Raw genomic sequence first — 72,089 nt, forward strand, 5'->3', positions numbered from 1 at the left:
TAATATTTAAATTTTAAAAAGAAAATAAAAAAAAAATAAGTAAAAAACTAAATTAGTTTGGAGCAACCGGCCACCAAAAGGGCCAAACCTAGCAGAAGCCACCTCCAACCAGCCTTTGAGGTGGCCGAAGCCACCCCCATGGCCCTTGGAGTTGATTAGCCACCCTCAAAGGCCGGTTAGGGCTGGATTGCCAAACCCAAAATAAAAATAAAAAATTTGGGTTTGGCCCTCAGGGGTGGCTGATCCGCCCCCAAGGGCCATGGGGTGGCTTCTGCCACCCCAATCGGCTTCTGAGGATGGCCGGCCACCCTAAACTAATTTTTTTTTTTAATCATTTTTTAATTATTTTCTTTTTAAAATTTAAATATTATTTTGTTATTAGTATAACACGTAGCGGAACACTAGCCTTTGGATGAAATTGAAGGGCCAGGATTTAAAATTCTAGAATCTGGAATTTCCATAGGAATTCTAGGAGATCTGGATCCATTATGTTGTTGCTCTAAAGCATATATTTAATACACTAAATATATTATTGTAAATTGATATGCTAATTAATTTAATTTTCACTAGGGATCAAGCTTCTCTAAAAATTTATAGGGTAGTTTGCTGCACAAATAGAGTTTTTCAAATCCCAATCATTTTTAAAAAAATTAAATGGTTCAAATTTTGCGTTATTTTCATTTATTACTTTTAACTAAACAGCTAAAATATGAAATGGAAATTATCCATTTTATGGTCTAGATTAAATTTCTCATATAATGTTGTATATGATGTCACATAAATGGTGAATATGTTGTTACGTCAATTTATTTATTTAAATAACATGCATCAATGTACGCCATTAGATGCAACAAAATATAATCTTAACCTAAAAATAAATGATTTCCATTTCAAAATAATATGTTGAATCATTTAATTTCAAAACATTGGTCTAAGCAAATGCAAAAGTTTGTCTGTTACCGAAGTAAGTAATTTTAGTTTTTAATATGTCAAACTCACTTACCTCAATAACACAAACTTTTGCATTTGTTTAAACATTCGATGAAATGGATGTCTTAAATTTTAGAATATGAGAATCTCATATTTAATGTATATATGAATAATCCAAATCCTAATAATCTACCTCTAATTGTTTTTTAACACTTATTGGACAAAAATTCCTAAAAAACACTCCGTAGAGATTCTTTTTTTTTTTAGAAAAACATAATATTTCATTCAATAATACCACGAGCATAAAGCTCTTACATCACAGAGCAAAGCTCTAAAGCAACCATAGCATAAAGCTATAAGATTACCAGGTTTAATACAAGATTCGAGATCAATCTGCTAACCCATGACTAAAATCAGATTTAATACTAGATCTGTGACAAACAGACTCAACCAAATGCATGGATAACAATTATTCTTCGACCCTGAGAGCGAAAAAACTCTCATGCCGAAACTTTTCCTCCTCGACCCGAAGGCTAGGATAATGATCACATCCCCAACCCAATGGCTTGGACCAAAACTAATTAATCTGAAGGCGACATAGATTGAGTGACAGGGGAAAGAGCCTCATTACAAACCAAACAAAACATGGAAATTAAACAATACAGGGAAAAAAACACACGCCAAAACACAAATACATCTTAAAGAAGCAACAGAATAGGGAAATAAAACAAGAAAAAAATAGCACACTCTGATCACGCACATGCCGGGAACCGAAAACCAAAGGGGCATTGGAAGCTCATCACGGCAGGGACGCATCAAAAGGCCCAACAGTGGACGGTGGGCGGCGAACAGGCACAAAGAAGACCGGCAAAGCAGGACCTGAAAAAAACCACAAACAAGAAAAAAAAATAAAAAAAACAACAAGGAGCCACCAAAACAGGGAAAATGAGCACAAAGTGAGAAGACGGTAGCCGGAAGGGAGCCGGACTCATGCAAGCCGGAAACCGCCGCGTAAGGGATGTGGGAGCTCGATACGGTGGGGACGCATGAAAGAAAACCTTAATAGCGGGCAGCGAAGCGGCGACACGGGTCGGCAGCGACCACAGACAAAATCCGAACCCACAAAGAGCCAAAACAAGGCCAAGGAGCCCGCTGCAAAAAATGAAGGCGGGGGAAGAAAAGCGACAGAGAATGGGCAAAAACGGAGAAAAACGGAGGGGGAAACGAGCGGTAAGGAAGGGGAAGAGAGGAGGCACCAGGGCTAGGACATCAGGTAAATAGCTAGCACTGGAGCGAGGAGGACAAGGGGAGGAGGGAGGCTGCCAAACGGCCAACCCTCCTCCCCCATGTGGCTGAAGGGTTTTAATTTTCTCTCTGGCGGCTAGAGAGAAAAGAAACGGCTAGGGTTTTCTCTCATAGATAAAGTAAGTTTTGATCCGTAGAGATTCTTAAAATAGTGCAAAGTGTTAATAAATATTTAAAATATACATTAAATTCTTAATATCATTAATAGCAGTTTATTAATAAGTACAATCAATTTATTAATACGCACAATTCTAGATCATAAATAGTGATTCTCCCTCCAAACTTTAGAATAAATAATGCAAAATAAATATTTAAGGATAATTATCATATGAGAGAGGGAGAGAATATCACAGAAGTTGTAGTGTCTTCTACGCTCCGCAAAAAGTCGAGGTCTCAAAACAAGAGTCCAAATGAAAAGTTAAAAGAATTAAATGTTATTCTAAGAAAAATTTCAGAAAATTACTAGTTTTTTTAATTTTTAATTTTTAATTTTTTTGTAATCACATCCCAAATGTCAAGTTCCTGCTTAACTTTCAAAATTAATATAAAAAATTAAAAACCCATAAAAAGGTTTGTAAAAAACAAAACGTGTGTGACCAGTATACCATTGCAAAATATTGATAGAGAAAAAGGATAAAAGCTACCGTTCTTTCTTTCTAGTGTTTTTCTAATATTTTTTTGGTCTTACGTGAATTTTTTTTTTTTTTTTTTCCTTTTACCGGTGGGATAAGGTTTTTTTTTTTTTAGAAAAAAAAAACTTTTTTATAAAGCAATACTTACGTAAGATTAGGAGAACCCAGAAGAACTGTAATATTTTTTAAAAAAGAAGAGAGGAGAAGAATGGAGAAGGATTGAACATCTCAATCAATTTGATGAGAAATGAGAAGTACAATTATAATCATACTTTAACTTTTTTATGCCAGAAATGAAGATTAGATTAGATTAGATTTATTATAATCATACTTAATATGTTTTTTTTTATGGTCTGATTATCGTTTAGTTAGAATTTGCTTTTTCTTTTCTTTAAAAGAACTACAAAAGAAAAAAGGTGGGGGAGAGATTCGTGAAATAGGGGTTTAGATATTGCTATCGAGCCACTAGAGATAAAAAGTTAATAAAGTGATTGCAAACTTTTGTTTAGTTGGAAGACTTGGGACAAAGGGTACAATTTTATTTTATTTTATTTTTTTATAATTTGTTCGGGTAGGTAATGGAGTTGATTGGGATACTGCACGACTATACCATTTATACAATGTTGAATCCAATTCTAAAGTGAGAGAGAAAGTTAGAAGGTATCATGTGTTGCTTGACCATCTCCATCCAAACGAAAATAAAAATATAAGAAATGACATCAAGGAAAAAGACAAACAAAAGGGGAGTCGAATGGATGAATATGAAGAAACTTCTTCCAAATCAATCTTTAAAAATGTTATATATTTATACGTAATTTAGATCTGAGAAGCGGGTGTTTTTTTAATAGCATATGCTTTTTAAATAGTGTTATATACCACACAATTACATCCCACAAATATCTTATAAAACTGACATACCTACCAAGGTGTAGTACAGTAGTAGTCATTTGAATTTTTTTTTATTTTTTTTTAAATGGCTACCAGACCTTTTCACATTAGCATATTTGTGTGGTTGTAGCATTTTTATTCTACTATCATTAATAAAAAAAACATACATGTGTTTCTCACATGGGTAAAAGAATATATGACACTTTAAATGAAATGAAGAGTATTCATTTGATGGTCAAGATTTAAAGTTTGTAGTGTACATAAAATCAATGTTGACATGTCTTTTTAAAAATCTATATAATATAAGATCATGTATACACAGCTATATACAACAACTGTCCCTAATGAGTAGCTTAATCGACTGGAGATTAAGCCTTATGAAACGAATATCACTAGTTCAAATTTTTATCTATTTTCCACTTTTTCTTTAAAGTTGTGCAAACATGTCAAAAAGTTAAAAACAACTTTAAATTTCAATAATAAAATAAAGAGAAATGATTTATGTCAATATTTTGACCATATTTCTACATATTATATTACAAATCAATCATTAGATTTGTCAACTTACGTAAACCTTACATAAGTCAATGGTATAACTCATAAATATAATGATTGATCTATTTGTTGATGCACAGTTTTCTGAGGAGTGACGTGGCACACCCGCAGAGGATCTGCTATGGTGTCCAAGGGGGAATCGGGCTGCAAAAGGAACAAACGAAAAAGGATCAAAGCTACCGGCGTTTGCTCCGGCGGAAAAGCTCCGATGCCTAAGTTAGTATTTTGAAGGAAGAGAGTATAAGCAACAAACAGGTAGAGAGCAAGAGTTGCGATCACCTCAAAGTCCAGATACCACTTGCATTTTATAAGCATGAAGTAGTTGTAGCCCCGTAACCGATGGCCTCCATATCCTTGAATATTTGCTATGCAGTTACTGAATATCATAAATCATTAGGTCAACGCGCCAAAAATTTTTTGTCCTTAAGTTTTTTTTTCCGAAAATTTACTCTCTAGGTCAATAGAAATGCCAATAAAATCTCTGTTGTCAAAATTTTTTTAACTTCCGTTAATGCCACATCAGCATAATTTAATTTAAAAATTAAATATAAAAATAATAAAATTAAAAATTAAAAATTAAAAAAATTCGAAGAGGTGGCCGGAAGCCATCCCTGGCCACTCCAGACCTTCACTTGCTTGCATTCTGATTTTGTTAGATTAATCACAAATCCTTAATTAAGCTATTGGATTCTCCTAAAAAAGAGAATTACAAAATGTAGCGGAGTTATAATCAGCTTCGATCATTTGGGGAAATAATCGTCACTTCCATCTTTCACAAAATCAAACAAAATCATTTTATTCTTTGATTTTCAATTTATAATTTTATTCTTTAACTTGGAAAGTCCAAGGTACGGTCTGAAATCCAAGGGTTTCAAGCCGTGGTCCTTGAATTGCTCTAGGAATCACAAGCTGGTTTTCCAAGCCTGGAGCTTCTGCAACTTCAGGCCTCCCAAGGGACAGCATACGGTTTGCTAATTTATCGGAACCACTAGCATTGTGAATCATAAAAAATCATCTCAGAATACGACCGTAGGAATCAAAGAAAGTCAGTCTAACCTTTCAACAACCCCAACCTCACCATCCCAGAAGACAAACCTTTGGATCAAGATCTACATAGAGGGAGATAGGGAGAAACCCAATAAAGAGAGAAAGTAAAAGAATGGAGAAAATCAACAATGGGATTGTTCATGCACACCATGGCAGGTAGTGGATTCGTTCTGATCGGCGCATGGGAAGCTCTCACCTTCTCAAATTCAATCCAGAATCTAGTCGGAAATTCGATTCCATCTTCACCTCTCACGTCTGTTCACGCACCACCGTCGGCTTCATCATCGGGATTTGACCTCCATCTCCATCCCTGTCTTCTCCTTGTTTTTCATCTTGAACTCTATGGTCTCCTTCATTGACGTGCTCAGAGCAAGCTACACCGCTCTCGCTAAGATCGTCGAATCCGCGAACACCTTATTCAAGTAGACTTTCCCTCTAAAGCAAACTAAAACGGTTGTATTTTTTTCTCGAAATTCTTATTTTGCTTTGCGTGAGAGTGTGGTTTCTGTTTGGTTACCGAGAAAATGTTGGAAATGAAAAGGACGTGTTTGGTTGCTGAGGAGACTGAGGCAATTGAAGTTTGAAGCAAAATGGAAAAAATTCGACTTCTATCATATGAAATCGTTGGACAAGAGCTTAATTAAGGATTTGTGATTAATCAAACAAAATCAGAATGCTAGCCAGTGAAGGTTTGGGGTGGCCTTCAATTTTTATTTTTTATTTTATTATTTTTATGTTTAATTTTTAAATTAAATTAATGAAAAAATTATTATGCTAACATGGCATTAATGGAAGTTAAAAAATTTGACGGCACAGATTTTATTGGCATTTTCATTGATCCAGGAAGTAAATTTTCGAAAAAAAAAAAAAACGTAAGGACAAAAAAATTTTAAAAGATTGACTCAGGGACTTATTATACAATTACCCTTAATTTGAGATGAATGTTCCTCATATGTGTTTATTTTTGTTTTTACGAATAATTTTTATATATGTGTTTGTTTGTGTTAACAATAATATAATAAAAAAAGAATGAGAAATAATATTTTAAAGTAAATAGAAAATGAAATAGAGAATCTGTTGGAGTGCGTAGTGAAAAAACAATAGTTAAAGTAAAGAGTTATACTTTTTCACTAGGTAAAATACCTAATGCTGCTAAAGATGCTCTTAGGACAATGTCAGAATTTAGTTGAGACATTTTCATAATTTAATAAAAAAAATGAATTATGATTTTTTTTTTTTTTTTACTAAACACCAAAAAAAGATATATGCTATTAAAAATAGTGATTCCGAATAGATGAACTATTTATGACCACCCCATCTTCCAAGAAAGAGAAATAACAATAATAATAATAAATTTAGATGGAAGAGATGATGGGGCGTGACAGCATCATGTTATGCTATATACCCCGGTTTCCACGAAACCAAAAACTCATTTATTTATTATTATTATTTTGTAGGGTTTGAGAAACATAGGCGTGTCTCAACTTTTAACGCATAGGTGGTGCATAAAGAGGAATATGGTCCAACTCCACTCCCCCATATTCCTCGCCTTCTTTTGTTCACATCTACCACCCATCATTCTACTACCTTTTCAACGGTGGGGATCACCACCCATGCCCAACTCTTATCTTCTGGCCCCCCACCAAACACAAATCCTACACGTATATCACACCCACTGCAAATAACACTCTACTTTTTCTTTCTTTTTTCTTTTTTACTGGATAATATGTTAAAAGAAAAACGTTACTTAATTATTTAAATTGTTAATAATTTGATTGTAAGAGAGTCTGAATAGGTGATCCGATAATTGTAGTGTGAATAAGCGATTGAATAGCTCAAAAGATGGAGATCAAGGCTATTAATAGGACAATTTGCCTCAATCTCATTCTTTTGCCAAATCAGAAGAAAAAAAAAAAAAAAAAAGAAAAACTCGAGGAAACCAATGGTGAATATTAACTCAAAAAATAAATAAAAATGAAATATCTACGAAGGTCAGAAACTTACATTAAAAAAAGAGAGTCAGAAACAATAATGAAAAATTAGTAATTTTCCTTTTTTTTTTGGGTCTTCTAAGAGATATTTTCACCTTTTCTATGTTTTTTTTTTTACCCCTAGGAGAAATTAACATGCACGCTGGCATTCATGACAGCGTGACAGACAGGGCAATCGCGGAGACCGGTCGCGCACGCAGTGCAGAGGCAGAGATGCCTGCATGGCAGCAGCAACACCCTCGACTCCCTCGCCCCACAATTCCTGCACATCCTCTGCCCGCCACCACCACCGCCCAAAACCACATCCGCCGCCGCATCGTCCGCTGCCGGCGTGCACCGACCCAAATCGTTGCTGCCGCAGCTCGATTCCGCGTCGCTGTCGTCGCCGGCGTGCGCCAGCACTTGCTCTAAGTTGCTGCGTAGAGTATTGGCTGTGGCCTCGTTGTTCTGCGCCAAATCCCTCCATATCTGGTTCTCTACGTACAGGCTTCTCACTCTCTCTTGGAGGGCCCAGTTCAGCTTTCCCATTCTCTGGATCTCTTCATCTTTTTCTTTCAATTTCTTTGTGAAGATTTCCTGGAATGCCGACACCAAAATTCTTCTTTGCTCCTCTAGTTTCGATCTTACTTTTTCCGCCTGTTAACAAATCAATGAAAATTAAAATTCGATCGTACCAATAATTGGGATAAAAATCTAAAGAATTTCATAATTTCCAAATCAAAATGACCAGGAAAAAAAATTTCCAAAAATGATTTTCTTTTCTTTTCTGTTCTTTTCTTCGCGGCAAGTTTCTTGTAAAAAGAAAAGGAAATCAAAGCAAAACAAAGAGTGAAGAATTACATGTTGGGCGAGAAAGCGATCGATCTCTGATTGTTGCTGTTGAGCCTGGAAGATAATGTCCTGGCAGAGAAAAGACGGCAACACGGATATTTTGTTTCTCTTTTGAGGGACTATGAAATCATCAAACTGATTGATCATCGAATCTCTCGGACGCTTTCTCTGATCATGGATATTGGAGACCCCGCTATCCGCCTTATTCATCACCGGTTTCTCCGACCCCAGATTGCAATCAACGGATTGGTAAAAAGGTAGGAGCATTTCCGGCATTGTTCCGGCCAAAGGCACGCCGGAGTACATCTGGGCACCGGCCATATCCGCGTTTCCTTGATTATGTCTGATAAAATCTCTGCAAAAAAAAAAAAAAAAAAAAACCCAACCCATCAGGAATCCATACAAAACAAGGAAACCCCATTAAAGAGAGATATATATATAGAGAGAGAGAGAGAGAGGCTTATGGGTACGTACCTGTTGGTGATGAACTGGGAAGGGAATAGGCACATATGCCGAGCTTCAACTGCCATGAAAAAGTTAGTTGGTATTCCTTCGTTTCTCTGTGAATTCTTCTTCTTCACTCACTTTGTACTCGTTTCTATCTTAAGAGGGAGAAAGAATGAGGCAGAGAGCATGCAATAGAGGTGGCGATGGAGCAATGAAATATAAACTTCATTTAAACTTGGGTTTTTGTGTATTAGATAAAGGGAAAGTCAGAGACTTTCACAGAGAGAGAGAGAGAGAGAAAATCTTTATTTTTTTAATTTTAATTTTAATTTTTATGCATATAATATAATCTGTGCAAAACTAGGTAATACGCGGAGTGGCAGATTTTGTTCCTGATTGGCCTTTTTTTTCGTTTTCTTTTTTTTTTTAATTTTGTGATTTATTAATTACCAAGAAAGCGCCGTGTTTTATATGGGACGGTCACGGAAATTGAGGTTACTATTTCCGTGTGTGCAAGGTTTACTTGACTGGCCGTGAAATAACGCCCGGTCAATGACAGCATATCCGCCACGTGTGAGGCGATTGGTGCCCGTTGCAATCCTGCGCCACGTAGGCGGACGCTAGAGTCCAAGAGGAGACTCGTTGTGAACGTGACCCTTCGGGTTGTGGGGTCCACTTTTGTCGCACGTGCGACGTGGTGGGGCACTGTGGGGGAGGGATTTGGATCCTCCTTCTCCTGGTGGACAATAAAGCTGATGGCTCTGTAGCCTCTGTTGGCAATTTTGTGGGGCCCGCTTTCTGTTTCGTTGCGGTTTCCCCGTTTTGCTACCTTTGGTCCTTTGTCCCCTTTCTTTCTTTAACTGGTGTCTCTGTGTACGGACAACTCGGCAGGTAATGTGGATGCTTTTTTTTTTTTTTTTTTTTTTCCTGTGTGGGGCAGGTACACCGCATGTGGGGTGTGGGTGTGCGGGGAGGGTCAACATTTGGCAAATGATCTGTCCAGCTGGTCAAACTTACATTTAGCTACTAATTTTATACCTCCTTTTTTTTTTTTTTGGGGGTGAGATCTTCTTCTATTTATTTCATTTATTTATTGGAAATAGATTTAAAATACTTAATTGACTGGTTAAGATCTTGCGGTCCATTCATTTAACCATGTGAAACAAACGAAGGAAACTATATTATTGATTCCTTCCTTTAAGAATAATACTTATTTAATAAATGGAGTGTTTATACAACTTTATAATATAGTTGTAAAATCAAATTAGGATCTCTTATAATTTTACATAAATTTTAGATTTTTAGAGTCAAATTATAAAATTTAAGTAATTTTTAATAGGGGTAGACAGATTAAATGTTTACCACCTACCGACCGCTTACCGAACCGTAACCGACCGACGGAGACAAAGCCAAAAATTATTATGGATAAAGGTCGAGAGTCAAAAAAATTTACTACTAGGGGCCAGTTGGCTTTTTTTTTTTTTTAGCCTCAATATAAAAACTTGTAACTGACCACCTATTAATCGACTAACTGATTAACCGAAAAAATCGAAACTATAGTATGAACTATGAAGTCATTTAATTAATTGACTTAACCGACTTTCACGAATTAGTAGGCGAAAATACCCCTATCGACACCGACCGAACCAATACTCACCCCTAATTTTTAGACATCAAAACGCTTAAAAAATAATACCTATAAAAAATGTGACATGGTCACATGGATTTGAATACACGTGACTCGTTATTATTGGCAATTTGGTATGATGTGGACAAAATGACAGCGGCCAAGTTTTTCGTTAAAAGCTGAATGAAGAAACTAGTTATCAAATGCCAAAATTCAGACCTTTTTTGAGCAATTTCCTGGCTTTCCAATAGATCAATTTACATTATGGTGAGAGCTTTAACCTTGTCCTCAAGAGGTAGCTCAATCGGCTGGGATCACATTTAATGAAGTTGATGTCACTAGTTCGAATCTCCCTCCCCCTCTTGTGCGGACATGTCAAAAAAAAAAAAAAAAAAAAGCCTTAACCTAAGGATTAAAGTACAAGATTTTGATAATTGGAATAATAAATTATTAATGAGATGCAAGAATTATTATAGAGGAATCTACTAAATAAATAAAGTAACATTTATTTGGAATAACATCCTGAGAGGAGCGGGATAGTTCATTCAAGGAGGACAAAATTGTAATTAATGTGCAATAAATGGCTGTCCTATTTTTATTTTTATTTTTTGAAAAGAAATGGCTGTCCTATTAATGCTAGAGAAGTTAATGCGCATCTATATGTCAATATATAAGAATGTAACTATTAAAACATTGAACTTCATAGCCCATTATAAAAAAAAAAAAAGTACACTGTACATTGGATTTAAAAATAAATAAATACATTGGGTTGCCTTTTTGGAAAAAATTGAACTCCCAGAGAGGTAAAATTAAGAAAGATAAATGAAGAAAACTATATTATAAATTAGGAAAAAAATATATATAAAAAAGCCCCCTAACTAATAGCCGTTTGTGCAATAAAGTCCTAGAATGTTCAAAAGGTACTAAAATAACTCTTCAAACTACAAAAGTGTATCAAAACGATCACATTTTTTTTTTAATATATTATTATAATACCCCTATTATTTTAAAAACTAATTAATAAAATAAAAAATAAATTAAACTATTTTTTGGAGTGCCCAAATTGCTAGTAATTCATATCATCCATAGAGAACGAGGATTGCGAGACTTAGTTTCTATGAGTAGCCCTCACCAAGTCACCTGCCCCGTAGATGTGCCCTACAATTGCCCAACTTTATGAATCTGTCTAAATTGCTAACAATTCAAGTACCTAAATACCGACATCAATAATATACAGACTTTTTTAAAAAATATATAATAATAATCTAAAAATAATAATTGAGATTTGAAGAAATGTGTTGAATAGAATATCTAAGAAATATTAAGTTACTTCCTTAAATATATTAGAGTTCATCCATGTGCTTATCTCCTTATGTTGCAATACATAAATCATGTAAGCTATGAACTTAATAATTAATCAACTTTGATATTTACATGTTTACATTGCTTTGTTGTTACTTTTGCACAAAAGCGAACTTGCTTATAGAGTCATACTTCTTAAAACACAAGTACACTTAGTTTTTTTTTTTTTTTTCAAAGCACAAGTAAACTTAATTAAGATGCAACTTTATAGCATAGATTTCGATTTTATGCAATAGGACTGCCTTATTACCTTACAATAGAGTCATCAAAGTGAGAGCCTAACTACTTAGAATAAATCTCACCTATTTCAATAGATGCCCTAACAAACTTTCACATGGTCCCTATTGCACAAGATTCCGGTCCAATTTTTAAATTTTGTACTGGTCAATTTTCAAATAAGGTTTTGCTAATTTTTTGACAGCATATGTGAAAGATGATTCACCTACCTAAATAAGTTTTGAGTTACCCAACTACCTATTCAGACAAATAAGTAATATATGGGTTCTTTAGACAAAATATTGCTAGAAATTCCTATTCCAATATGAGCTAAAAAAAAAAAAACACCTTTAACAATCAAAATCCTTTGGGTGAATGTTTAAAGATAGAATGTCATGTAGCCATTTTCACTAATTATATATGTGGATTATTTATTTACCCAACATAATTTTTTTTATTTTTTTAAAAGACACTTAAACAACCTTTGGAAAAAGTTTAATAAGAATCTCCCCCAAAAAAAAAAAAAAAAAAAAAGGAGTAGAAAGGTAGGGAAAAGAGATGAGAAAGTGAAATAATTGAAGCGGCAGAAATGGTCCCTTACCTTTACCCTACAAAAATTGGAAAAAAAAGAAGGGCCACGTGGCGGTCCCACACCCAGAAATTGCAACAGTTAATGATAGGGGGGATTGACCAGAAGGAGTCCGATGTAACAGTCACCCGTGTCCCAGAAAATCTAACATCTTCTCATTTCGCCCCCACAACCTCCGCACATTCAAAAAAGCAAAACCAAAAATGTGAAAAAGAAAAAGAAAACAGGAGTTGGCATTTGCCACCGAAAAAGCGGGCAAATTAATGTAGACAGATGACACACATGCACCGGATCATCCCCCTCTCTCTCCTCTATTATTGCATTTGCTTGCTTCCATGATCCCCATTTTCGACATCCTTCCAACCCTGTTGCTCAACTTTAACCGCCTTTAAAAGGAAACAAAAGTTTTTTTTTTTTTTTTTTTTTTAAAAAAAAGACCCAAATAATAGGTAAATAAAAAGATTTGATATGATAACCCATATCAAATATACTAATAATATATAGATCGATTGTGCATGACACGTTTATGCCCTTTCACATGATGAATAATTGTACTTTTAAAGCTTACAATTTGGATATTTTCAATATATTTATTTCTCTCATTTTATTCATCAAGATAGTTATTTTGTGAAGTTATGAGGGATTTTCAAGCATTTACAATATTTCAAGTTCAAATTTCATTGGCAAGTTGTTATTGTATAAATTTTACTAATATTATCATTCACATATTACCAACCATTCGGGGACGGAGATAGAAACCTAGGGAGGCCGCCGGGAGGAGGGAGCTCCCCCTTCCTCAAGTTCATCTTGGGTTTTTTTTTTTTTTTTGGGTCTTTCTTTTTTACATTCTTACTAGTAAAAAAAAAATTTAACTAGTCCTCTATTTTGTAACAAGGCTATATATATATATATATATATTTTGGATAATTAAACATGTATGATGTATTTACTAAGGCAAAAAATCTTGGTCTAGCACAAGGGTAATCTTGATTTAGGGCATTATTGGATAATTAAACATGTATGATGTATTTACTAAGGCAAAAAATCTTGGTCTAGCACAAGGGTAATCTTGATTTAGGGCAATCATTATTCTTTGCATAGTCATCACCACCATCATTTACAATCATAGTTGCGAATATCATGATACTCTAATTTCTACATTTTCAAATATATTATTCTAATAAGTGGGAAAAGTTCAATTGATTGCATTAAAATTCCCACCAAATTAAATTCTATAATTTTAAAGATTCTAAGAATTTTTTTATTTTTTATTTTTATATGTATGCTATTAAGTTGGTATACTTAATACCCCTATTGAAAGTATGGCAGAAATTCCCAAGGAAACAAATAGAAATGCCCTCATCTCCCTCCTAAAAGTAGGGTTGCTTGCATCAATAGCCACTGACTTTTTTTTTTTTTTTTTTTTTTTCAAAAAATAAAAAACAAAAAATTTAAATTTCTTCCTTTCTTAACTTTAAAGATTCGCTTTTTGCCAACCACTTGAAAGATACTGTGATGATTCAAAAAAGTCCTCACTTGTGATAAGGTGGCATCTTGGTGGCGGTTGTTGTTTTTGTTTTGTGTTTTGTGTTTTTTTTGTTTTTAATGTTTTTTTTTTGGTTTTTTATCCGCACTAGCATAATCTTGGTCTCTGACAACCAAAAGACCCATAATATGGGGTTCCCTATTATGTTTTTATCAAAAGAAGAAAGAAAGGATATAGGGGGATTGTAAAGAGATGCTCTTTACTCAAGTATGAGAATACTTGTCCGTACATAGGATTTTCAAGAAAAATTCCTGTCCATTTGATACCTTGCTCTCTTGGCCCTGTGATGCTAAACTTCTTTTTAGCATTAAATGTATTATGTTTGAAATAATGTTTTTTTAGGCATTCAATAGTGAGAGGGTCTTTGTTGGGCCCATGTGCCTAGACATGTATTCAAGTAGCCCAATGCCTACTCAGACAGGTTAGGTGGCCCCATAAGAGACACCCGGACAATTGTTAGCCCGATGACAGGCGTGAGAGAACGGCAAAAAGTAATTTCTACATATGAGAAGCGTAAACTATTTTACGCTTCTTAAAATGTTATTTTTCTTGATTCAACTGAAAATATTTATACCTTGACTAATATTTTATGCCTCATAAAATACTCAAAAATAAATAAAACGTTTTTTTACAAAATATTGTAGCTAAAACAAACGGACTTAATAGTAAAAAAAAAAAAAAAAAAAAAAAAAAAAAAAGAAGAAGCATGAGATGAAGATGAGAATAGTACAAGTTGGGAGAAGTTTCTGAAGTGGGCATCTAAGATGATGGGTAAATGGAAAGTGGTAGTGCTTTTCTTCGAAAGGGAACAAAACATAAGTGGGTCCGTCCACAGAAACCTTAAATGTAGGACACATGGGACATTATTATTATTATTATTATTTACTTAATTTGTGATTATTGACGTAATTTATCATTTTGATTTGACACCACCATTGTTGTCTTCAATGTTCGTGCATGCATTGCCGCCACTTTAGATTTTTTTTTTTTTTTTTTTTGGTTTTTTCCCCTAAATTCGCTCAATTTGTCATTGGTTTCACACTTGAAATTGAAGGGTTCATATGCCAAAAAAGCCATGCATTGGATAATGCAATTTTTGGTTTTTTGTCTTCCCTCTCACCTCCTTTTCATAAAGCTTTTTAGTACCATTCTAAGGAGGACCCTGATACAAAGTATGCGGCACGTCAGAGCAAAATTTTTTTATTTTTATTTTTTATAATTAAAAATAAAATAAAAAATAAAAATTTGTACTGGCGTCCACACCACGTGCTATTTTACTTCACCTCTTTTTAAATATAAACCAAACTCTTTTTTAACAAAAATTTATGTTGTCTCCAAGAGATAATTCAATCGGCTGAAAATTAAATCTTACGAAGTGCAAGTTACTAGTTAGAATTCTCCCCATGTGTAGACATATAAAAATAAATAAATAAATAAACAGAAATTCATGCCCTTATATAAATTCGTTTAATTTTAATTTTATTATTTTTAACTATGAAATGAAAATCATTTTAAATATTTAGTAAGATAAAAGATATTTCTCTTTCTAATGTGAGAAATATGGGGCTTGAATACAAATTTGATTCTTGTACTTTACCACCTTATTAAATAAACTCATTATTATTATGTTTTCAAATCTAAAAAATTTAGTCCTCATGCTTTGTACCTTTATCAAAATGGTTATTCGAGTTCAAACAATTAATGAAATTTTTGTCACGTGTAAAAAAAAAAAAAACACATCTAAACCTATAAAGCATTACAACATGTGACTACTAAGAAAGCAATTTGGGCTCACAATATATAAGAAAATCATATTATTTTACGCAGAGCCTACACCACCAGAAGAATATCACCTTCTGGTTTCACTTGTTGGTGTCCCAATTCTCGACAAAAAATAAAGGCTCTTAGAGTTGTTGTGGCTTTTACAATAACTAGGTCACTTATATAGTCTTTCGGAGGAGACATCTCGAACTATGGCCCCCATACCCATCTTCCTATTACATTTATCTACAACCGTATCTCAATTGATCTTCACAAAATTTCCTATAGGGCCTTGTCATCTCATGTTTCGTCTCAAGATCCACTGCAGCCCTTGTTTGCTGACGAGAATTAGCACAATGAAAAGCCATGAGGGAGTCTTTTGCTTTGCTTTCGAGTAGGGTGGGGTGAGTACAAATTCTCCATGGACCACCACATTCCGTCGTAGCCACAAGTTTCGTGCCACCACCCCCATGAGCTCTAAGTTGTCACGCACTAAAACAAAATTAAATGAACCAGCTAAATTTGAATGTTTATCATTTAGCTCGATAGTAACCTTACTTTTTACAGATTTTAAAGTTTCCTTCTTTATTTTGTTTGTTTGTTTTTTTTTTTTTTTCTTTATTCGAGTGAGTGAGTAATTCCATAAAAAGAAAGAAAACTATACAATGATATAAGATGAGAATAACGCTAGATATTATATTTTTATTATATAATTGTTTAATAATATTGATGTAACATTTCAAATCAATAATTAATTTTTTTTGTTACTTAACAAAGATTAATTCAAACATCAATCGAGACCGCTCACGTCAGCCTTGCCAGCTGGGGATGAAAAAATCCAACAAAGGCTGCATCGATCGCGGCTCAAAGACATCATCCAATAGACCCACCCCGTAGAACACCCATACAACCAACGACTATATATATTCTTGAGAAGGAGAAATGATGATGATGATGATGATGATGATGATGAGGAAATGCATTATATTTGGCTCTTTCCAAAACCGCAAAACCTATCTTTCCTACGAAGTTTCTACCGTTTACACCTTCATTTATCATCAAAATAATTGAAATTTCCTACTTTTCTTCTTTGGACGACAAGAACTAAATGACAACACACGTGATAGTCATTTTTGCTTTTTCTCTCTTCTTTTTCCTCATAAAAATTATATAATAATAATAACAAAAATAATATTGTCCATCAACAAGTAGCAATAATGTATAGCTAAAGCATTTTGTTCGGAGGCTTATAGTGTAAAAACAAAGAAGAAAAAAAGAAAAAAGAAAAAGCATTGTAGTTAGATCAAAGATCTTGACAACACACCATCAAGAGTTTTTATGTTGTTATGCAAATATTTAATATTAGGGTATGCGTTCGACTCCAGCAATAAAAAGTTATATTATGATTCAATCGAATTTAAAAGAGCACATGCAATTTTCATCGTTTATGTTTTTTTGTTTGTGAATTCATAACAAATAAGTCTTACAATAATTACATTCGGGTAAAATAGTCATTTCAATTTGTCCTCTTTCTGCCTCGACAACACAAGAAACAATAAATGAGAAGCCAACTGATTGTGATAATGAGTAGTCAAGCTATATTTAAGTGGGTTTAAAAGATTACCTACAATTCTTATCATCTATGTTCCTCATGTTATTAATTCACAACAAATAAGTGCTACAATAATTACATTCAGGTAAAATCGATTGTCCTCTTTCTACGTCGACAACGCAAGAAACAATAAATGGGAAGCCCACTGATTGTGATTGGACACGTCATTTCTCTTTCTCTTAATGAGGCTGCCAGACGAACACAACAGTAAAAAACTTGTGCGCCTGGTGTTGTCAGCCCCTCCTTTCCACATCGTGGGCCAATTTGTAAAGTTTGATTTCTTCTAACGATGTCGATGTGTAATGGTTTTTGTCGTCTCCTAGTTGAAAACAAAATTCAAAAAAATAGAGAGGGTGGTAGGCTTTGGGTACTCCTTTGGCCTTTTTCCCTTTCGTCCAAAAATGATGTACACCCATCTTTTCCAAATGGAAACCCAAGAAAATATTGTTTGTACCCAATTGATTTTTCAAGGGCTACCCCAATTTGACGGTCCCTTTCTTTGACTAGACATTAAAAAAAATTGTCTCCCCTATAATTAGGACCCTTAATTATAGGCCTCCTAATTCATCCTCCCAAAAATACAATCTACCTAAAACCGTACAACACATTTAATCTTTTTGAGAATTGTCGGAACATCTATTTCGGTCGATGTTTCTCGGTCATGACGGTTGAACTTGATATCTATTAGATACGATATTAGCGGATTATAATTGAGAAATTTAACCTATATAATAATATAATATTTATGGCTCAACACGACTCAAACTTGCTATTCAACATTTGAAATTGCCATTTTTTAACACGATTTATAAGCTTAGCGTGAAATTAACGAGTTAAGGTTAATTTATATAATCTTATAGATACCTGTAACTTGATGTAATACGAGAACACAAATTGCTACACCTACCGATCTAATGATATGTGGCGGGACACATGCTGCAATCATCCATTGTTTTAAGAGGGGACTTCTTGAATGAAGTTTGGTAATTGTTGGAAGATGCTTTGCCTCTAGAATTGAGTTTGAAAGCGATTTGACTGATAAACGTGAAGTTGAATAATAGTAGAGAGGCACGTCAAGGGTGATGCATGTGAGCGCGCATTGCCTGCCTAAGGGACCCTTTGAATAATAGCAATTAATTAATGGATTTTTTTGGCATGATATTGGGGAACCTTTCTTGAATTGCATTATTTTTAACCCATAATGAGTTGATTAATTTTGAGGATACATCCAAGAAGCTGTAATAATAAAATGGATTAGTATCACATCATGGATGTAATTTCTAAAACAAGAAAATAAACAAAAATAAAATAATAGAAAAAAAAAACCCTTGTGGGAGGGTGTTGGATGAGCATGATAATGACAAGGAATTGGAATAAATATACATGTTGGTAATAATCAACGTATAGATTATGTGTGGATCAATAGTGGTCCAAATCATGATATAGCTAGAGCCTATTTTATAATTAAGTTAGGATCAATATTGTATTATATTATATATTATGCTTAGTGGTTACCCTTTCTTACAAGTTGGAAGCTAATGTAGATAGAAGAATCGGGCAAGAACCAAACAAATAAGGACTAATATATATATATATATATACACACCAATTGAAATCATAATTAGGTTGATGATTTGGATGTGGAAGAAGAAAACTTCAAAGCAACCTATCACTTTCCTTGGATATCCGGTGTGCCGCCCATGTTCCTTATAAAACTGTCTCAACTGGGGTCTTTTTTTTTTTTTTTTTTTTAAAAAAAAAAAAATTTAGAATTGACTTATTATTATTATTATTATTATTAGAAACCAAGATTGTGACCTTTCATGTAGGGGCCTATAAATTATTGGCCACAATGGAGAGTCATGAACTTGTAGCCATTAACCTAATGCCCTACTTAGGAAGGGAGGCCTTGCCTAGGTAGTGGGGGTCCTCACATCTCCCTTCTCAAAAGCATAGGTTAGGGGAAATTCTTAGGATCTTCAATTGCAGGAAATTCCGGTTCAGTGAACCCGATCCACAATAATATTCAATTTCAATACATCTTGATCAATAAGTAAAATGTTACAAGTAGAATTTGAAAAATCCTTCATCCAAACCTAGTCTAAAGATTGGACAATAGCCACTTTTGCTAATCTACGTATTGCTTCATTTGCGGTTGGTTTTATTTGACGACCGGAGACCGTTATTCGGAAGAGGTTTTGCATCATCAATAAATTGTTCGTTTGCAGTGCTTGAACAATTTTCAACGCATCTCCCTTCATCACGGGGTATTAGATTTTTGTAGTTTATTTCTAGAAAAAAGTATAGCGTGGACAAGGAGTAGTTTTTTTTTTTTTTTTTTTTTTTTTTTTAAGGACAAGGAGTAGTTAAACATGAGAAATATGGATCAAAAGCAGTTTGGAAGAGAAACGACAACATTGTTTAAAAGGAAACCTCAATAATTTTGACGTGGAAGACAATGTATTTATTTTGAAAGAAGCTTTCCTCTTTCCCCGTGAATTATTTGTCAAATCAGATGGTTATATGAATGACAAATCAGTTAGTTTCAACGACAACAGAAGTTTTTTTGTCTATTTCACAATAATTCATGTTGGAAAAAACCTAATCCTACGAACCGTCAAGAAAGCCGGCTTTAAATACCTCCAAAATAGCCCTAACGCATCATATACATTTCATATCTCACATGTCACTCTCTACTCTCCAATCTCCATTATTATTTTAAGGAATTATAATTCATAAATAAATAAATAAAATTAATTCATTTGTTTTCGACAATGTTGCCCATGTGTATTATTTTGTACGCCATATATATATATATTTAATATTCTGATAACATATATATTTCCTTGTCTTTTGGGTCAAGATAAACTTATATTTGCAGACACGTATCTTAAGAGTGCCGTCGTTTGATTGGACTTGATGACAAATCTTAACAATATTCATAGCTATTTTTAATTTTCTTTTGTTATGTTTTAATGAAACAAACTAAAATATGAGTAATGCTATAAGTTATTTTAGAGTTTTTTTAGAGTTATCTCAAATGTGATGTGACTTTTAAAATCACCAATAGATCAAAAGTCAGTAAATCACATCTCAAATTCAACGGTAATTTTAAAGCCACATCATATTTAGAATAACTCTAGAAAAACTTATAGTATTACTCATAAAATATAGAATTAGAATGGTCTAAGATATTATATTTAATAAATACATGAACTTGTTTAAAGTAAACTATAAAAATTAAATTAGAGCCGGCAGAGGTGCCTTTGACCCTTTTTTAGCCAATCCAATTTATGATTTTTTTTTTCCCATAAAACATTAATTTGTAAGCTTCTTTATTCACAATTAATTTCCTTAAATTTCGGTTTTGCAATATTTTTGCTACATCCATATCAACCTCTGCAAGGGTGAGAATCAGCTGCTGAATTATACTACTAAAGTTAGAATTGACATTTTTTTTATACAATGGGTTTAGGTTAAAGGGTTTAATCTGTTTAATTACATAAGTCGGGTGAAAATTGACATATATAATCTTATACTGGGGCAACCATGATTTTTTATTTGGGGTGAGGAATTTACATAAATAAATAAGTACATAAAAATATATATAATCTCTCTATATTTGTGTGTTTGTATGGGGTCTGAACTTAGATAAATAAACAAACACACACACACACACATATATATATATATATATATATATATATATATAGTCTTTTGTATATATGTGCGCGTAGTGTGCACATTTATGTAAAATGTTAACAGACAAATCTTAAATTAAATTTCATAATTAAATCATAATAAAAAACTCAAATTTATAGATGTTTTGCTTTCAGAGCTTCCACACCAAAAAAGGTGTTCAAAACACATTCCGAGTTTAAAATTAAAAAGATTTAATATAAGAGTAAACACGTGAATGAAAATTAAACATTTGATACGACGGAGATATAAAAAAAGTAGCATTTTTAAAAGATCATTAAAAGATTTCGAGAATGGTAAGTCTGTTTTTAAACCCGACACAAAAATATAAATACAGGTAACCCTGGCAGTAGGGTCAGTTAAACCTACCCTAGTATCAATTGCATAACTTTAGTGGATAGACAGAATCTGCAAAGTGTGATCAGGCCTGTTCAGCATATGAGTAATCAACATTATTATTTATGCTTTTATAGAATAGATAGATAGATGGATATGGTAAAAGTCAGGTGCTACTTTCCCGGAAAACAAACTTATCATACGATAAGTGCGAAACTCGTTACTTTCCAACTTGATGGAACAGAATATAAAAAAGGTTTTTTCTGATAAGATTTTTAAATAAAAATTGATGATGGTGGGTGCATTAAAAAAAAGCTTGGACTTTCGAGCATATTCTGTCGTGTGATTTTGGCAAGTGGGACCCTTGAAATGGAGACATTTTTGTCCCTCTATGGCCGGCATCATGTGACTAACCTTCCACATTCATCTCCCTCCTTTTTCCTTTTTCCTTTTTTAATTTTTTTAATTAATTATTATTATTAGTATTATCAAAAAAAAAAAAAAAACTTTACTTACTTTTTGAATTGTCACATCTTTTATAATTCTTTTCTAAAATGTAAAACCTCTTAATTCAGTGTATTATTATTATTTTTTTTTTTAAATGTTCCTCATTTATTAGGATTTTTGGTTAAATTCTAACAAAATTTTTGAAATACCTTTTTTTTTTATTTAGAAAATATATTTAAGGATCTTTTTGTAAATACTGTTAAATTTGGACACCTTAATTTTTGCAATTTTTTTTTTCTTTCTAAAACACAATTGGGAGTATTTTGGGAAAAAGGTAACAGAGGGGTGAGATTGTAAATTTTTAATAAATACATTAAATTAAAAGAAATTAAACTTTAAGTGAGACATTACAAAAATATGACAATTCAAGAAATAAAGTTAAGTTTCCCTAATTATATTATTATTATATATAATCTTTTCAAATGGCACGTTTTGGATTTTTTATTTTTCACACGAAATATTATATTCAATGTGTATTATTATGTCGTGTAAAAAAATAGTGGTTTTCCTAGTAAGCGTATCAAACGCAGGTACACATGTTAGTTTAAAAAACTGTATTTTTTCATTACTTTATTAATATTTTTAGGATATTTATTTTTTTTAAAAAAAAGGCTTCTGTCAGATCATGTACGGATTTATTTATTTATTATATTTATTTTGACACAGTGGGTTTATTTTTTTGATTTTTTAAAAATATTTTAATAAAAAGATCTAGAAACCGCATAGTGAGGCACGCAAATTGGAATCTACTGAAAGGTAAAACGAATTACAGTGGGGTAAAGTTGACCTACTTAATTTTTATATAATATTCGATAAAAAGGATTAATTATTTTAATTCAAATTTATTAAGCCTGTTTGGGGAAGTAATATTGGAAATTTGTCGTGATTCCAATTAAACAATTGAGAGTCAACAATTATATTGCGTAGCGTCCGGTGGATGCGATGAGGTGTCATTGTTGGGTGGACCACATGATCCAACCGAAACAAATCTTTCTTTTTAACCTTTTTTTCGGTGCATGGGAATTTTTGGCGATGGATCCTATGAATTTATGCACATTATTATATTGACATGTGCTGTCACTCACTGCACCCCTTTTTTTCCTTATATCTTTAGTCATTTCGTGGTGGCCACTTGTTGCCACGTGGAACCGACAGAAATAAATTTCCTTAAATATACTGTTTTTTTTTTTTTTTTTTTTTTTTTTTGGGGTGATAGCTGGAAGCTTATTCTTGGGAAAGTGAAAAGGGTAACGTTAGACTCCATTAGAATTGGATGTGGTTAGAGGTGACACAAAAATTAGTGCTTGTGTCCTATTTGAGTTGTGTTGAGGTATGGATTTATACAAGTTAATTATAATGAATTAATTTTGTGTTGGATTTATGGGTTATGTCAAAAATTGACAACTCTAATGTTATGTGTCAGGTTTGTGTCATGTGGAGATATAGGTATAAAACTATGAGCATGTAATACCTCGGTTTCATATTGAGAAGATGAGAAGAAGTCTACATAGAGTGAGTGAGGTTTATAAAAATAGTTATGGGTGCTAAGTCCCACATTACCTAGTTACTAGGTGAAATTGAGCTTTATAATGAATTCTAAAGAAGTTTCAAATTGACTAGTCCTTTTGGTGTAATACCACAGATGTGGGCCATGTGGCTAGCGCTTTTTTCCTAGCTCGTTATAGAGCATGTTTGAGAAATATAATTTTTAAGTCAAAAAGCGGTTTTTGGCTAAAGCTTTATTTTAAGTTTTTGCCAAAAGTGCGTTTTGGCCATTTTTAGCCTTTTCGAATTCTTAAAAGCGCTTTTAAATTTTTTTTTTTTTTTTTTTTTTTTTTTTCACTAAAAATGGTACTTTTTTCTTCAAACGCACTTTTTGAATGTCAAATGCACTTTTAAGCCCCTCAAATGCACACCAAACATGCCCTATGCATATAGTTGAACGTACCCTAACTCAAACCACTTTAATTAAATGGGTCAAATTTCTTTACTTTAACCTGCTAATTTCATGTCAAATTAACTAATATTGAAAATTGCTAGCTCTAATTGTGATAAGGTGGTATTGGCATGTGGAAGAAGAGTGTAAAATTCTCTTTTATTAATGCAATCTATTTTATTTTATTTTATTTTTTTATTTTTAAAGGATATTCATTGTTGTGGAGATGATGGTGCCAAAAAAAGTATTCCTAGAAGAAATTGGATAAATATAAGAGAATTTAATTGAGTCGGAATGTAGTGAAGTTTTTATTAAAAGGGCATGAATTTATTGAAGTAAAAAACACAACCCCATGAATTAATTTATCAAAAAGTATGTAGAAGGGGGGCCGTTGGGGGTGTTTTTGAGTGTGGAATCGATTGAAGAATTGGGAGTGGTGTGGTGGGGTGTGATTTATGAAGAGAGAAGGAAGGTGGTGGATGATAGTTTGACAAGTAATTCGTGATAACGATTGATAAGCCCAAGGCATTGAAGGCAATAGGCATTGACAAGAAACAGAAGCCACGCCACCACTCCACACCACACCCCTATCCATCACGACAACCTATCGGATCTTCCCACCACATGCTAAATGAAAATGATACAAAAACCAACTTGATTATTTTTGACCTTTTGTGCTTTGGGTGGGGCCCCGGCTGAGTGAAATGGATGATCCGACTTCCGTGTCTGTCTGCGTCCTTAATCTTTACAAGTTTTTGTTTAGAGTTGGGCCCCACAAAGAGTACAGATGTATTCATTTGGTGGGGGGTGGATTGGACACATTGAGACATTTATTGTCTATGGACCCCAAAATTAGCTCACAATTAATACTCCCATCACATTTAAACTTTTGATTGTTTCTTCCTCTACAACACATTCTTCTAGTTTATAAAGGACAAGGATTCTCTTCCGTTCAAATGAATGGGAGGTGATCTAATTAAGGCAAAATTATCATTTTACATTTTAAAATAAAACTAATTGAATTTTTTCTGATTCATTTGAATTGGAGAGAATCCAAATTCGTTTATAAAAGGAAGAGAGATAAGAGAGAACACCTCATTATATGTTCACATTGCATAAGAGTTGCTTATATGGGATTGTGACAGAAATTCACCTTTTTGTGTCTTTTAATGAGAGATTGATACCTTAGCTTAGTAGTACTTAAGAAAATAAAAGAAAAAAAACACACCAGATCACATTTGGGATCACATCCGGTTATGTGAAGTGGCATTTTTTTATTTTTTTTATTTTTTATTTATTTATTTTAAAATTTTTAGTAGATTTAGATGTGATCGTGTGTGTTTATTTTATTTTCTTTTATTGGAGGACACAAAATGATGGGTTTGCGCCTATTCTCAACTTTTAATTTTAGTGACTGAAAATGGATTATATAGAGGGAATTAGATTTGGTGGGGATAGGAATATAGGATAATGGAGTAGATCAAAGGCTAAGAGATTGCAATCTCCAAATCGAATTGAAGCCCATTAATGATGGGCTAATGAAAAGAAAGGAAAGATAGGCCCATCCAACCCTTTTTTTTTTTTTTTTTTTTTTTTTTTTCAATTTGTTAAATAGACTGAGATATTGAATGAGGAATTACTAATCAAGTGATTTAAATTTCAAAACCTTATATAGCCTTATAAGTGGTATCCAAGATTTTTTTATTGAGTGGGACCAAGAAACATATTAAGTTTTAAATTTTAATTAATATATATAAAAATAAAATTAACATTTATTCGTTGAGAAAAAAACACATTTATTCGTTAATAATTATTTTGGGGAAAATATATTTTAACCCACCGAATTAGTATCGATTTTGTAATTATGTCTTCAAACTTTAAAAAGTAACATTAAGGCCCCATATACTACCATTGTGTGTCAAATTAGTCACTTTTACATTTTTCTTCTCAAAATGCCCTTGAAGTTATTAAAAAATAAAATTTAAAATTATATAAAAATAACCGTTTGGAAAAAAAAAAAATAAATAAAGAGCTAATATGAAAAGGGCCACACCTTTTGGTATGTTCAGTTTTTTTTGTTCAATTTTTTTAATAATATTATTTTGTTCAAATGGTTATTTTTTTAAATAACTTTAAGGGTATTTTGGGGAGAAAAAATGTATAATTTGACACGTAATGGTAGTTTGAGAGGCCTTGTTGTTCTTTTTTTAAAGTTTTAGAGCGTAAGTGCAAATATGTAATAGTTCAGAGGGCTAAAATATATATATATATATATATTTTTTCCTTCTAGATGTGCTAACTATCCTTAGAATAGGGATCTCTCCAAACCAGTTACTAATCACTAGTTCTCAAAGTCTTATCTTTCCTAATTCCTCAAAGTTTCTTGAGTGTGCGTATTAACATTAGTATTCATCTCCTTTTAATCCTAAAGTTTCTTTCACTTTGTAACATTGACGGGTTAGTATTAAATTTATATGAACACAAGGTTTTGGGTTTTGACTTCCATAAATCAATGGAAGGAATTGTCTTCTATTTATAATAAACCACATGCAACTCGATTAGTTCTTACATGTTAGAAGTACACTTATTAAGACTCTAGAACTTAGCCATTCTACATTACACGTTACAAACTCTTCAATTTCAAGTTATTTACACTTCACGTAACTCCTCATTATTACTGTAATTCTTATGACAACTTTTGTGTAGTCTTCTGACTCTTATTATCCTACAACAATAATGTTCTAATAGGTAGGAATAGCACGCAAAGTATCAATGTGGTACTTAGTCAACTTATTATCACCATAATCTACAAGTCTGCAATTATATAAATACTCTTAAAAGTATCATTCATGACTATACCTCAAAAGTGGCAATAGGCACATAATTGTTCTATTACTATGTCTTAATTGTCACCTTAGGTGGAGTCTTTCTACACCAAAACATCTAAATTTGTCAACTCTACTTTGGCTCTTATTAAAAGATAATCCGATGTTCAATCACTTATCCAACAGTTTCAAAAAGAGCAAATAAATCATTTATTCCCTACTACCCATACTCCTTATGCAATTGTTGTACTGGCACATGGGCTTCCTTGGCTCAATTGGAGCCTGTGGCTTGGGTCTTGTTGATGTGGGTGTCTTTCACCCATCAAGTTTGGTGTGGGGTCAATTGGTTTTACACGTCCTATTGGGTTATGGATTGTCCTGTGTCCTTGTTTGGCTTGTAATTGGAGTTTGAACACCTACGGTTTTATTAAGTGCACCGACTTGACCTTTTATATAAAGGCAAGATTTAAGCCTTTGTTTGTAGGGCACAAAAAAAGCGCCGCACTGAAACAGAGAAAAAGAGCCAAGGTTTCTTATTGTTTTGAGTGATCAAAACAAGAAAGAAAATTGAGGGAGCTGCTTGTGATTCGAGGCGCGAAGTGCAAGAGGTTCTGTTTTCTTTCTTCTTGGCAACAGAGAGTAGCAAGAGAGAGAGAAAAAGAATCCTAGTGCCGGTGAGAGAAAAATAGAGAGACCAACCGCCATCTTGTCCCAACAAAAGAAGAAGAGCTAGTATTCCTGTCTTTTGTTTTCTCCTTTGAGAATAATCTCTATTGTGTGATAATGAGATTTGAGTGTATTGAGATTTTGGGTCTGAGTGATTTTCTCTCTACTATATTTTTGTACTCCATCTTTCATAGTTAATTTTTTCGTGATCACTTCCGCTAGTGGACATACCTCACATTGAGGGAACCACTTAAATCATGGTGTTATCTTGTGTGTGATTGTTCTCACCTTATTTAACTATAATTGTGATCGTGTTTTTTGCACAACAAGTGGTATTAGAGCTCAGGTTCAAGAAATCAAACTGAGGGCAAATATGGCGAGTACCAAGTTTGAAGTGGAGAAGTTTAATGGGAAGAATAATTTCTCTCTTTGGCAAAGAAGGATGAAGGATTTACTGATTCAACAAAGAGTCCACAAGGCACTATTGGGAAAGACAAAAAACCCGAGAAGATGGAGAATGATGTTTGGGAAGAGATATATGGATGCAAGGGCTGCCAGTGCGATCCGTCTTAATTTATCAGATGAAGTCATTCACAATGTGATTGATGAAGGAAAGGCAGAATCAATTTGGCAGAAATTGGAGAGTTTATATATGGCGAAAAATTTGACAAATAAGCTATACGTGAAAAAGTAGCTATATGGTTTACAGATGGAGGAAAATACAGATTTGCTGGAGCCCCTCAACAAATTCAACATGTTAAATACATAATTGTTGAATTATGGAGTGAATATTAGAGAAGAAGATAAAGCGATACTTCTGTTCGCATCGCTTTCCCCTTCTTATGATCACCTGGTTACGACATTGTTATATGGGAAAGAGACTCTAGTGTTTGAAGAGGTGACAAGATCTCTCCTGTCATATGAGACACGGAGAAAACCTGTCAATGATCAGGCTGATGGGCTTGTGGCACAGTTTGAGCCAAAGCGCGGAAGAGATAAGTTTAAGGGGAAGAATGGCAGAGGTAAGCAGTCTCGGTCTCAGCACAGGGTGGAGAATCTCGATCAGATGCAAAATATGTGGAGTGCTATTATTGTCATAAGAAAGGGCACTACAGAAAATTTTGCAGGTTGATGAAACAAGACCTGGAAGATAAGAAGAATCAGAAAGGTTCTGCATATTCAGTCAGTGTGGCCGATGGTGAGTCTGATGATAGTGAGGTTAGCGCAGATGTTCTTTCAATTTCCTCAGGTAAAAATTCTCTCATAGACTCTTGGGTTTTGGATTCTGCTTATTCATATCATATGTGTCTGAATAGGTAGTGGTTCGACACATTTAAATCCTGTAATGCGGGTACAGTGCTAATGGGCAATGATGCTAGGTGTAAGGCCATTGGACTAGGTACCATAAAAGTCAGGATGTTTGATGGGATTGTCAGGATACTCACTAATGTTAGATATGTTCCCGACCTTAAGAAAAATTTGATTTCATTAGGCACATTGGATTCTTTGGGCTATGGTTATTCAACCAAAAATGGAGTTATGAAAATAACTAAAGGTGCTATGTTGACAATGAAGGGAAAGAAAATTGGCAATTTGTATAAGTTACTCGAGGACACAATTACAGGTGGAGCTGCAGTGTCCACCTCGGCAGAACCAAATAATGATAACACAGTTTTGTGGCATATGCGGCTTGGTTATTTCGGCGAGCCCAATATGTTTGAGCTTCATAAGAAGAATTTGTTAAAAGGTGTGAAGTCATGTAAATTGAGTTTCTGCAAGTACTGCCTGTATGGGAAGCAATGAAGAGTTAGCTTTAAGGAGGCGTTTCATACAAGCAAAGGTGTTCTAGACTATGTTCTCTCAGATGTTTTGGGACCAGTGGTGGTGCCATGAAATGAAGGTGCACATTATTTTGTCAGTTTTATTGATGATTTTTCAAGAAAGGTCTGGGTGTATTTTATGTTGCACAAGTCTGAGGTTTTCACCATCTTCAAGCAGTGGAAGGCACATGTGGAAAATTAGATTAGAAGAAGAGTGAAGTATCTGAGATCCAACAATGGACTAGAGTACAAAGAAACTGCATTCTTGGGATTCGGCAAAATAGAAGGCATTACTTGTCACTTCACAGTGAGAGGGACTCCCCAACAGAACAGAGTTGCCAAAAGGATGAACAGAACACTATTGGAAAATGCGATATGTATGAGGTTAAGTGCAGGATTGCCAAAGGGTTTCTGGGCTGAGGCAGTTAATTATGCATGCTTCGTCACCAACTGATCTCCAACCACTGGGATAGACTTCAAGATTCCAGAGGAAGTATGGTCAAGTAAACCGGTTGATTATTCTATGTTGAGAATATTTGGTTGTCCAACATATGTTCATGTGTAGAGTGGAGAACGATTGAAATTGGATTCAAAGTCAAGAAAATGTATTTGTCTTGGTTTGGAATATGGTGTTAAAGGCTATAGGCTCTGGGATCTAGTCTCAAAGAAGAAGATTGTTAGTAGAGACATAGTGTTTGATGAGACCTATATGTTAAGGAAGGGTGAGAATGAAGCATCGACTGAGAGCCAGAAAGGGAAACAGGTCGTGGAGGTGAAGCTTGATGAACAGCGTTCACTCATGGGCATATGTGATGACGAAGAATCATCAAGAGATTCAAAGCACCAGAAGATCCTCATTCTTTAGCAAGACGAAGAGAGAAACGTGATCGAAAAGCACCGGAGAGGTATGGATTTGAGGACATGGTTTCCTTTGCTCTAACAGCTGGTAGTGTAGACTCATCATCTGTTTAGAATGGCATGCCGACAGAGGTGGAGTTACTACATAAAGGTAAAGCTTGGGAATTGACTAAATTGTTCAAGGCAAAGAAGGCTAAAGGGTGCAGATGGGTCTACAAAAAGAAAGAGCCAATAGAGAAAGCTGTGTGGCCTAGAGGACTGGTAGAGAAGCATGGTAGTTAGTCTAAACTAGGTCCTATACTCAAGTTCAAGAGATGCTTGGACTTGAGTGTCACTTGTGGAATGTGATAGCCCTTAGGGGCTTGGGCGGAGGCATCAGAAGGAGATTCGTATTAGTGCGACTTGATGGGTTTCAAGTCAAGGTAGAGATTGTTGACGTGGGTGTCTTTCACCCATCAAGTTTGGTGTGGGGTCCATTGGTTTTACAAGTCCTATTGGGTTATGGATTGTCTTGTGTCCTTGTTTGACTTGTAATTGGAGTTTGAACACCTACGGTTTTATTAAGTGCACCGACTTGATCTTTTATATAAAGGCAAGATTTAAGCCTTTGTTTCTAGGGCACAAAAACAGCACCACACTGAAACAGAGAAAAAGAGCCAAGGTTTCTTCTTGTTTTGAGTGATCAAAACAAGAGAGAAAATTGAGGGAGCTGCTTGTGATTTGAGGCACTAAGAGCAAGAGGTTCTGTTTTCTTTCTTCTTGGCAACAAAGAGTAGCAAGAGAGAGAGAGAGAGAGAGAGAGAAAAAGAAGCCTAGTGCCGGTGAGAAAAAAATAGAGAGACCAGTCGCCATCTTGTCCCAACAAAAGAAGAAGAGTTAGTATTCCTGTCTTTTGTTTTCTCCTTTGAGAATAATCTCTATTGTGTGATAGTGAGATTTGGGTGTATTGGGGTTTTGGGTCTAAGTAATTTTCTCTCTACTATATTTTTGTACTCCATCTTTCATAGTGAATTTCTTCTTGATCGCCTCCGCCAATGGACGTACCTCACATTGAGGGAACTACTTAAATCTTGGTATTATCTTGTGTGTGATTGTTCTCGCCTCATTTAATCCTAATTGTGATCGTGTTTTTTGCACAACAGGTCCAATCAACTGGGCCTAAATCATGGGCTCTTGAGCCCACAATTTGACCTAGGATGGCCGAGTGGATATCTAATATATAAATTATCGTTAGAATTTTTATATGGGTATCAATTTAGTCATTACATTTTAATTTAAACAATTTAACCCCTGAATTCTATTAATTTTTTTGGTTAAATCTAGTAGGATCTTGTCATGTGAGATGTACATAATCCTTGACCACATTATCAATAATAATTATAAGACATTATTTATCTCTCATCTTCTTAATTTACATTAAAAATAAGATATTCATTTCTCTACGTTCTTAATCACTCACTTTATTGGGGATTATCCCCCGAATCCCAGTGATTTTAGATCTATTACACATATTTTATATGACCGGAAACAACAGACCTAGTCCATGAGCCTAGTTCACCTAGGCCTAGGAACATGAATGTCATCAAAGCCCAAGAGCCCGCGAGTGACTCGAAACTGTCAAGGATTCATTATGTCTCGGAAGATCATAGTTGGACAACCTCAACCCGCCTGAAGGGAAAGCCGAGACAAACCACCAACCAAGTATATCAAATAATCAAAAATATCAATTATAAAAATAACCACTCGCAATAGGACGAATCTTTGTAGGATATGGCTATAGAGAGGGTGGCGAACCTCAAGGACTACCGGGGTTTTGTTATCAAATTCGAAAGATCAAAATTAACTTAATTAAAAAGGGAATTGATTTGATTTTCTTTAAAACTAAAGTGCATGAAAATAAAAGAGATTTAAAATAAGAGAGAGAGTGTAGGGTAGTGACTTCACCTCATCCGCACAACAATGACTAATCATAATTAATCCCAGAAATTCATTCTATCAATGTTATAAATAAATAAGAAACTACTTTATTAAAGAATAAGCATAATCTATTTTCGGTTGGCACAGATCATCCACCTAACCACTAAGATGCGGTATGACCCGTCTTTCCTAGGTGTAAATTATCAAATTCTTTAACAGGATATATACAATCAATGTCAATGAATAAGTGGAACCCATCTTCGGCTGGCACGGACTGTCTACCTAAATTACACTAAACTAGAGTGTAGTACAATCCATCTTCCCTAGGCATGGCCTATCAAATCCTATTGATCATATGTCAATTAAACCCATTGTATAATTATCATCCTCATAATCACAAAAAACAAGAATGATTTGAGATTAACAAAAATAAAATACTTTCTAAGACAAGATAAGAATTTCACAAATATTGATTTTGGAATTTAAGAACAGAATCAAAAGGTAGCAATTCTCATAGTTATACAATCAACATGCATAAATTGAAAATCTAGAAATTAAATACAATCAAACCATTGTGCTTGGATAGGGTTACATCAACACCCCACGAAGGGGTTTAGCCGCTCATGATCTTCTAAGCTTCAAAGACAATTTTCTGATTTCTAACTCTAAGAAGCGGTGTCTTTTTTTTTATCAATGCATAGAGGCCTATTTATAGGGATTAGGAGAACCCAAGAAGCCCTAAGAATCCAAAAAAAATCGTAATTCAGTCTCCCAATAGGATTGGGAGACCTAGAAAAACTTTCCTTATCAATTTCGGACTCCTTTTTGTCTCTGTCGCCCGTGTGCGCTCGAGTGCACTGTTGCTGTGCTCGAGCATACTATAGCTATAGTAACGTGCTACAGTAACTCCGCTACAGTAACTTTTTTACAGTATTTTTGCTACAGTACTTGAAATGCATTTTGAGCCCAAAATCAATGATTTTCTTGTATCTTTATTAAACACCTGAAAACACAAAAACAAAACAAAATTAAACAAATAACAACGCTAAGGAATTAACATATGCAAATTAAGGGGCTTGAATGTGCAACATTTGACGCTTATCAAGTGTCATCCATAGGGGTGAGCACAGGTTGGTTCGGGACAGATTTCTGCAGTTTTCCTACCCAAACCCGCACCCTGCGGGTTGGAAAATTTCAACTTGGGTGGTTGGCACAAGGAGCAAAATCCGCGCGGGTCGGGGTAGATCGGGGAGGGTTGGGCGGGTTTCTTTCTTCTCCTCCATTTTCATATCTTCTGCAGATTTATCATCTATTTTCCTTCTAAACAGACAACCCAACAATCAGAAGTTGCTAAACCCCGAGATTAACCCAACATCTTTAGATTAAGAAAATGAAAGAAGAGATCTCTTGGATCCCCATTCATGAAAGAGGTCTAGAGAGAGAAAAAAACCTAGATCGGCGGAGGTTGGGCGGCGGCGCAGATGAGAGAAGAGTCAGACGAGAGAGAGGAAGAGAGATGAGAGGAAGGTAGAGAGGCGAGACAGCAGAGATAGACGTGAGACTGAGGGAAGAGAGGAGAAGGAAAAAAAAAAAAAGAGGTGAGGGGGAGGCGGCTGGAGAAAAGTAGGGTTTTTCTTTTTATTTGATTAATGCGGGGCGGGTCGGGTATCCGGGGAAAAAAATTGTTGTAACCTTTAACCCGCCCCGCACCGCCCGGGTTTGGGAAAAAACCACCCGTACCCGTGAAAAATAACTTAAAATCTAGCTTTTGCAGGGCGGATCGGGGTGGGGCGGGCGGGTTTTTGCTCACCCCTAGTCATTTGGAAGCACACATTTATTACTTGCAAGGGGCATAAGGCGACATTCATGGGATGTGCATTAATAGTTGAAGCTGTTATATGGAATTCATGGATGCACATTAAACTGTTGAGGCGCTACACTTAGCTCGTAACAGTCAGAAGATCGGATTATCAATTCTTCTGTCGGTTACTCCCAAATCCCGAATCCTTAGCCCGGTTACCAATTTTAACACCAGACAACCTACTTTATAAAAAGTTTCACAAACCGAAGAAGAGAGGTACATGACATTTTCCTATGTTCTACAATCACAATAGAGATACGCTAAACTTTACCATCGGAGGAGGATTCACTTGAAACATCCCCGGCGCATTCTTTTAACCCCTTTTTGTCTTGCAGATTAGAGAAGAAGTAGCACTGGAGGAATTACGAATTTGCCCTCGAATTCACCATACTAGAAACTGTATTAACAAAATCCATGATGACATTTAATGTTTGTAAGGTCTTGAGGATGACATTGAATATGGCTATGGGTGTGAATAACATGGTTATCGCACAAGGTTTTAGTCTATAATCCTTGTATCTTTGAAGATATAAAGTTCGTAGTCGGTAAATAGAACTGGGGCAATTCCGTTTTGAGTAAGACTGTTACACATCGAATCTTGGTGATCTACCTTGATCAAGCGAAACGGCGTCTTCGGATTAATGTGTAGGTGTTGAGAACCTAAGGCACTGAATGGACTAAGCATTTATCTTTTCATAAAGATACTGTCTATTAAGAAAAGACAATAATTCATTTAAAGACTACTTGAAACTTTGATTCTAAATTCTGTGGGAATTGTGGACTCAGATGTTTTATATAGATTACTTAGATGTATCCAATAGTGAGACCTATCATTGATTGGACTAACCTCAATACATTGGGTAATCGCATGAAATATTGTGATTATTGTCCAAGAGGGAATCCAAATCCTTTGTTAGTATGCAAATAGATAATAAATTTTCCCTTTAGATATATTTTATAGATATTATTCTCTAGACTCTGACCATAGCATTTTGGTTGGCATACCAAAATATATATGTTATTTTCACATTATGAGAATAACGTAAAGTTAGTGACTCAAGGATAAAGGGGTAGAGAATTAAGTGGCCGTATCCTTAGCCTTAATTCTGCTACAAAAGATTTCATGGAGGAATAATAAGATTCTGCTACAGAAGACTTAGAAGTCCAACTAGTTTGGATATAAGTGTTGCAGTTGAATTCCAAGATCCATGAGACTAGACAGAGATTTCCTCTAACCTACTCCAATAAGTGCCAAGTGTCATCTCACATGTTTTCTTTAATATTCTTAACAGTCATTTATTGTCATTCTACTAATCTAGGAACCCAAACATTAATTTTTGAGAAGCCCAAAGATGTTGAATAACACTTGTTACTTATTAGAATATGTTGAAATAAATTTCCTTCAAACCAGTTTGAAAGAAATTTGTGTCCCATGAGACCCGTATGAGGTATATTTGTTTTTTTTAAACCTACATCTTTCTTTCTATTTCATATATAACTCTGAGAGAGATATTGAGTTCATAATTTTAGATAATGAACATGTTAATTTAGCAAACAATACCTTCTACTAAATTATCGATATGAGGTGATGTTGTAAGAAATAAAAAAATAAAAAATAAATGAAAGAATTTTTAATTGTAAAAATGGATAGTTGAAACATGTAATATGTTGGTTAGAGTTATGTGAAGTAAATGTTTCCGCATATGAGATATTATGAATATGTTTTTACACTTTAACGTGTTTTGATTTACGTATGAGAGACCTGCTATTCTTTTATTTCCAATTATCTTTTTTTTTTTTAATTGACAATTAAATTTGTAGGACTCACATGATTCAATAGTCGATTCAAAAAAAGAGAAAACCTTTTATCAGGTCCATCCTTAAAACACTGTTTTTGTAGCATCCAATAACAATTTGACACTTCACTTCAAACACCAAAATACACTAAGATAAAAACACCAGATTACACCCTCTTCTAACCCATGAACCATTCCACCCCCTCCAGCAAATGCCACCGCTGGAATATAAAGGCATCGTCAGAATCCACAGTTGGAGTATAGAGGCACACCGCCCCCAGACCCAGCTGTGGGTCACGGCTAGACCCATGGCTGGGTCATGGCCCGGTCTGGCCCAGCCCGGCCAGACCCGTGTGGGTTTGCTGACCTACGCAGGGTCGCGGCATCTACCTCTCTTTCTCTCTCTCCGGCAGTGACTCCATGGATTCCGGCGACTGCGTTTGGCTGGAGGGGTGAAGTGGTTTAGGTATTGGTGGGTTAGAAAGAGATGTAATCATGTGTTTTAGTCTTATTGTTTTTTGGTGTGTTTAAGTGAGATGTCAAAGTTTGATTGGAGGCTACGAAAGAGATGTTTTAAGGATAGACCTGGGCTCTCTTAAAAAAAAATATGGATGGATACGTGCGATAATATGGTATTAATGATACATATAAGAGATGCGTACAAGATATATATATATATCTTCATTGCCTCATCTTCAGACCAGCCCATCAGCAGGGACCTGATCTCCAATAGCAAGATGAACAATATCACTAGGAAGTAGCTCATATATTGATAATTTTTGTCTAACCCATTTATGGTAACCGGAACTGTAATTTTCTTCTTCTCCCTGTCCAAATCCCTAAATTGCAGAGATTGTTTATAATCACTTGTGGCAGTGACAAGTACAACAAGGAAGATGCTAGCAACAATTTCGAGGCCATCATGGGCACCCTTCGGCCATTCGTCCATAGTAATGCCAACAAGAAGAGAGGCAAGAGAGAAAATAGCAAGAATCATAAGGTTATACACTACTGTGTGGCGAAGGGAAGTGAAGTAGAAAATGGAGAAGAAGACCCACTGTGTGTTTCCACTACTCTAGGGTATTAAAACTTATGAAAACGGCAATGTTTTGGTTCCTGTCATCCATTTTTTTCCAATCAATATGGCGTTGTTTGGGGGGCTTCTTACATTTGATTTTTTATCCCAAAAGTGCATTTTGGTAACTTAACCTTGCCAAAACTACGTTGTATTGAATTTTCCATCCAATATGATGGTAATGACTAATAGAGTGACCAAATTGCAACTGGTTAGTAGTTTGGGGGGTTACTTTATTACATTTTGAACATTGGGGGGGCTAAATTGAAAATGGCTGGTAGTTTGGGGGGCTAAATTAAAATTTTCCCTATAAAAATAATTCAAATCAATTTTAGTGAGTCTAGATAAAATAGAAAATGAAATAGAGAATAAAAACGGACGAGGAAAAAGATAATAAGACAAATAAAGCATATTAACAACAAGACTCTTAGAGAAGCAAAAGAACCAGAAAATTAAGTGATCAGCTGTTTGAAAACTATAAGTCTTAAATCACATAAATAGACTAATTAACGAACAAGTATATATTTGGAATATAGTACTCGAATCCGATTTCAATGAAAAAGAGCATATGCTTTTAAGTTGGAGATTTATTATCTAAGCAAATGAGGAACTTGGATATATATTCCGCCATTGTTGGCTTCTAACATGTTGACCATAACCATAATGAATTAGTGTTCAAAAGTGTTACACCATATTTTACCCTGAAGTCACTAGGCCGGATATCCAACAATCCGGCCAGGAGCCCATTTGCCCAGATAAAAGCCCAGCACCTTCATATGAGCTTGCTAAGAAGAAGTAACCCAGCTTCGGAAGCACGAAACGTCACTTTGTCAAACCCACACTCTCGGAAGATCACGCCCACTCGGTTCGCACAATGAATGGTATACTTAATGTGAGAATACGACAGTTGCGGGCAAGGTATGCGCCGGTCACGCTAACAGGTCGATTATAGCGCACTTGTTGGGTTAGTTATGACACACACTTCAATGCCATCGACGGTTATGCACCATTCTCCGGATCACGCAAACCACGATATCCGCCACGCACCATTCTTGGAATGATATCAATGGCAAGAATGATCTGTCATCAAACATAACGGTCAGGGAACCGTAACATTAATGTTGTTCACAAATATCTACCTAAATTAATAGGCAAATAATTGGATGTTTTACCCGCAAGTGCACGAGGTCAACATAGTAGTATAGGGTGCAAGTTAGGGGTCATTCCCACAAGGATTGCTAAATTTTGTCTAAAATTAAATTCCAAAAGTAAAACAAAACAAAGATTGGATTTTGATTTGATGATAATAAAAAGGTAGGGCTTAGATATCCACCACTAATTATATATAGATAATATGTCAATATGCCAATGTTTTGATAATGTTATGTATATCTAATGTTTGTCAACCTAAGGGCATGAGTGTATACTTCTTAAGTTATTGATTTTCCTAAGCAATGAGTTAGGCATGGATGTATACTTTAACTCTGTTATTTCTTAAAGTATTTAGCATGGGTGTATACTAAGTTGTTCTTTAAGAAAGCATATATTCTGTGAAAATCGACAAACACATGAGGCCTAGGGCATGGGTGTATACTCCCGGTTCCCCATGTTGATTAACCCAAGAACCTGGTGTAGATTTCTTTTGTTACTTATGTTAAACCCAGGACTCGGTCATCCAAATTGATTTAACTAACTAGTCCATACTACATGCATATGTTGATTAGGTACACACATATGAGGAATTCATGAAAACAGGAATTAATCAATTTAGATATTACAACAAGATCATCACAAGGGCGCCAATATTGAATATTAACTAAACATAACTAGGGCTTCAATCTAGCCCTACTAAATAAATTAGTTACACATAAGTTTGATGTTGAACATCTTCATAAAATAAAAGAAAAGAAAGGAAAAGAATAAACCCGAAACTTGAACTTGAAGAGCTTCAATTCTTCTCATTGGAAAGTGTGTCTATTCTAGAGGGTTAAGGGTCTATTTATAGGCCTTTAGGAATACTCTAGAAACCCTAAAAATCACAGGGTTTGAGCCCTAGTTCGCACAAAGCTACAAAACCCTAAAAGTTGCTCTTTCCATATTAAGGCTGGCGGCTGACTTGGCCTTCACGCATGGGTGCGCTCGATCGAAGCCCGTGTGTGATCGATCGTAGGTTTGCAATCGATCCTCCTTGTGCTTGCGCTCGATCGTGGGTGCCTTATGCATTGTCGTCATCGCTTGTAGTGCGCTCGATCGTAGCTCCCCTGCGATCGATCGCTCTATCAGAGCCTCCAAAATTCCCAAAATAGAAGCTCAAGACTTCCGGAATTGATTCTTTTTCTTCCAATGACCTACAAAATCAAGGAAAACTCATAAAAGAACTAAAATGGCCTAAATTAATCAAAACTAAGGGATTAACACATGTAAGTTAAGGATTAAAAATACGAATATTTTAGCACTTAACAATTAACTCCTCCATCCGTTACGCCCAGATCTTGGATCCTCTACTCGGTCATCATTACCGTTCCCATGGGACCTAGCTCTAAAAAGGCTCATAAGCTACAGGTACACACACATGATTCTTACTGAACTCTACTCTATTAGAGGCGGGATTCATCAAGGAAGTCCAATATACTACCTGGTTGGCGAACGTAGTATTAGTGAAGAAATCCAACGGGAAATGGAGAATGTGCATCGACTTCACAGACCTCAACAAAGCCTGTCCAAAAGACAACTATCTTCTACCACGGATAGATCTAATAGTAGGTTCAACTTCGGGACATGAAATTTTGAGTTTCATGGACGCATTCTTAGGATATAACTAGATATCCTTGCACGAATCCGACTATGAGAAGACATCTTTCATGACAAACAATAGCCTATATTGCTATCGAGTACTGCCCTTCGGCCTGAAGGATGTAGAGGCCACGTATCACGGTTGGTCAACAAAATGTTTCGGGAGCAGATCTGAAGAAATATGGAGGTTTACGTGGATGATATGCTGGTGAAAAGCAAACAAGCAGCCGGCCACATTACAGATCTGGCAAAAGCTTTCGATGTGTTGAGACATTACGGGATGAATCTCAATCCTTCCAAATGCGCATTCGGAGTATCCTCGGGAAAATTCCTCGGATTCATTGTCTCCCGAAGAGGAATTGAGGCCAATCCCGAAAAGATCAAAGCAATTCTGGACATGCAAGCATGAAGCACGTCAGAGTATGGAGCAACTTCAACAATTAACAGGAAGAGTAGCGGCATTAAGTCAGTTCATCTCCCACTCAACCGATAAATGCCTTCAATTCTTTAAAATATTGAAGAAGGCCTTCTCTTGGAGGTCAGAATGTGACAAAGCCTTCAACGAATTAAAGGAATATTTAGTCAGCCCACCATTGCTGAGCCAACCAGTGGAAGGAGAAGCTTTATATCTATACTTGGCAGTGTCCCATTCAGCCATAAGCTCCGCTTTAATTCGGGAAGAACAAGGGGTGCAAAGTCCTGTTTATTTCACTAGGAAAGCTCTGCATGGAGCAGAGGAGCAATATCCCTGGATCGAAAAACTAGCCTTCGCCTTGGTCATAGTTGCTCGGAGATTGAGGCCATATTTTCAAGCACATACCATCAAGGTATTAACTGAATATCCTTTGAGAAAAATCTTGCAAAAGCAAGACTTGTCGGGAAGACTGGTCAACTGGGCCATAGAGCTTGGGGAATTCAATATAGAATTTCGCCTGAGAACGTCTTCGAAGGGGCAAGCACTGGCTGACTTTTTGGATGAATTTCGCAACATCCTCGATGAAGAAGAAATGTCCCAAGAAGAGACATGGGTGGCATATGTAGATGGGTCCTCCACTTGGAGGTATAGCGGAGCTGGGGTAATGCTTAGAGGGCCTAACAGAGAAGAATGCAAAGCGGCAGTACAATTGAAGTTCACCACCACTAACAATGAAGCCGAGTATGAAGCCGTAATTGCCGGAATGAATATGGCCCAAGAGATGGGAGTGAAGAACCTGGAAGTCAAAAGTGATTCCCAGGTTGTGGTCGGACATATCAAAGGAGAGTATGAAGCCTGGGGAGACAAAATGAAAAGACAACTAGCAAAAGTGAAGGAAGTTATGGAGTTCTTCGATAAAGTCATCTTCACAAAGGTACCAAGGGAAGAAAATTCACAGGCAGACACTCTAGCCCGTATAGGCCTCGCCACCGAAGAAGAGATCACAGAGGTTGGAAAACTGGTTCAAGAGTTAGCGTAACCTTCAATTATCTGAACAGAACAAGTTGCGTGTATTGAGGAAGAAGAGAAATGCCCGAAATGGGGCCACAATATATTACAATTCCTAAAAGTGGGCAAGCTGCCTCGGAAAATCCGCATCCAAGCGGCCCGCTACACATTGGTCGATGGGGTTCTATACTGAAGAGGCTACACCTTTCCTCTACTCAAGTGCCTATCAAAAGATGAGGCCACATACATACTTAGAGAAATCCACGAAGGAGTATGTGGCAACCACTCGGGAGGAAGAATGCTAGCCCATAAGGCCGTCCGAGGAGGATATTATTGGCTAGGGATGAACCGAGATTCCCATGAAATGGTCAAACATTGCGATAAATGCCAATGATTTGACGGAATATTGACCAACCCGCCTAAAGAATTAAGCCTGATTTTAGCCCCATGGCCTTTTGTGCAATTGGGGGTCAACTTGGTAGGCCCACTTCCAACGGGAAAGGGAGGATGTCAATTCGTCGTGGTCACCGTTGACCACTTCACAAAGTGGGCAGAAGCTGAAGCATTGGCCACCATAACTACAGGAAACATAAGTAATTTCCTTTGGAAAGCGGTTGTTTGTCGATACGGTATGCCTCATGCTTTCGTGACCGACAACGGCAAGCAGTTTGATTGCGAACCATTCCGAAGTTGGTGCGACCAGCTGCACATCAGAAACTACTTCTCATCTCCCAGACATCCACAAGCCAATGGTCAGGTGGAGGCGACAAACAAAACTTTGATGAAAACTTTGAAGAAAAAGCTTGGGCATAAGAAAGGACCATGGGTGGAATTCCTTCCGGAAGTACTATGGTCATACAGAACCACAACCTGAATGCCGGCAGGAGAAACCCCTTTCTCTTTGACTTTCGGATCCGAGGCAGTCATTCTAGTAGAAGTCGGTTGAATCAGCTTCTGAGTAAAGCACTGCAACCCCGAGATGAATGAAGAAGAAAAGAGGGACAATGCTCAAACGATGATGGCAGCTTGCCAGCAAAGAACGGCTAGATATTTTAACAAGAAAGTCAAGTCGAGACAATTCAAGATAGGAGACTGTGTTCTCTGGAAGGTTAGCATAGCCACTCGGGACCCAACAGAAGGAAAGTTCGGACCAACATGGGAAGGACCATACAGAGTTGTTCGGAGTCATTGGCAAGGAGCCTATTACCTACAAGATGCAGAAGGAAGGCCGCTGTTGAGACCTTGGAATACTGATCATCTGAAGAAATACTATCAATAATTGTTAAATTTCCATTTTTATTTCTTGTAATTCTCAAACATTTTAATATAAAACGTATTCATAAATAAAGACTTACTTGACCGTCGGAGGACCCGTGGTCAAAACGACCATCGGGCCCGATGATGAGTTCCTTGTCTTGCAAGGCACAAGGGAGTAAACCTTTAACAAAAAAAAAAAAAAATCATTCTTCATCGGAAACAAGGGAGTAAATCCTTTAAAAAAAAAATCCCTCTTCATAGGAAACAAGGGAGGAAACCTTTAACAAAAAAAGTCCCTCTTCATCGGAAACAAGGGAGTAAACTGTTAACAAAAAAATCCCTCTTCATCAAAAACAAGGGAGTAAACCCTTAACAAAAAAATCCCTCTTCATTGGAAACAAGGGCGTCGACCTTTAACAACAAAAAAAAAATCCTTTTTCATCGGAAACAAGGGAGTAAACCCTTAACAAAAAAATCCTTCTTCATCCAGCACTTCTCCTCTTCCTTCAGAAACAACTGGGTAGCAGAGTAAAAATCAGAAGCTTTTTTGCATCTTTTCTCATGAATGCTGACAAGGTAAGCCTCGAGGTCCGCAATTCGCAGGTCTCGTGATTCTAGTTGCCGATCTTTCCAGGCTATTTGATAGTCCTTCACCTCAATATCAGTGATCAACTTCGCCACCTGATTGGAGCGGTCCGTTAGGCACTGTTCCCGTGCTTCCAATAACAAACGTAGTTCGGCAACCACTGCCCCAGAGGCACGAGGAACATGGGAATGAAGCCGCTCAGTTTGTGAACGGGATGAGCAAATGGCATCTCCAAGATTAGGACTGATGGCAGAAGCAGTAGACGACTCCATCTCCGCTAAACTCCCAGATGAAGAAACAGAAGCCATAAAGAAAGAAAAAATAGAACGATGTGCTCATTGAAAACAAGTGAAAAATTGAAATCAGTTGAGTGAGAAAGCTTTACACCAAAGGGGATATTTATAGCACAAATACCCTTAGAGAATGAAAAGTCACCTTTAAATGTTAGAAGACATCCTGCGCAGAGCCACCTAGGAAATCCAAACGACCCAGTCTGAAATCCAAGTGACGACGCGCCACATGTTCCCTCATAGAAGACCGTGAAAGATGATGATGATCTCCGAAACTTGAAACAACAAAAACCAAAAGTCACATTTAATGATCGAGGTTTAAAATTACTTTTTAATCCTCGGCCATGGGGGGTAGAACACCCAATCACAGAATACCACCTGATCACAAAACATAACAAAGTTAAGGAAATCAAGTAGCGGCAAACTAAAACTCAAAAGACATTCGAAAGCATTCGGAAATATCAACCAAAGTTCAAAGGCAGTTCAAAATATACACTGAGCAAAAATCCATATCCAAAAAAAAAAAGAAAAAAAAAAAGATCTAAGTCTTGGAAGTCGCTCCAGCATCATCAGCGTCATCACCATCATCTATGATAATCTCGGGACTAAGAGGCTCGGGGGGTGTTAAGTACTAAAATATTCATATTTTCAGCCCTTAACTTCCATGTTTTAATCATTTGGTTTTAGTTAATTAGGTCATTTTAATTCTTTTTTGTGTTTTTCATACTTTTGTAGGCTTTTGAAAGAAAATGAAGTAAATCTGGATGATTTGGGCTCAAAGAGAGAAGATGGGAAAAATGGGAGCTCCCTGACACTGCGATCGATCGCAGGGTACCTGCGATTGAGCGCAGTACCAGATAGGACACAGCACGAAGCAGGCCATGAGAGATCGAGCGTATAACAAAAAGGAATTAATCGTAGACCTGTGATCGAGCGCACACGGTTTTGTTAAGTGCTAAAATATTCATATTTTCAGCCCTTAACTTGCATGTTTTAATCCTTTGGTTTTAATTAATTAGGTCATTTTAATGCCTTTTTGTGTTTTTCATACTTTTGTAGGCTTTTGGAAGAAAATAAAGTAAATCTGGATGATTTGGGCTCAATGAGAGAAGATGGGAAAAATGGGAGCTCCCTGACACTGCGATCGATCGCAGGGTACCTGCGATTGAGCGTAGTACCAGAGAGGACACAGCACGAAGCAGGCCATCAGCGATCGGGCGCATAAGAAAAAGGGATCAATCGCAGACCTGCGATCAAGTGCACATAGGTTGCGATCGATTGCACCCGTGTGCAGGAGACACATCAAGTGGCGGCCAGAATGCCTTTCTTTCCATATTAGGGTTTTCGAACTCCCAGTTGTAATAGGTTTTATACCCTACGAAATCCCTAAGTTTACTACTTTGTCAAGGACTTCTAAAGCCTATAAATAGACCTTTAAGCCTCTAGAATAAAGAGGCTTTGTAAGGAGAAGAATAGGAGTTCTTCAAGTTCAAGTCTCAGGTTTATTCTTTTCCTTTCTTTCTTTTCTTTTAAGAAGATGTTGAACATCAATTTTATGTGTAGCTAATTTAATTAGTTGGGCTTGATTGAAGCCCTAGTTATATTTAGTTAATATTTCAATATTGGCGAATTTGTAATGATCTTGTTGTGCTATTTAACTTGATTAACACCTACTTGCATGAATTCCTCATATGTGTATGCGAGATCAACATATGCATGTGGTATGGACTAGTTAGTTAAATCAATTTGGGTGGCCGAGTCCTGGGTTTAATAGAAGTAACAAAAGAATCTACACCGCGATTCTTGGGTTTATCAACATGGGGAACCGGGAGTATATGCCATGCCCGAGGCCTCATGTGTTTGTCGATTTCCATACAATATATGCTTTCCTAAGGAACAACTTAGTATACACCATGCTAAATCCCTTAGAAAAGAAAGAGTTAGAGTATATGCCATACCTAACTCGTTGCTTAGGAAAATCTATAGCTTAAGCAGTATATGCCATGCCCTTAGGTTGACAAACATTAGATATGCATAACATGATCAAAGCATTGACATATTATCTAAATATAATTAGTGGTGGATATCAAAGCCCTGCCTTTACTTTATCTTTATATCTTTTTATTTTTCTTAATATCAAATCTGTGACAATTTGATATTTTAATTAATTCAAAACGAAATCACAATCGTCGTGAGATCGACCTCGTACTTGTTGCACTATACTATTGTTTTGATCTTGTGCACTTTTACCTACAAGTGCACAAGGTCAACATAGTAGTATATGGTGCATGTACAGGATCATTCCCACGAGGATTGCTGAATTTTTGTTTAAAAATAAATTCCTTATGTAAAACGAAGATTCAGTAATCCTCGTGGGAATGATCCTGTACTTGCACCATATACTACTATGTTGACCTTGTGCACTTGCAGGTAAAACTTACAATTATTTACCTATTAATTTAGGTAGATATTTGCACAACAAGTTTTTGGCGCCGTTGCCGGGGATTGCGGCGAATTTTGTTTAGAATTATTTTCTTTTAGTTGTGTGATTTTAATTTTCAATTTTGTTTCTTTCTAAAATATTTTCTTTTGATTCTTAAATTTTTCTGTTTTCTGTTTGACGTTGCGGATTAGCATTCTGTGATTGCGATCAATCGTCAACCAAGTGCAATCGAGCGCATTGCGATTGAATGCACCAATCTGCGATCGAGCGCAGTTCCAGGGAGCATCCGGACCAGCTGCACTGAAGCTGCTCGATTGAAGAAGCAATTCAGTTTATGCAAGGTCGTCGATCTCAAGCCTCAACTGTTATTCCACTCGATCTTGAAATTGAGTGGACAATTCGACAACGACCTTGAAACAAAGAAGAAGAGGAAGAAATTAAGATGGAAGATTTGCAAGAGAATCCAATTGGACTAAGACCATTAGAGGCAAATCCTCCACGGGTGAGGAGACCAATGAAGCAGGCATTCGCTCCACAAACCTCCATCAACCCTCATGCATAGCATATCAACCGGAGGTGGATGGCAGCTATTATGTCTCTCCTCAAATCCTTAATGCATTGACTCACTTCAGAGGCACAGCTATTGAGAATCCCAACTTGCATTTTAAGGAATTCTTTGATTTATGCAAGTTGCAACATGTCCAAGACCTAACTCCAGAGAGACTCAGGTTAATCCTCTTCCCTTTCTCTTTGAAAGATAATGCTAAACTGTGCTACAATTCATTGCCTGCAGATTCTATCCATACTTGGGAAGAATTAACCACCAAGTTTCTGAAGAGGTTTTTCCCAGGCCAGAAGACAAAACAACTTAAAAGGGAACTTCAAATGTTCCAACAACGAGACGGAGATTTGTTCTTTGAGGCTTGGGATCACTTCAATTCCTTGCTTCTAAAGTGCCCACATTACAACATCCCTCAAGATGAGCAGGTACAAATGTTTTATGAAGGTTTAGATGATACTAACAATGGGATGGTTGATACAGCTTGTGGAGGTATGCTAGAAGAGCAGTGAGGAAGCCATAGGGATATTTGAGAGGTTGAGTGAACACACTCAACAATTCCCATCTAGAAGGAGGCAAGGTGTAAGGAGCAAAGGCAAGAATGAAGAAAATAGTGGAATGCAAAATCAGATGGCTGCTGTAGAAAAGAAGTTGGACATGATTGTCAAGGCCATGACTGCTCAGAAAATCTCACCTCTACAACAGGACACACCAATCCAAGTATGTGATATTTGTTCCCATCTAAATCACACCATTGAGACGTGTCCTTTATCTCCATTTGCAGAGCGAGAAGAGGTGAATTTTGTGGGACAAAACAATTAGCCCCACAAGAACAATCCATACTCCAACACCTACAAGCCAGGGTGGCAAAACCACCCTGATTTCTCAGGGAATAATAGTCAAAATATTCTGAACCCTCAAGGACAGAAAAGCAACCCTCAACAAGCAGTCCAACCAGTTCAAGAGCCAGAGAAGGATGACCTGATGGATCTTGTACGACAACTGGTTACTTCACAACAGCAATCCAATGCCAAGTATGATCAATCCATTCAAAGACTGGAAGTGCAAATCGGGCAAATCGCTAAGGAACTGAGTGAAATAAAGCGGGGTGAATTTCCATTCCAAACAATATCCAATTCAGGGGATCAACAACAGCTGAAAGCAATCACAGTTCTTAGGAATGGCAATCCCCATTCCCAACTTCAAACTTCAAGAACCTTTTGGCAAGAGTTCTCAGCGTCAAAATTTTCCTCCACTTCCAAGAACAATTCTAAGGAATACCTACACTCCAAAAACTCGTTCTTTTTAATAGATTTTCTCTAACCCAGGCAGCCCAAATAGAACCAGACCTAGCAAAAATACTCCAGATATGCCTAAGCATAGAAGTTTGATTCCAAATTTCAAGCGTCTTTAATCCCAAACCTCCCTCCTTCTTAGGAAAACAAAAATCAGGCCAGGAAACCTTTGCTTTAGCGACAACTTCTTCTTTCCCATTCCATAAAAACCTATTGAACTTTTGTTCAATAGCCCTAATGATCTTTTTAGGAATAATGAAAATGCCCATCCAATACACTTGTAAACTGTAAAGAATAGAAGATAACAACTGGAGCCTACTTGCATAGGAAAGATTCTTGGAAAACCACTAATCTATACAGCCAGAAATTCTGCTAAGTAAAGCTCCACAGTAAGCTACAGAAAGTCTGGAAGAAATAAGAGGAACCCCAAGGTACCTCACAGGGAGATGACCTTCCTTCATCATCAAATCATCCAACATAATATGCCTCATTCTATCTGAAATTCCAGAACAATAGAGAGAACTCTTTGAAGGATTAGCTTTCTACCCAGACAGATTCTCAAACTCAATAAGAGTAGCCTTGATAACTTTTATAGAACTCAAACTAGCTTCTGAAAAAATCAAAAGATCATCTACAAAACACAAATGAGTAAGCTTCATTCTCTCACATTTAGGATGGAATTTAAAACTAGCATTACCACCAGTATGTGCAGCCATAATCCGAGAGAAAACCTCCATAGCAAGAACAAGAAGTAAGGAGAAATAGGGTCACCGTGCCTCAACCCCTTTTTACCTTCAAAATAGCCAACCAAAGTACCATTGATACAAACAGAAAATTTAGGAGATGCAATACACACCCTGATCCAGCTAAAAAATCTATTAGGGAAACCAAAATAGTGAAGACAATGAAGCATAAATTCCCAATTCACAAAATCATAGGCTTTCATAAGGTCTATTTTCAAAGTACACCTAGGTTTCCCTTTTTCCTTATGATAACCCCTCACAAGTTCCTGAGCTAATAGAACATTTTCAGATATATTCCTAGAGGGAATGAAAGCAGATTGGTTCATGCTCACCAAATCACCTAAAAAAGGCAACATCCTGTTAGACATAATTTTTGTAATGCATTTATATATAACATTACAACAAGCGATAGGTCAAAAATCTCTCATGGCAGAAGGATTAACCTTTTTAGGAACCAAAGAAAGAATAGTAGCATTCACTTCCTCAAGCAATAAACCAGATGCAAAGAAACCTTTAATAGCAGCCACTACCTTCTTACCCACAATAGACCAAGTAGATAAAAAAATCTGCAGAAAACCCATCAAGATCAGGGGCCTTATTGGCTTTCATATGAAACAAAGTGTCTCTGATTTCATCTTCAGAAGCCTCCTTCTCCAAAGTAGTTGCATGTTCAGAGGAGAAAACAACAGGAATAAGCTGCCTAACTCTAGCTACTTTTGCATCAGTGAATTGTTTGTGATTTGTACCTAACAGATTCTTATAAAAGTCCTCAGCCACCCTCTTAATCTGATCAACTTCATCCAGTTTAGAGCCATGCTCATCCCACAAATAGTTAATAGTTTTCTTGGCATTTTGAACCTTAAGAGATCTATAGAAAAACTTATTATTCTGATCTCCCAAATTCAACCATTGATTCCTTGCCTTCTGCTTCAAGAAAGATTCCTCAGCTCTAGAAATAGAAATATAAGCATGAAGACATTTCCTCTCCTTAAGAAGACTATCAGCACTGGCAAAAGAAGCAAGAACACCATTTTAAGCTAAGTTCAAATTCTCTCGAGCCTGAATAACTTTTTGCTTCAAATTCCCTAAGCAAACCAGATTTTTCTCTTTTAACACAGCTTTCACAGACCTAAGCTTAACATACAATTGAAACATTGGGAATCCCTCAACCTGAATGCTCCAACCCTCCTTAACCCAATCCAAGAACCCTTTATGCTCTAACCAATAGTTATAGAACTTAAAAGATTTAGGGCCAAAACTTTTTAAAGTACCTACTAAAATAATAGCGAATGATCAGAAATGCCCCCTGAAAGGAATTCCACAACAGTATTCCCAAAAAGACTCATCCAATTTACATTAGCCAAAACTCTATCTAGTTTTCTTGCTACAAACCGAAGCTCCCCACTTTTATTAGTCCAAGTGTAAAAACACCCACTAAAATTAAGATCAAAACTTCAAGATCATTCAAACACTGACCAAATTCAATTTCATAAGAAGAGAGCTTATTAGATCCCCATTTTTCAGCCTAGGAAAGAACCACATTAAAATCCCCACAAATCATCCAAGGATTAGTACCTACTTTTGCCTTCATAGAACACAAATTAGTCCAAAGATGCTTTCTATCCACCCCCTGGTTAGCCCCATAAACAAAAGAATGAAACCAACAGAAATTACTAGTTAGGGATTTAATAGAACAATTAATACTTTGCTCACTTTTATCCAAAACAGACACTTCATAATCAGAATTTTTTTCCAACAAATCCAGATTCTTCCCAAAAAGTGTTTATCATAGTTAGAAACATAGTCCCAATCTAGCACACTACAAGCCCTAACTTTTTCAGCCTTATTTTCCTTCACTCTAGTCTCAATCAAACAAATAAGTCTAATCTTATCTCTTTTAATCATACTCACAACCTCCTTTTGCTTAGAGGGGTGATTCAAACCCCTTCCATTCCAAATCAGAAAATTAATAAAGTAGGAGAAAAACGTCTCATCAAGACCTCCTCCTCTTCACCCATTTTACCTTTCCCTTTAACTTTTGCACTCTCCTCCACCAAAGCAGATTCAATAACTTTTTGAAGAGAAGAAAAAGTATCTACACCCCTCACCTCTCCTGATTTAAAATTACCATCAGCTCTAGCCAAAAGATGGAAAGAATTAGTCCAATGACTATTGCTATCCTTTATAGTAGCCTTTGAAACAGGAGTTCTTTTAGCTCTAACCACATTCCATTTAGGCTCAACCACTACTTTAGGAACAACATTCTTCACCTCAGCAACCTTCTCCATCACAGAACCAACATGCAAATTCTGAACAGGCTCAGCTTTTTTTGGAAGCCACACCTGTTTCTCAACCTTAGAACAAGTATGAGAAAGATGACCAAATGACTTACACCTCTTGCATTTGACAGGAAGCCAAGGATATTCAATGCCAACTACAACCCTTCCCCCATCAACACCAACAATTTCAATCTCCTTTGGAAAACCAGAATCCATATCCACTTCAACCAAAACCATAGCAAAACCAAGCCTCAACTGCTCCTCAGTAACAGAATCAGCACAAAAAGGTTTACCAACACCACTAGCCACATAACTCAAACATGTAGCATTCCAAAACTCAATAGGCAAATTATGTAATTTAATCCAAACAGGAACAGAAGATAAATAAATCTTGAGAAGTTGCATACCAGGAATCCATTTACGCAAGATCAAAGGTTTATTAGCCATATGCCAAACTTTTGCCTCCATCACCTCATCTCGTGTCTTCTCATCAGCAAATTTAAACAAATATAAGCCATTCTCCAACAAGTAAACTTCAACCTTCCCATATTGAGCCCAAATACTTTCTACAGTACGTTTAACAATATAATAAGGGAGGGGCTTATCAAGAAACTGGCCAACTAGAGAAGAAGACCATTTTGAAATACCTTCCTCAATAGCTTCCTTAGGTGGCTTTACTACAACTTTACCATCTTCAAGAGAAGGAGCAAAATACTGCAATGTTCCTATAGATTTCTCCTTGCGAAACAATTGCCTCCAATCCTGAGCTGCACTCTTCTGAGCAACCATAACAGACGACTCAACAACAATAGGATCACTCACTGATTCAACCTCAGGAAAACCAGAAGGAATCGCCATAGCCTTCTCTTGCAAAACAGAGTTATTTGCAACAAGCAAATTCTGGGTATCAAGCTTCGAAGCATCCACATCCTCACAAAACTCTGTCAAATTATCACAATTCTCTTCCTCATCACTCAGATCTACCTCACAATCTAGGGATCACGAAGCAACCTCCAAATTAGCTGAAGCATCCTTCAACAACAATTTTGATACCTTCTTCCTGCCACGACCCCTATTTGCTCGTTTGGCCATAACTCACCAATCGATCATTCCTCAGAATTCAACGAGCAACGATCGCCGAAGCACCGGCACTGGAATCGGAGTCATCAGAAAAGAAATGTGCCCACAAGCGCCAGAACAAGGAGGCGCGTAAGAACCAGTCGCAGAGAAGCTAACTAACTCTGAAAAATCGCTAGGAAGCTATGCCACGTTAGCAGAGCCCAAAAAAAAATCTCCCACCAATTGTGCTACTTTTTGCAAGGTCAATATATCTTCTCATTTTGTACAGTAAGCTCTTATTCCTATTCAATTTATGTTCTCACTATTTATCTTCTCTATTGTTGGTTTAGCTTGTACATTTTTTCTCTATTGATTTTTATTTTTAGTTTTATTTATTTTTAATTCATAATGTAGTTTCCATAGATAACATAACAATTACATGATGTATATGCATTATATTGGACACATGGCTACGGAAATGCAAACTTTTACATGCAAAAAATTCTAGGAAAATGTTTGACTTGGTATGCCCTTATGCATGCATAGCAAGCTATCTCGATCAGCAACATATATATATATATATATATATATATATATATATATATATATATACACACATTGACGTGGTTTAGCTAGCATACAATTAATAGTATCTCAAATGTTGTGTTGTGTTGATGATTATGGTGAGTAGGTGCAATTCTTCTGAGTGTGAATCCTGGAAGTGTGAGCGCAATAGTTTGCCCAGCTTATCCATGCGCAAATGCAGGGTATATGAGCTGCGCACCTCCGGGCAGTACTGCTAAGCAACTTAGTTCGCCATGCAATTGCTGCAATGCTCGAAAGGGCTGCACCATTTACACTGCTTCTGGAACTCCAATATGTACTGCCACTTGAAGTGATCAATGGATGGACATGTTTGCTTTGGTTTGCAACATAAAGTTGTCTGTGTGTTGTAACATAGAGACAATTAATTAATTGTATTTGTATTTTTATTGCCTATGTTTTGCACTTGTAGTACTTGTACAGTACTATTATATCATTTCCTATGTAAACCCTTTACCGGTTTGGTATGTTGTACAATAAAGATTTAGCCTTTTGTGCTTTATGTGTGCAATCAGTTAATTCAAAGTGTATTCATTATTTCCCTTTTTTTTTTCTTTTTTTTTTTTGAAATCTTTTTCTTATCTCATTTTCTCTAAATTAAATTTGGGAAAAAATGGAAATGGTTTACCTGATTCACCGTTAGCTTCTTGTAGTATTAAAATGAACTAAGGGGACAGTGAGGTATGCCAAAAAAATAATTTACTCCCTACAGTCAAATTCCAACTACAGACTTAACATATTTCATTAGTGTGATAGTGACTTAAATAGGACACATGTCATAATTTTATTAGCTCTGATATGTCATACTATCAAAATCTGTTAATTCAGTTGACTATTTTATCTATCTAATTTCATTATTTCATTTAAAAATTCATTATCTGTATCCACTTTTACTATTACCTGATTTACAAAAGTGGACAAATAGTACAATGAAATGAAACCCTTAAATTGCTTCCCTTTTATACGAGTAATGTTACAAGTCACTCTTATGTCTCTTTTGTGTCCATTCAAGAATGATGTTACTTTTCAAATCACCATTAAGCTTGTGATTGATCATTGTTTAATTTTAATCAAATGGTAATGTTAAAAGCCACCTCATTTTTGGAGGAACACATGGAAGAGTGATTCTAGAATTACTTTTTTTATACTAGGACGTGCAAGTTTTCTTTCTGTAGGGTGGGCAACAACTAAATGAAGTCCTATTAAACCTTATCTAAATCAAGTTTTAGGGAGTGAGAGGGGGGCAAACCATAGTAGTTTATGGGGCATATTTCTGACCAAAAATGATGTTTAAGTTAAAGAATATAAAACTCAAATTTTTTAAGGGATTGGTAGGATATGTTTAAGTTATGTGTGAATATCAGGCACCTTGTCTTGTTGAGTTTAACTTTCTGGAGCAGAACTCTGGTTAGGATTCCACAACAACCCACAAGTCCCATTTTCTTTCTTTTCCTTTGTTTAGAAATCAACATAGAGTTGATTGGCTTAGAGAGTAGTAAAAAAATAAAAACAGGTAAGGAAAAGGATAATAAGGCAAATAAAATCATATAAGGAAGACGCTTAGAGAGTATTAAAAAAATACAGACAAAACTTTTGGGGGGAGGGAGCCTGTCTTGAGATTAACTAATCTAATAGGCCCATGTAACCCTTTTCCTTATTCAATTAGGAAGAAAATAAAATAAAATCTAATAGGCCAAGCTCAAATATAATGGAAAAATATCAAAGCAAGCCTGTTAATTAGCTTCGTCTGCTTGAATCAAAGGGATTGAGAATGAAAACGTTGGGGCAAATCTAAAAGGAAGCTAGTTATTTTCATTTTGAGGGTAAAATTAAAAAAATAAAATAAAATAATAAAAAAATAAAAAAAAGGATTGAGAATGAAAACGTGTTGTCAAAAGAAAAAAAAAAAAAACATATAATTTATTTTACAAAAATCCATCTAGTCAAGTTATAAACTTCAATTAAATACAACAGTTTCTCAAATGCTATTTTCTTCTTCATATTGATGACCAAAAATCCAAACAAGATAGGTAGATGACACAAAAGAGTCCAACGTTTTCCAAATGTTCTGTATGGAATATTCATTGTCACATCTGGCTCCAAAATGGGATGTGGCTCACAATTCTTATGGATACACTTCCTCTGCCTCTCCATTGTATTCTTTTCTTTCTTCTTATTTGTTGCTCCTTCCCCTTCTTCCTATATCGCTTGGCAAAAAAAAAAAAAAAAAAAAAGTCCCAAGTTTCTTCTATTATTTTTCTGCAATTTAGAAGACTAAGTCATGCCTCTTATTTGTTCTGCTTCTAATCCTGTCTTATTACAAAGCATGCTTCTCCATAGCTAGTGACACCCTTTCAGCAGGTCATCAGTCTCTTTCGGAGAGGGAGACCATATTATCTCAAGGTAGCATTTTTGTGCTCGGTTTCTTCAAACATCTATCTACCTGGGCATTTGGTATAAAAACTTTGCTGAGAAAGGACATTGTTTGGGTGCCAAATAGAGACAATGATGGAATGAACACTAACAATAATTTGAAAAAAAAGAAAGATGCTAAGTTACCATTATTTAGTTACAAGAGCGTATCAACCGCAACTAATAATTTTTCTCCGCTTTAAATAAGCTTGGAAAATGACGTTTTGGACTGGTTTACAAGGTATATTACATTTTCCTAATGAATGTGCTTTGACACTATTGAGAAAATCAACATTAATAGTAAACCTTCATGTAAGTTTAAAGAGCTTATGGTTCTCTTTTATATGGGGAATTACTCAAAGGGTAGGAGATTGCAGTGAAGATGCTTTCAAAAAGATCTGGATAGGGAATTGAGGAGTTCGAAAATGAGACAATACTAATTGTAAGACTCCAGCATAGAAATCTTGTTAGACTCTTAGGTTGTTGTATCAAGTAAGATGAATAGGTATTAATATATGAGTACATGCCCAATAAAAGTTTGGACTTCTACCTTTTTGGTGAGTGCATGTTTATGTATATATGTGTTTATATTTTCCTTTCATATGTTTCTACGCTTTTAAGTACTAATTTCTTTGGTTGTATTATTTAAATATATCCAACCAATAAAAAGATGTTTGGTTGGGAGATACACACACATTATTGAAGGGATTGCTCAAGGGCTAGCTTCTTTATCTTCATCAATATTCAAGGTTACAAATCATACATAGAGATCTAAAACCTAGTAACATTCTCTTGGATAATGAAATGAATCCAAAAATACTAGATTTTGGCTTGGCTCGAATAGTTGAAGGCAATGATCGAAATACAAGCAAACACAAACCGAATTGACGTAACTTAGTAAGTCAACTTGTTTTACATCCAATATTTGCAATTCTCAACTAAATTTGCTAAGCAAGCTACTAATAGAGTCGTTTAGTGAATTTTGGAATGCAGCGGCAATATGTCTCCCAGATATGCTATGGATGGTTAGTACTCGATAAAGTCTAATGTGTTTAGCTTTGGAGTATTGGTGCTAGAGATTGTGAGTGGCAGGAAGAACACTAGCTTCGATAATAACGAGTCACTCAATCTTCTTAGATACATATCCTTCTTCCACTTCTATTATGTTGAGGTTCATTAACATTGGCCATCTTTGTGTCCAAGAAAGCTTAAATGATCGACCTACAATGCATGATGTAGTCTCAATGATTAGCAGTGAACATACACTCTAAAAAAAAAAAAAAATAGAAAAGGCTCAATTAGTAACGTTTGGAATAGTGACATTTTTGGAAAACGTCACTAGTTTGAGATATTTTACTGTTCAAACGTCCATATTAATATAATAGAGACGTTTGAATAGTGTTACTATTCACACATCACTATTCATGTGTTGAAAGGCAATGTTTGAACATTGTTACTGTTCACGCGTCACTCTTTCAACAACATTTGAACAATATTACTATTCACACGTCACTATTTCGGCGACATTAGAATAGAGTTACTATTTACACATGACTATTTCACAACCTTTGAACAATGTTTCTATTCACGCGTTGCTAAGAGTGGGAATATTGTAACGCCCCCAAAATTAGCCTCGGTTAACCTGGCAGGGTTACTAGCAATTGCCTTAGTTAAACCAATTTGTGGCTAAATGAGGAATCGCCCCTCTAAGCATTTCAAATTAATTCATCGGAAGGTGAAATACAATCTTAGAAGAACTATAAATCATTATGGGACAAGTATATTCCTCGGAATTAAAGACGTGGAGTGACTAATAATAATGTAAAACAAACCTGATAGCAGCATGAAGATTCTAAAGCAATGTCCGTAGTGGCAACCGTGCCACTCCTGGGTTCTAGTGACAAACTTCCTAAAAGGGTAATAATAGTGTAAGTCTAATGACTTAGTAAGTGAACCTCACAATTAGGTATGATTGAGCCCATTTAAGCAGAAATAAACGTGCAGTTTTAGTAATCATTTGAAAAGTGGTGTTGTCTCCGTTAATACACCATAAAAGTATTGTTTGGTTAATAAAGAGGGTGGTGTACTCCCGACGGCAATTGCCTAAGTATTTTAATGCATGAAAAACTAATGCTTTATAGGTCATAACTCTCATGTATGGTATACCTGAGATATTACCACTTCTCAGCAGGGTTCAATCTGTCCTGAAGGACCTATAGTACAATGCTAGTGCCCTAGCCATTGCACGGTCTACCGTACATAACACTAGTAGCAAGATTGAGTCCGACCTCGAGTGGCCCACACCGCTAATGATGTCCGTCCTATAGTGACCATCCATTGGGAATGGCTGCGTCTTGGTCACGAAACCATTGGATCCAAAGCCCACATAACAATACACACATTTGGCCATAGAATGAAGTTTATATAGTAAGCTTATGGCCATTATACCGCACGTACCGGTGTACCATGTCATACGATGCATCTTGTTATTGAGTTAATAAAGCAGTTACCAAGTAGATACAAATATGTAGACATGCTCGTATCATACTCGTGGTCAGTCAACTGACATATCCCACGTTTTTAAGAAAGTATTTGTAAGTGTTTACTTACCTCGCACGCTTGCTTGAATCCTCCGACATTGCTAAATCCTGCTATAACGGAATACACCGTTATACATAATACTAGAGAACCCTTACGAGTAAGATACTAAGTCTTATCCAACAAAAGGGTTGCTAGGGCCTAAGTTTCACAAATGGGACTAAGGCGGATGTCTGACCTCCTAACCGTACGTCCGGGCTCAAGGAGTATATGTTCGGCCAATGAGTAGGCATTTCGGCCAAAAGCTCCTAACAGGGTTTCAAGGCTCCTATGAAATCTAGAGGCTACTATAACTCCTTCTAAGCTATAAAATGAGCACATGCATCATAAGAAAACTCAACATCATGCACTCTAAGAAATCAAAGGAGCTTTCGAAACTCTTTTAAAAACATTTCTTGGTTTGTAAAGAAAGGAGTGAAAACCTAACATAACATCCTTTCAAAAAATCACAGCATTTAGGAAAACAATAAAACAGTAGTGAAAGTGTAAAACGGGCAGGGTTTACCTTGAAAATTGGCAAGAACACAAGCTTTCCTCATTTTCTCCAAAAATCCTCTCAACTCTCCAGGAAACTCACAAGAATACTCTCACAGGTGTTTGCAGAGGACCTAGGGGCGAGGAATGGGTTCTAGGAATGAATAGAAGATGGGTATTTATAGGGGAGAAAAGTTGGAGCCGTTCACCAACTACTCTGAAAAGTAGCGGATGTCCGGCACTATTACACATTGGGTAAAAGGGTTCAGTGTACATTCTGGGTATTATCCAAGGGTTTTCCAAAAAGCAGCATACGTCCAGTGTGGTCCCCTGGCGTACATCCTGTACTATTTGCAGAGTACGGCGTACTATTGGCAGAGTAAGTCTAGTGTGGTCCCCATGCGTACGTCCGGTACTAGAGACAAGAGCGTACGTCCGGTGGTCCCCACGCGTACGTCCTCTACTAAAGACAAGAGCTTACGTCCGGTTCCCTGGGCGTACGTACAGTCCAAAATGGTAGGTTTGGATTTCACTTCAAAGGCTTCATGGCTAAGTGTGAGGGCTATGAGTTATGCAGAGATGACTTAGGGCTTTCTGTTTATGGCTGATTTAGAAGGCTATTAGCTCATTGAGTAAGGGATTAAAACTCTTTTTAAAACAATTTAAAAAGTCGGGGTATTACAAATACGACTAGCAACCAATCATTAAGTGCGGGAATATGTTTAGCAACCCAGTGCAAAGAGGGAGAATACGATTAGCAAAATAATAAAATGGAATGTAAAAATAAAGTAAAGCAAGGAAAATGTAAGCTAAACGTTTTAGTAAATGAGATTATGAATATGTTTTACACTCTAGCATACTTTGATTAAAAAATAAATAAAAAAAAGGGTATGGGTTCATTCAATCAATCTTGAAAAGTAGGATAAAATAGAAAAGTAAAGAGAGAATAAAAATGGATGAGGAAAAAGTTAATAAGACAAATAAAGCATATTAACAACAAGACTCTTAGAAAAGCAAAAGACCCAGAAAATTAAGTGATCAGCTGTTTATTTCAAACTATAAGTCTTAATTACATAAATAGACTAATTAACTAACAAGTATATATATGAAATAGAGTACTCCAATCCGATTTCAATGAAAAAGAGTATCTGCTTTTAAGTTGGAGATTTATTATCTGAGCAAATGAGGAACTTGGATATATATTCCTCAATTGTTGGCTTATAACATGTTGACTGATGTGGTATTTTTGTGACAAAAAATATTAATTATAAAAATAACCACTCGCAATAGGACGAATCTTTGTAGGAAACGGCTATAGAGAGGGTGTCAAACCTCAAGGACTGCAGGGGTTTTATTATCAAAATTTGAAAGATTAAAATCAACTTAATTAAAATGATATTTGATTTGATTTTCTTTAAAATTAAAGTGCATGAAAATAAAAGAGCTTTAAAATAAGAGAGTGTAGGGTATTGACTTCACCTCTATCTGCACAACAATGGCTAACCATAATTAATCCCAGAAATTCATTCTATGCATGTTATAAATAAACAAGAAACTACCTTATTAAAGAATAAGCATAATCTATCTTCGGTTGACACGGATCGTCCACTTAACCATTAAGATGCGGTACGACCCGTCTTCCCTAGGTATAAATTATCAAATTCTTTAAGAGGATACATACAATCAATGAATAGGTGTAACCCATCTTCGGTTGGCACGAATTGTCTACCTAAATTACACTAAACTAGGGTGTAGTACAATCCGTCTTCCCTAGGCATGGCCTATCAAATCCTATTGATTGTATGTCAATTAAACCCATTGTATAACCATCATCCTCATAATCACAGAAAATAAGAATGATTTGATTTCAATAAAAGTAAGATACTTTCTAAGACAAGAGAAGAATTTCACAGATATTGAATTTGGAATTTAAGAACAATTGCATTTAATAATTAAGAACATAATCAAAAGGTAGCAATTCTCATAGTTATACAATCAACAAGCATAAATTGAAATTCTAGAAATTAAATACAATCAAACCATTGTGCTTGGATAGGGTTACATCAACACCCCACGAAGGGGTTTAGCCGCTCATGATCTTCTAAGCTCCAAAGACAAATTTCTAATTTCTAGCTCTAGGAAGCAGTCTTTCTGTTTACAATGTTTAGAACCCTATTTATAGGGATTAGGAGAACCCTAAAAACCCTAGAAACCCTGAGAAAATCGGAGGTCAGTCTCCCAGTCCAATTGGGAGACTAAAAACCAAGTCCATGCTGGAAAAGGATTGCTGTCGTGCTGTACACACCCGAGTGCGCTCGATCCAAGATTTGGTGTGCTCGAGCGCCGTGCACTCGAGCCTAGCTGGTGTGCACGCGAGCGCAGGTATGGGCTCGATCCTTGGTCGCAGACGCTCGAGCGCAGGTGCGCTCAATCCCAGGAGTGCTACTCGATCCTAGGTCCAGAATGCTCAGCTTTTTGATCTTTTAAGCCCATTTTCCAATGGTTTGTCAAATGAGACTTGAAACACAAAAACAAAACAAAATCAAACAAATAACAATGCTAAGGAATTAACATATGTAAATTAAGGGGCTTGAATGTGCAACATTCGGCGCTTATCACACCCCCAAACTTACATATTGCTAGTCCCTTAGCAATACAAAACAGAAAATAAATTGAAAAACAAAAAGATAAATCCATCTTTCGTAGGATGTACGATTGCATTTAGCATATGCAACAAGGCTTTTAAACCCCTAGGCATTCCCTAGAGGACGAGTAAAGTCTCGTGAGGGTTTTCCAGAAATGATACCCACAAACATTGTCATCATTATGTCATTCAAAATGATAAAGTATCACAAAAATAATGGTTCTCATTCATTAGCAAGCTTAAAATTATAAACTTCATCTTCAAAATTCCAAGGAATTTACAAGTCAAATCACTTACAAATGGCAGATTGAGATACACAAATTTCAATTAGTGCAAAATGAACTAACACATAGTCATGAGGCTTCAAATAATTCAAATATGAATGAATCACAATCTCAGAATTCATTGGACTTCATATCAAATGAAACAACCAAGGCATATATTTTTTTCTTTTCCTTTCTCTTTTTTTTTTTTTTTTTTTTTTTTTTTTTTTTTTTGTAGACTTTGCAATGCTTAGCTTCCTTAAGCTTTCTAGTTGACCCATGTATCGAGTGTTAAGTCAATGTCTCCTAAACCAAATGGCTTTAGGGCATTAGGTGTGAAGACACCCCTAAGGACTTACTAACTCGAGTCAAAAAGGCTACGAAGCTAAGCTAGCGATTTTATTAATCAACCCAAAAATTTCACTTTTTGACGCGAACACTCACTGCTTAATCAGGCAAGAGGTCCGGTTACTCAACGAAAAATTCAAACTTGATTTTTTCTTTTTTTTTTTTTTTTTTTTTTTTTACATATATAGCATGCCAAAGTTATTCGTCCAATATGTCACCCAATAAAATTCAAGACATTGAAAACAAACATAATTGGTCTCAAAATTCATACCTCACAAACATGTGCTAGTGTGCTCAAGATAGATTTAAATTGAAACAAGAAGCATCTCATGTTGCCAAAAGTAAGTAACAAGACTTAAAATCCCTAAGTCTTATGATCATGTGTTCATAACTTTAAGCATATCAATGAAATTTAAACCAAAATCAAAGCTCAACCATATGCTTAAGACTGACATAACAACAAAAATGGACCGTGTTTTGTTTTTCCATACCCCCAAACTTGAATCATACATTGTCCCCAATGTATGTATAGAACTAAAGAATAAGATCAAGAGTACAGAAATACCTGAATGAGCAGATGTGGGCATATCATACCCCCAAACTTGAATGCAAAAACACATGTCCTAAAAATAAAGTGATACTCCAACCAAATACCAATCAAGTGCACACATTGTTGTAAAAAGATAAACAAAGAATTAAACAACAATGGATAAAATAAACCTGGATGGAGATCATATGCCCTGGTGGAGTGAAGAGTCAAGCGCACGGGGCCTGCGCTTGATCCTATGAGGTATTTCTCAATCTAAGTCCGAGTCCCGAAGGATCTTACCTCGATCCTTCAGAAGTCCAATCAAGCTCTTCCATCCCTTCTTTTTTATGATCATGTAGCACTCCACAAGGAAGTGGATTCTTCTTAACATCCCGAAATTGCTTCTCCCAGCTAATAGGTCTTGATGCTCCCCATGACGATGTTCAGGGTGTTTGTCCCGAACTGGTTTCATGATCAACCTCTTGTCTCCATGGGAGTTCTCAAAAACTGGGGTAGCTAGGGAATTTACCAAAAAAAATTTCACCCCAATGAAATCCACTTCAGCAACCTCTGGATGAAATATGTCCCCTATGGGGTTGTCATCAGGTGGTGGAGTACTTGAAGTGAGAGGCATAGGCTCCGGTGGGTTTCTCCATGATGGGGCTTCAGATAGAGGATCAGGAGGTGGGTCTTCAACAGTTTCTCCAATGTCATCCAAGAGGTAACATGCATTCTGATCAGGCGCATTCTGGAAGGCATTGAAGATGTTCAATCTGATCTTCATATTTCCAAAGGAGACCTTCATTACTCCTGTTCGGCAATTGATGCATGCATTGGCTGTGGTGAGGAAAGGTCGCCCAAGGATGATAGGAATTTGTTTCTCTGGATTTGGGACCGGTTTGTGTCCAGAACTATAAAGTCAACTGGATAGTAGAACTTGTCCACCTTGATAATGACATCTTCCACAATCCAGCGGGGTTTCTTGATCGAGCGGTCAGCCAATTGCAAGACAGTACTTCTCTGTTTCAATTCCCCTAAGCCCAGTTTCTGATATACCAAGTATGGAAGCAAATTAACACCAGCTCCTAAGTCGAGGAGAGCTCTCTCAATCTCACTGTTTCCGATGACGCACGAAATTGTAGGCGCTCTGAGGTCTTTGAACTTTGGAGTAGTGTTATGCTGAATCAGAGAACTTACTTGCTCGGTAAGAATGACCTTCTTGGGAATGTGCTTCTGATTCTTCCTCTTTTGAGTGCACAAGTCTTTGAGAAATTTTGCATAGGCTGGAATTTGCTTGATGGCATCAAGGAGTGGGATGTTGATTTGAACCTGCTTGAAGGTTTCCATCATGTCTTGTATCTTCTCTCCTTGTTTCCCAAAGTGGGAGGGTGCCTTAAGCCGCTCTGGGAATGGGACCTTAGGCTCATATGGTACCTCAGGAGTGGGGGCAGATGAGGAAGATGCCTCGATGCTTACTTGTTTACCCTTGTCCTGATGCAAATTCTGTGGGGCTGCAATTTGCTCATCCTTCTTTTCTTCCACATGATTGTCAACCAGTCTTCCGCTTCGCAATGTGGTGACGGCTTGAACTTGCTCCAGATGAGGCGTGCTTTCTTCTACCATGTATAGTCCCCTAGGGTTGGTCACTGGCTGACTTGGATGCTTTCCTTCTTCCCTCCTGTTGAGGGTATTGGCAAGTTGCCCGACTTGAGCTTCTAGCTTGGCAATGGAGTGGGTATGTGAGTTTACTCTTTCCTCTTGAGATTTGATTGACTGCTTTATCTCGCTGGTCAGCTCATTCACTGCTTTTAGAATCCGATCCTCAAAATTAGACTCTGATGGAGACTAGTAGTGCTGCTGTGGAGGCCGGTAAGTGGAATGAGGTTGGTAAGGCTGCCTGTTGGATTGAGCTTGATTGTATGGCCCTGAGGCTGAGTTGCCCGAATTTGAATTCTCCCATGAGAAATTTGGATGATTTCTCCACCTGGGGTTATACGTATTGAAGTACTGATCATTACCCGGTCTGGAGAAAGCTGCATTAACCTGCTCATTTGCAATATCAGTATAATTTCCAGTAACAGGGCAGTTATTTACCTGATGCATAGGACTGGAAGATAATGATTCAGTGTGTGTGTGAGCAGCATTAGGAGCAAAACCAGCAGTCAACAGAACTTGGTCTAGCTTCTTGGAGATAGCTTCAACCACTTGGTTGGCCATGTTTGGGGAATGGCCTGCTTCATACAAAATCTCCTTCTTGAGTGCTTTAGGTGCTGGTGCCCACCGTCTGGTAGAAACCTGCTGAAGAGAATTGTTACTCAAGTTGTCAAACATAGACCAAGCTTCATCTTCACTTTTTAACATGAATGTTCCCCCACATGATGCATCCACCATTTTTCTATTGGACTCAGTCAGGCCATCGTAACAACACTGCACTAGCTGCCATTTCGGGACAGCGTGGTGTGGACATGATCTAAGTAAGCTTTGCAACCTATCCCAAGTTTCATGGAAATCTTCTCCCTCATACTGGGAGAAGGTAGTGATGGCTCTCCTAATATCATTGGTCATTCCTATAGGAAAATACTTCTTAAGAAATCTTGCTGCAATTGAGCCCAAGAAGTAATAGAGTTAGGTGTTAAGGATTAGAACCAATGTTGGACTTTTTCCTTGAGGGAGAAAGGAAAAAGACGCATCCTTAGGGCATCCTCAGTGAATCCATTCATTTTAGTGGTCTCACAAATTGCTTCGAAGTCACTGAGGAATTCATAAGGATTTTCAGTGCTAAGCCCTAAGAAGGAAGGTAAACTTCATATAGTGCTAGGCTTAATTTCATAATGGGTTGCCGTAATTTCCGGCAACCGGAGACATGTGGGAGTTAGTAGTGTAAGTGGTAGGAAGATAGTGATCTTGCAATGCTACGTGGTTACCGTCCCCCATAGTCTCAGTGGAACGCTCTTCTAGTAAATTAGAGTTCTTTTGGGATCTAATTTGTCGAAGGGTGCGTTCAATTTCAAGGTCGCATGAAATTAATGGAAAAGACAAAGAACGACGATCTCTCATAAACTAAACTTAAATTTAAAAAGAAAACAGAAAAAATTAAGCTAAAACAGAAAATAAACAAACAAGCTCACAAACGGCCTTAGAACACTTAGGGTTCTGGATGCAGGATGCCGCAAGTGCGCTCGATCGCACGGCAGGGTGCGCTCGAGCGTACTGCCGCAGATGGGTGTGAGCGCAGGAGTAGGGGGCTCAAGCGCTGCTAGCTTGGATCCTGCTGGAGTGCGTTTGTGCGCTTGATCGCACACGACCTGCGCTCGATCGCAGTCACAGAGAAGGCTGCTTACGGACCTGTTTGCAATTTCTAGAAAAAATAAAAATCAAACACAAAACAGAATTAAAATTAGTAACTTAAAACATAAAAATAAATTATTAAGCTAAAATTAATCTCTAAAATTTGACAATAAAATCGTTAAGCAGTCCCCGGCAATGGCGCCAAAAATTGATGTGGTATTTTTGTGACAAAAAATATCAATAAAAAAAAAAAACCACTCGCAATAGGACGAATCTTTGTAGGATACGGCTCTAGAGAGGGTGTCGAACCTCAAGGACTGCAGGAGTTTTATTATCAAAATTTGAAAGATTAAAATTAACTTAATTAAAAAGATATTTGATTTGATTTTCTTTAAAATTAAAGTGCTTGAAAATAAAAGAGATTTAAAATAAGAGAGAGTGTGTAGGGTATTGACTTCACCTCTATCCGCACAACAATGGCTAATCATAATTAATCCCAGAAATTCATTCTATGCATGTTATAAATAAATAAGAAACTACCTTATTAAAGAATAAGCATAATCTATCTTCGGTTGGCACAGATCGTCCACCTAACCACTAAGATGCGGTACAACCCGTCTTCCCTAGGTATAAATTATCAAATTCTTTAAGAGGATACATACAATCAATGAATAAGTGTAACCCATCTTCGGTTGGCACGAATTGTCTACCTAAATTTCACTAAACTAGGGTGTAGTACAATCCGTCTTCCCTAGGCATGGCCTATCAAATCCTATTGATCATATGTCAATTAAACCCATTGTATAACCATCATCCTCATAATCACAGAAAACAAGAATGATTTGATTTCAATAAAAGTAAAATACTTTCTAAGACAAGAGAAGAATTTCACAAATATTGAATTTGGAATTTAAGAACAATTGCATTTAATAATTAAGAACAGAATCAAAAGGTAGCAATTCTCATAGTTATACAATCAACAAGCATAAATTGAAATTCGAGAAATTAAATACAATCAAACCATTGTGCTTGGATAGGGTTACATCAATACCCCACGAAGGGGTTTAGCCGCTCATGATCTTCTAAGCTCCAAAGACAAATTTCTGATTTCTAGCTCTAGGAAGTGGTCTCCCTGTTTACAATGTTTAGAACGCTATTTATAGGGATTAGGAGAACCCTAAAAACCCTAGAAACCCTGAGAAAACCGGCGGTTAGTCTCCCAGTCCAATTGGGAGACTAAAAACCAAGTCCATGCTGGAAAAGGATTGCTGTCGTCCTGTACACGCCCGAGTGCCCTCGATCCAAGATTTGATGCGCTCGAGCGCCGTGCGCTCGAGCCTAGCTGGTGTGCGCACGAGTCCAGGTATGCGCTCGATCCTTGGTCGCAGACGCTCGAGCGCAGGTGCGCTCGATCCTAGGTCCAGAATGCTCAGCTTTTTGATCTTTTAAGCCCATTTTCCAATGGTTTGTTAAATGAGACCTGAAACACAAAAACGAAACAAAATCAAACAAATAACAATGCTAAGGAATTAACATATGTAAATTAAAGGGCTTGAATGTGCAACATTCGGCGCTTATCATTGACCATAACCATAACTAATTAGTGTTCAAAAGCATCTTGCAAAGTTGACTTTGGTGCATGCAAACCATGTATTGGATGATTCCATACCTGATGTTGAAGAGTTGAATATATATACCAAATTTTAATTTTTCTTCCAAGGAGTACTAGAAATATGCAACCTTAACACCTGAAAATTATAGAGGAAATCAATATGGCTACAAGCAACAAAGTTGTTGCATTATATCTTCTCATTTTGTATAGTAAGCTCTTATTCCTATTCAATTTATGTTATCTCGATTTATCTTCTCCATTGTTGGTTTAGCTTGTACATTTTTTCTCTGTTGATTTTTATTTTTTATTTTTTAATTCATAAAGTAGTTTCCATAGGTAATATAACAATTACATGATGTATATGCATGATATTGGACACATGGCTACGGAAATGCAAACTTTTGCATGCAAAAAATTCTAGGAAAATGTTTGACCTGGTATGCCCTTATGCATGCATAGAAAGCTATCTCGATCAGCAAGATATATATATATATATATATATATATATATATATATATATATATATATATATATATATATATATACTGTATACACACACACACAAACATTGACTTGGTTTAGCTAGCATACAATTAATAGTTTCTCAAATGTTGTGTTGTGTTGATGATTATGGTAATTCTTCTGAGTGTGAATCCTGCAAGTGTGAGCGCAATAGTTTGTCCAGCTTATCCATGCACAAATGTAGGGTATATGGCCTGCGCACCTTCGAGCAGTGCTGCTAAGCAACTTAGTTCGCCATGCAATTGCTGCAATGATCCAAAGGGCTGCACCATTTACACTGCTTCTGGAACTCCAATATGTACTGCCACTTGAAGGGATCAATGGATGGACATGTTTGCTTTGATTTGCAACATAAAGTTGTCTGTGTGTTGTTACATAGAGACAATTAATTAATTGTATTTGTATTTTTATTGCCTATGTTTTGCACTTGTAGTACTTGTACAGTACTATTATATCATTTCCTATGTAAACCCTATACCGGTTTGGTATGTTGTACAATAAAGATTTAGCCTTTTGTGCTTTATGTGTGCAATCAGTTAATTCAAAGTGTTTTCATTATTTCCCTTTTTTGTTTTGGTTTTTTTTTTTTTTTTTGGAATCTTTTTCTTATCTCACTTTCTCTAAATTAAATTTGGGGAAAAATGCAAATGGTTTATCTAATTCACAATTAGCTTCTTCTAGTATTAAAATGAACTAAGGGGTCATTGAGGTATGCCAAAAAAATAATTTACTTCCTAAATTTCAACAAATGACTTAACAAATTTTATTAGTGTGATATTGACTTAAATAGGGCTCGTGTCATAATTTTATTGGTTCTGACATGTCATACTATCAAAATCTGTTAATTCAGTCGACTATAATTTCATTATTTCATTTAAAAATACATTCTTTATATCCATTCTTACTAGTTCCTGATTTACAAAAGTGGATAAATAGTACAATGAAATGAAACCCTTAAAGTGCTTGCCTTTTATACAGGTAATGCTACAATGAAATGAAACCGTTAAAGTGCTTGCCTTTTATACAAGTAATGCTACAAGTTATTCTTGTGTCCCTTTTGTGTCCATCCAAGAATAATGTGGCTCTTAAAATCACCATTAAGCTTGTGATTGATCATTGTTGAATTTTTATCAAATGGTAATTTTAAAAGCCACTTCATTTTTGGAGGAACACATGCAAGAGAGACTTCTAGAATTACTCATTTTATACTAGGGCGTGCAAATTTTCTTTCTGTAGGGTGGGCAACAAATAAATGAAGTCCTAAAAAACCTCATCTAAATCAAGTTTTAGGGAGTGAGAGGGGGGCAAACCATAGTAGTTTATGGGGCATATTTCTGACCAAAAATGATGTTTAAGTCAAAGAATATAAAACTCAAATTTTTTGAGGGATTGTGAGGATATGTTTAAGTCATGTGTGAATATCACGCACCTTGTCTTGTTGAATTTAACTTTCTGAAGCAGAACTCTGGATAGGATTCCAAAACAACCCACAAGTCCCATTTTCTTTTCTTTTCCTTTGTTTAGAAATCAACATAGAGTTGATTGGCTTAGAGAGTATTAAAAAAATAAAAATAAAATAAAATAAAAACAGGTATGGAAAAAGATAATAAGACAAATAAAAGCATATAAACAAGACGCTTAGAGAGTATTAAAAAAATAAAAACAAAACTTTTGGGGGGAGGGAAAAAAAAAATCCTTTTGCTTATTCAATTAGGAAAAAAAAAAAAAATCTAATAGGCCAAGCTCAAATATAATGGAAAAATATCAAAGTATCATCTGCTTGAATCAAAGGGATTGAGAATGAAAACGTCGAGGCAAATCTAAAAAGAAGCTAGTTATTTTCATGTTGAGGGTAAAATTTTAAAAAAAGAAAGGATTGAGAATGAAAACGTGTTGTCAAAAAAAAAAAGCAACATATAAGTTCTTTTTCAAAAATCCATCTAGTCATGTTATAAACTTCAATTACATACAATAGTTTCTCAAATGTTATTTTCTTCATCATATTGATGACCAAAAATCCAAACAAGATAGGTAGATGACACAAAAGAGCCCAACGTTTTCCAAACGTTCTGTATGGAATATTCATTGTCACATCTGGCTCCAAAATGGGATGTGGCTCACAATTCTTATGGATACACTTCCTCTGCCTCTCCATTGTATTCTTTTCTTTCTTCTTCTTTGTTGCTCCTTCTCGTTGTTCCTGTATTGCTTAGAAGAAAAAAAAAAAGTCCCAAGTTTCTTTTAGCATTTTTCTTTAATAACATCTCCGAGGAGGAACGTGGCACACTCTCCGAGTGATGTCGCGGTGTCCGAGGATGCGTCGAGCTTTCACACAAGAGCAAACAATAGGATTAAAGTCCCCAGCGGTGCTCCGGCGGGATACTCCGAAGCCTAAGTCAGTGATCTGAGATAATATACAAGCAACAAGAAAGCTAAAAAGCAAAGGTTGCAATTACCTTAGCATTGAGATGTGACTTGCATTTTATAGGCATGAAATGGAGTTTGATTCCCCGTACATCTCGGACCCCTTATCCCCCAATATTTGTCATGCAGTTATTTGAGAAGGATAGGGTTTGTTAGCCACTCCGTGATCTTAGTGGCCTAATATTGTGGAATAAGTGACATGGCTTCCGTTTGACGTTAGATGAGGATGCCCGAGTAGTCTTTGGTCAGACGTGTACAGTATAGGCGCTGACAGCTAATATGCATCCTGATAAGTGTAGATAACCTTTTGAATTTGAATGATAGCACATTCTGTTTGTATAGGGATAGTTGATATGTTGATAGCTGGTCTAAGTTGTAGATGATCTTATCCAATGTGGGATAAGGTCACCTGATTTAAATAGGATATAGATATATCCTTATTGCGGAATGACCGACCTGCCCTTCAGTTCTTAACTATTTCGGCCCATGAGTTGAGTCTTGGACTAGGCGTCTGAGACCTCATCGGGCTAAGCCGTTCGAGGCTTCATCGGGCTAATCTGTCCGAGGCCTTGTCAGGTCTGCAAATTTGCTAAAATTGGGTTCGGGATCCGTTGGGCCTTATGAAGCTGATCCATGACCCAATAGTTACCCCAAATTTCCTGGTCTAAATGACTATGGAAATTTCGTGTTCTTCAAGAATGGATCGGTCTTCCGAGGTCCGACTCTTTGAAGTGTCATGTCTGAGGCATTCGAGGCAGGAAATTTGAATTTTGGACTCAAATTTCGGCGAGATTTTTCCCTCTTTTTTTTTTTTTTTTTTTTTTTTTTGCCGAAACGGTTGATATAATTGAGGATTAGTCGGTTCATTTGCTTGTTGATTTATATGGTTAAGTACGCATCCACGTGTCGGCATCGGTATGGTCATACTTTCGGCTACCACGCGTCATTATTTGGAAGGTGATAAGACACGTCTGCTGCGGCACTTATTGCGCATGTTTCAAAGGCATCGTTTAGGGTTTCAAGCGCCGATGCCCCTTCATCTTCTCAGACAAACTATAAAAGGGGTTTCTCCCTCTTTCTCTCATTTTCTACTTTCATCTTTTTCTTGAGATGCCATTGTTGCTTGCTAAAGCTCTGCAAGTTTTCCAACGCCCCACTGGCTTGCTTCCATTCCAATTTCTTTCCTCAATACTACTTTTTGAGAGTGGTATTTTTCAGAGTTTCAGTCAATCGAACTCTCAAACTCCCTTCGTGTGACCAATTCATCCACCTCGACAGTCCAATACTCAAATATTTGGATCTGCTGCTGCCATTCATCGAGCCAGCGGTTGATCGCCTTCGTTTGTTTGTTACCCATTTGTTGATTCACAGCTGTCACCCTTGTATCCCTCGATCACTATATCTTGAGTTCTTGTTCCTCCTTATGGGCGATGGAGAAGGATCGGGTTCTGACAGTGGTGAAAGAGGAACTTACCCAGCTATGTGGAAGGCCCTCTTGGCAACAAAGGATTAGAAGCGGGTCAAACTAGATTGTTATATACCGAAGTCGGTGAAGCTTCAGTTTGAGGACGAGAAGAAGGTTGCTATAGTGAGCACCGACGAACATGAAATATGTTTATACGAAGCGATGTTTCGTACAGGCCTTAGGCTTCCCTTATCGAGTTTTATTCGGGAATTACTGAGTCACCTAAACATGGCTCCCCATCAGATTGTCCCTAATGCTTGGAGGACTTTCTTTGGCTGCGTGATCCTTTGGCCAACGGCTCTCGTAGAAGAGAATTCCCTTACTATTAAGGAATTCTTAAAGGTATACAGGTTCACGAAGAACCCCAAAATTGACTCCCTCTACAACTAATAAGTGCCAAATATTGCATATTTGGACCCCTTTATTTGCATTTGCTAAGCTTTTAGCTTTATTATGTTCTGATGTTTTGGTTAGTTTTGGTGTTTTAGCGATTTACAAGTTGTTAAGAGAAAAATGAGGCTTTAAGGTGATATTTGCAACTCATTCCATTAATTCTGGGGCTTAAGACACTTCATGGAGCATTGGCAGCAAATTGGGATAAAGCGATGACTCGCACCCGATGAGGCCCACTAAAAAAGTCATATCTAGAGTTATATAGCTCGGATTAAAGCGATCTTAGTGTCATTGGAAAGCTAACTCAAAGATTTATAGAGTCATGTTTCACAAGAGTAGGCTAATTCCGACTGGAAGTGCACTCAAGCATACGTTTAGTGCGATCGAGCGCACTCGCGCCCTGCGCAGCAGAAGACATGTTGCACGAGTGCGATCGAGCGCACCTAGAGTGTGATCCAGCACACTCGGCTGGCCTGGTAGCGCTGAAACCCTAAAATTAGCTTATAAATATCATTCTTTTCCATTGTAAACGTACAGAGACGCGCCAGGGGCGCCGTTCTTTGTCGTTTTCGTGTTTTCTGGCATTTTGTCACTTTGAACTCGAATTCTTTTGTAAGTATTTGATTTTAATGAAGTTAATTTAGTTTCTTTATGATTTCTTTTGTCATGAGAGGCTAAATCTTCAACTAAGGTTGAAGATGAAGCCTCGTCATTGATAAACATTCATGTTCTTGTCGTTTTATGTATACAATGTGATTTTTAATTAAATTGTTGTTCAAAGTCAATTCAATTGTTTGATTAATTTCATTTGATTGAATGTTGTTCTTTTATGCATGTTAAATTTTATATTCGTTGTGTTTCGTCTAAGGGTACATCGAATAATTGGATTGAGACTAATATCCATTGTGATCTACGGATACAGTGGATGATTTGATCTCAATTAAATATTCGTTGTGATTCTTTTAACGGATGGATTCATCGAATGATTTAATGTGATTGTTTACGACTTTTGAACAATGTATAAACTTTTTGGTTGTCTATTGTATGCATAAAATGCAAGAACATGTTGTTTGATTTGGCGAGGCAGATTCGGATAACCTTAGTACTTTTCCCATTAATTGTTTTCAAATCATTTAGTTTAGTTTATGTTTT

The 72,089-nt window shown here is 36.4% G+C and overlaps 2 protein-coding genes and 1 non-coding gene across 3 annotated transcripts; 1 reads left to right on the forward strand and 2 right to left on the reverse strand.

The window, feature by feature from the left end:
• Positions 1-4,973: 4,973 nt before the first annotated feature.
• Positions 4,974-5,079, reverse strand: LOC132173175 (small nucleolar RNA Z103). Its single transcript, XR_009439269.1, has one exon. It is a non-coding gene; the product is annotated as a small nucleolar RNA Z103 (small nucleolar RNA).
• A 2,214-nt stretch (positions 5,080-7,293) lies between these two features.
• BRG1 (SBP (S-ribonuclease binding protein) family protein) lies at positions 7,294-8,939 on the reverse strand. The gene is made up of 3 exons (XM_088510944.1): positions 8,654-8,939; positions 8,189-8,534; positions 7,294-7,984 (listed from the first exon to the last, which is right to left on the reverse strand). Exons 1-3 carry the CDS (start codon positions 8,707-8,709, stop codon positions 7,469-7,471), a joined length of 918 nt encoding a protein of 305 aa, XP_088367070.1. The 5' UTR covers positions 8,710-8,939; the 3' UTR covers positions 7,294-7,468.
• A 30,911-nt stretch (positions 8,940-39,850) lies between these two features.
• Positions 39,851-40,882, forward strand: LOC148589745 (uncharacterized). Its single transcript, XM_088514912.1, has one exon. The coding sequence runs from the start codon at positions 39,851-39,853 to the stop codon at positions 40,880-40,882; it is 1,032 nt and encodes a 343-aa protein (XP_088371038.1).
• Positions 40,883-72,089: the final 31,207 nt, after the last annotated feature.

Source organism: Corylus avellana, chromosome 1 (genome assembly GCF_965113065.1).
Source record: "Corylus avellana chromosome 1, dhCorAvel1.hap1.2, whole genome shotgun sequence".
Lineage (NCBI taxonomy): Eukaryota > Viridiplantae > Streptophyta > Magnoliopsida > Fagales > Betulaceae > Corylus > Corylus avellana.

Excerpts from the sequence above, each read along its gene's own strand:
- BRG1 (XM_088510944.1), bottom strand. The coding sequence starts at position 8,709 with ATGGCAGTTGAAGCTCGGCATATGTGCCTATTCCCTTCCCAGTTCATC. Across the intron at positions 8,535-8,653 it reads TCCCAGTTCATCACCAACAG|AGATTTTATCAGACATAATC; the intron begins GTACGTACCCAT and ends TTTTTTTTGCAG. Across the intron at positions 7,985-8,188 it reads ATCGCTTTCTCGCCCAACAT|GCGGAAAAAGTAAGATCGAA; the intron begins GTAATTCTTCAC and ends ATTTGTTAACAG.
- LOC148589745 (XM_088514912.1), top strand. The coding sequence starts at position 39,851 with ATGGAGCAACTTCAACAATTAACAGGAAGAGTAGCGGCATTAAGTCAG.